The 64714-nt window shown below is 45.1% G+C and overlaps 5 protein-coding genes across 5 annotated transcripts in view; 2 read left to right on the top strand and 3 right to left on the bottom strand.

Moving 5' to 3' along the window:
* Positions 1-24443: 24443 nt before the first annotated feature.
* SPAAR (small regulatory polypeptide of amino acid response) lies at positions 24444-26638 on the bottom strand. Its single transcript, XM_049626260.1, has 2 exons — positions 26441-26638; positions 24444-25928 (listed from the first exon to the last, which is right to left on the bottom strand). The coding sequence occupies exon 2, from the start codon at positions 25608-25610 to the stop codon at positions 25383-25385; it is 228 nt and encodes a 75-aa protein (XP_049482217.1). The 5' UTR covers positions 25611-25928; positions 26441-26638; the 3' UTR covers positions 24444-25382.
* Positions 26639-28586: 1948 nt separating this feature from the next.
* Positions 28587-31058, bottom strand: HRCT1 (histidine rich carboxyl terminus 1). The gene has a single exon (XM_049626248.1). It carries the CDS (start codon positions 30770-30772, stop codon positions 30431-30433), a length of 342 nt encoding a protein of 113 aa, XP_049482205.1. The 5' UTR covers positions 30773-31058; the 3' UTR covers positions 28587-30430.
* Positions 31059-54445: 23387 nt separating this feature from the next.
* Positions 54446-55607, top strand: LOC125931740 (olfactory receptor 13J1-like). The gene has a single exon (XM_049644297.1). The coding sequence runs from the start codon at positions 54669-54671 to the stop codon at positions 55605-55607; it is 939 nt and encodes a 312-aa protein (XP_049500254.1). The 5' UTR covers positions 54446-54668.
* Positions 55608-59651: 4044 nt separating this feature from the next.
* Positions 59652-64714, bottom strand: part of TMEM8B (transmembrane protein 8B) — a 34782-nt gene continuing 29719 nt past the window's right edge. Inside the window, exon 13 of the mRNA XM_049626224.1 lies at positions 59652-59942. Coding sequence (XP_049482181.1) covers positions 59913-59942 — 30 coding nt within the window. The 3' untranslated portion in view covers positions 59652-59912. The remainder of the gene's footprint in view (positions 59943-64714) is intronic.
* LOC125924149 (olfactory receptor 13C7-like) overlaps positions 63872-64714 on the top strand; it is a 1441-nt gene continuing 598 nt past the window's right edge. Inside the window, exon 1 of the mRNA XM_049632670.1 lies at positions 63872-64714. This exon is cut by the window's right edge and continues 598 nt beyond it. Within this exon, the coding sequence (XP_049488627.1) occupies positions 64296-64714 (419 nt within the window). The 5' untranslated portion in view covers positions 63872-64295.

The raw sequence follows: 64714 nt of genomic DNA, 5'->3' as shown, positions 1-64714 counted from the left end.
GAAGGAAGGAAGGAAGGAAAGAAGGAAGGAAAGAAGGAAGGAAGGAAGGAAAGAAGGAAGGAAAGAAGGAAGGAAGGAAAGAAGGAAGGAAAGAAGGAAGGAAGGAAGGAAGAAAGGAAGGAAGGAAGGAAGGGAAGGAGGAAGGAAAGGAGGGAGGAAAGGAGGGAGGAAGTAAGGAGACAGATAAATAGAGGCTAAAATTATTTGAAGAGTTAGTGGGGTAAAATTTGACACATTTCTTTGTTCCAGAACTTCTCAAAGTCTTTAATATGTAAAATACACCGTGAATGTCCAAGAGATGTAAAATCTGTAGCTTTTCTGAGCCTCCATAGCTCAGCACAATAAACACTGGGAAACATTTTCTTACCTATGACCTTGGGCAGGTTGCTTAATCTTTCTCAGTCTATTTCTTCATATTTTAAAACCTAACCATTTGATTTTAGACAAATTAGATAAGATACTATATAAATGAGTACTTATTTATGGTAAACTCAATAGAACCACAGATGGTAGTGGTCGTACCATGAATGCTGCACAGTGCTGTGTACCATGTGGAAATGAGCCAGACATTGTTCCTTTCTAGAACAATAGACAGAAGATGAATGAGAGTCTCAGAGATGGTAGTAGATGGATAGAAGCAGTTTTAGGCCAAGTTATATTAAATTATATATTTAATTCTTTGAACACTGGCAGACTTACTTGAAAAGAATTTAGAAAGTGAATCCAATTTTGAGATTAGATCTTGGAAGTTTTTGCTTCAAGTGATATTTAAGTTTTATTATATTTATGAAAAGTGAATTGCATAAAGATGCATATTTTGTTAATACAATTTCACATCCTTATGTGAGTCCTGTTCCTGATTTCTACCATTACACCATTGCCAAGGATCTTGCTGTTGCAAATGCGCCCGTGACATCTAGCGGCCATTCAAGCAAACTTCAGACACTTAGCGCAGACAAACAGTATCATTGTTTGAAGAGGCTAGGGGTTTTCTTGTTCAACCCTATCTACAGGATGCATGGAGTTCCTCTCCAATGACCCTGACCCTAGTCAACCGGCGTTTGCGTGGACACCTCCAGTGACAGAGAATTCAATACTTCCAGATTCTAGCTGTTTCACTCAGCCCTAGGAAACTCTTCCTTGAATTATGCTAAACTATATCCTCCTCTAGCTTCTGCCTTTAGTCCTAATTCAGCTCTGTGCCTCTACATGAGATGCACCTAATCTCTTTCCTTCTGATATATGAAGACAGGTCTTCTGGTGCCCTGAGTCCCCTCCATCCTTACTCCAGTGCCAAAATCACCCAACTTTACCCAACTGCCAGGGGCTGAACTATACATAGAGCACCATCTAGTTTATTCCAACAATAGAAAGACTGTGAAAGTTCTGAAAATACCTTGGAAATAATAATGATGCTGCTAAGCTAACTCCATCTCCCCAGGATAGCCAAGATCAGACTGGCCAAGAGACACACTTTTGACCAAGCCCACCTTCTTGTCAGGCTGTCCTCTGCTCACTTGCTTTTCCATTGAGTAGTGGCGGCCATGTCCTTTTATATCATGAATGACATGTTCCTAATGTAAATGTTAAGTTAAAAATCATGTAAATAGTTTCCTCCAGGGATAATGGCTACTTCTACTCCCACCCTCCAATTTCACATTCCTTGCATTTCAAAGTCAGTCACTTATCTCCTGGTCCATGCTTTCAAGAAGAACAAGATGCATCAACAGTAACAAGATGACAGAAGACTGAGGAAAATTTTTCTTTGACCTAGGTCTTCAGTCTTAAAAACTATGGCTATGGTACCACACAATATAGGAATCCATCCCCCAAATGAAAAGAATCAGAATGTCTAAACTTTAAAAGATTACTGGTCTTTACCACAATGACATTTGTTTCATGGATGATTGCTGGACCATAGCTAGTGGTTGACTGGATGGCTGGGAATGCTTGGGATTAAGGGGTTTTTTTTTATCGCTTTGCAGGGGAGTTGATCACTTTGGGGGATGCCGTGGCTCTAGAAGCTTAATTAGGTTTTAGGGAAACCTTTAGGAAAGGAAGATCACTGAGTATGTCTGGATTGATGGTGATTGTATTTGGCGAGGTTGATGGAATGACTTGATTAGGTAAGAACTTTGATAAGATACATAACTCCTGGTCTAACATCAAAATAAAAAGAAAGGTTTCAACTATAAGTTTGGTCATTTTAAGAAGTAACCTTTTTGGTTTGCCAAATATAAAAACTTTGAAGTAAAAACGGGCTATGCTTAGTTATTTTTTAAAAAAATTAAAATGTTCAATTCTCTCTCCAGCCTTTCCTTGTGCTTTGGTACCTCAGCGTCAATATTCATTTCATTTGAGGCCCACCCGGTCTCTTAAAAAGCCAGCCACAAATAGCTCTCAATAGCACCTCTGGGCAGACACCAAAGAAGTAAATCTGTTCCTACGTAAAATGTAGTGGCTTGCCAATGTTTTTGCCAGTTAGGAATTATAAGAATTTAGCCATAGAATTTGAAAATAAATCGAAGTCTCTTTTTAGCCATTTTTTGTTTTTAGTACAGACCAAGATCCTATTCATTGCAAAATGTTTTCATAGGCATGAATGCTTGTGTTTGATCCAGGAATAATAAATGATTGACTGTTACCCAGCAGCAGGGTGGGGTGGGATTCCTGGCACTTTGATTTTTTTAAGCAAAGGAAAAAACAACTGAGCAGAAATTGTTCTTTCAACAGCTTTTTGTGGAAATGTAGATTAAGAGACTAGGTTTTTAAAAAATCCCTTATTGCAGTAATTACAAATACAGTTGCATGAAGCTAGTGGAAATACTGCTTGAGTCAGTATAAGTTATCTGACCTAGACGTTGCCTCGAGGGGCATCAACTAACAAGACATCTTCAGTTTATTAGCTTTTTTATCTTAATGAGTTCTGGGTTAAAATATTTTCTTCTTAAATATAAATATTTGCTTTTGCTAAAGCTAATTTGAAATTCTTTGGTGTTGACTTGAGTATGCACAGAAAAGTTCAGTTTTGCTGGAAGAAGCTAGGAAATCCACTGTGGAAATTTAAAAACAGCTAATGTGTTATAAATCATTACATTTCATTGTGCAAATTTTTACAATATAGAATAATATTTAAAATTATTTAGAAACAAACCTTGATGCTGGGCATCACAAAAGAAAAGGTTGTCTCATTTAAGAAGTGCTCTAAACCGATAGTTCTTAGACTTTTTGTCCTGAAGATTAACAAAACTTAAAAGACTGATGATACTATGTGACGTGGATGAGGATAGAGGGAAATAAATACTCTCACATTCTGCTGGTGCTAATGGAAAGTAGGTCAATTGTTTAATATAATGTTATAATATCAGGTAGACCTGCAGAATAAGGAGGCTGAATAAAGAAAAGAAAATTTAACCATCTTCCAAGAAAGAAATCAAAGGGGCCTAAAAGTCGAAGTCCTGTTTCACAAGCAGTGTCCCCATACGTTTACTGGGAGGGAGAGGAATGCCAGGTTTAGCAAATCAATATACAGAATGCCTGATTCAGTTCAAATTTCAAGTAAACAATGAATGCTTTCATAAATATATACATAAAATATATAAACTTTTTAAAGTATTCATTGTTTACTTGAAAGTGAAATTATACTGGGCAACCTGTGTTTTATCTGGCAGCCCTAATTTAATATAAAACAATAACAGAGGTGACTGGGTGGGTCAGTTGGTTGAGCATCTAACTTTTGATTTAGCCTCAGATCATGATCTCATGGTTCGTGGGATCAAGCCCCGCATCTGGCTCCTTGCTGACAGCATGAACCTGCTCGGGATTCTCTCTCTCTTTCTCCCTCTCTCTCTGCCTCTCCCCTACTCGTGAACTCTCTCTCTCTCTCTCTCTCTCTCTCTCTCTCTCTCTCAGAGTAAATAAACATGAAAAAATTATTATAATAACAAAAGAGGAAACTTTTACCTTGGATTGCTGCTAAAAATCCCACCCTGGGTCTTCTCTTTTATGATGTCCCTTCCCCTGGGGAATGATTACTGCCAAAGTTCTGTCACAAGAATTGCTCAGCTAGTTTCTTTATTTTATCCTTATCCTTGGGTCTGTCTTAGAGTATCCTCCAATATTCCTCCTTCATTTTGTCTTTCTTTTCCATGTATAAGCCTTTTCGATTTCATGTTGCAGTTAACAGCTGCATTCAACATTCAGTTAGCAGTACATTCAAGAGCCCATCCTCTTATCTATCTCAAAACTAGGGAAGGGCAGGAGACACCAAATCCAGAACAGAAAGTACAAATAACAAGCTAAATCTTTGGGGTGCTCAGCTGCAAAGGACAATTGTTTCACTACTCTTGGTGCTTTGAGAAGTAAACGACAGCCTAGAATAGACAAGCAAGGACAAGATTCTTTCAAGAACATGAAGTTTACCTGGAGCCTGATTAGTTCCAATCCCACTTATTCTGATTTGCAACCATCCTCCTCTACCACCACCCAGACCTTTGGAGGCTTAAGAGTGCCTGTTACAAATATAAGAAAATATAGTCAAAGCAAATACTGAAAATTATATAGACATGTGGACACTGATTTGATATTTGATATGAAGGAGTTGCTCTTAAATGTTTTGGGGCGTAATAATGGTAATGCAGTTATAGCTTTAATCAGAGTCCTTACGTTTTTAAGTACATCCTGGAATATTTTCAGGTCAAATGATATTTTTGGAATTAGCTTCTGAAGGTAGGAGGTGGACTGTGTGCAAGTATAGATGAAACAAATAAGCTTGTTGCAAGTGGGTAATGGGTGCCTGGGAGCACAATATACACTCTCTATGCTCTTGGGTATGTTTGAAATTTGCCATAATCAGAAATTTTAAATAAAAATCATCATACTCATTCAGTGGAATATTAATTCAGCCTTAACAAGGAAGAAGCTTCTGGCACCTGCTATAACATGGATGAACCCTGAAGACATTATGCTAAATGAAACCAGTCACCAAAAAAACAAATACTGTATGATTCCATTTATATGAGGTACCTAGAGTATTAACATTCATAGAGACAGAAAGCAGAACGGTGGCTGCCAGGGGATGGGGGACAGGGAAATGGGGAGTTAATGTTTAACTGGAAGAGTTTTCATTTTGGAAGACGAAGAGTCCTGTAGGCAGATGCCGGTGATGGCCGCACAAGTGAATGTACTTCATACTGCTCAACTGTACACTTTAAAATGGTAAATGTTGGGGCTCCTGGGTGGCTCAGTCAGTTAAGCGTCGAACTTCAGCTCAGGTCATGATCTCCCAGTTCATGAGTTCAAGCTCCGCGTGGGGCTCTGTGCCAGCAGCCTGGAGCCTGGAGCCCACTTCAGATTCTGTGTCTCCCTCTCTCTCTGCCCCTCCCCCACTGGTGTGCGTGCTCACGCTCTCTCTTTATGTCTCAAAACTAAACATTAAAAAATTTTTTCAATAAAATGGTAAATGCTATGCATACCTTACCACAATAAAAATGATATCAATTTCATTTTATAAGTAAAAAATGCTACTCTCATAATGGATAACACAAATAAAAATAGAAAATAGCAATAAAATCTGAATACAGAGGATTAGAAAACTAAATTTTAGTTCTTGAAGAATAAACACACATTCTTTTTTTTTTTAATTTGAGAGAGCGAGAGAGTGAGAGAGCATGAGTAGGGGAGAGAGACAAAGGGGGAGGGGGGGAAAGAGAGAGAGAGGGGGAGAGAGAGAATCCCAAGCAGTCTCCACGCTCAGCGTGGAGCCGAACTCAGGGCTCAATGCCACAACCCTGGGATCACTACTTGGGCGGAAACTAAGAATCAGACATTCAACTGACTGAGCCATCCAGGTGCCCTAAAACACACATTATTTTTAAGATAAAAAAAAAAATCTACCTCTTAATCTCCTGAAATGGCAAAATTGAGCTTCCCTTTAAATGTATTTTATATTTGAATTTACCAAATAAAAAGAAACAATAACGAACAAATTACTAAAAATTATCATAGGAGGGGCACCTGGGTGGCTCAGTCGGTTAAGTGTCTAGCTCTTGGTTTCGGCCCAGGTCATGATCTCACAGTCGTGACTTCAAGCCCCGCATCGGGCTCTGTGCTGACAGTGTGGAGCCTGCTTGGGATTCTCTCTCTCCCTCTCTCGCTCTGCCCCTCCCCTGCGCTCGCTCACTCTCTATTTCTCTCTCAAAATAAATAAACTTTAAAAAATACCATAGGAAATACAGCAAGCATTGCCATCAGACACTGTTTACCCAAATGGTTAAGTATGACAATTTCTGTAAGCCATGTGTCCTCACACCCCCTAAGAACCAGATGACAAAGTCAGCTGGGAGTCCTGATATTGCCGAGATTCCTGAATGGGGCACCTTCCCCAGCACATGTCCGCTGCTCTTCCACATTCATTGTGCATTCTAGGGGTCATTACTTTTCATTCCAGTCCCTTTGGCCAAATCCCAGGAGTTTTCCACACAAAACAAAAGCAGGAAGCAGATAAAATGACAAAGCAGCAACTCTTTCACTAAGAAAATTCCACCACGAGGCTCAAGGTGGTAAGTTTGTTCTCAAAACTAAACATCTCACGCCGGCATTCACTGTTTTTCATTTTCTATTGCCCTGAAAGATAACTGACATCAGCTACCTCTAAAATGTCAAACTCCTTAGAAATAATCTAATTCTTGCAGTGTTCCCTACGCACCCATCCCACCACCCATCTTTCTAATTCAAAGCAAGCACCATGGGCTTAGGGGTGAGGACTCTATGGGTCCTCTGACCTGGGGACTCACAGGATGCTAGACCTCCAGGGAACTCATTCTCATATTGTGACTTGGCCATGCTAAGGGTCAACCCCTTCTGCATCCTTATACCTAAAGCAAACAGACTAAGCAATAAGCAAGAAGGCAGTGACCTAGAGCCAACAGGAGAAGATGGACATTGAAGGAGCAATTAAAAGTGTGATGAGTGCTATGAAGAAGCATAGAACACCTTGGAAACCCATGAGAGGCTACCTAACCTAGCCTGGAGTGGCAGTGGTCAGGAAGACTTCTCTAGCAAGACACAGGATGAGCAGATTGAAGTTACAGCTCATCTTGGAAAAGAACCTTCCAGAGGGATGCCCTAACTCAGGAGGTATCCCAACAGAGGGTAGAGCATGAGTGAGGATGCTGGAGGGAGCAACCCCCGGCCTGGATGGACTGGAAACAGGTAGAGGAGCACAGTCATGAAGAACACAGGCTTTGGAGACAAACAGCCCTGGGTTCCATTTCCAGCTTTATCACTTAATAACCACAGAAATGTAGACCACCTGCTTGACCTCAAAATTATGGACAATTTAAATATATGCAAAAGTAGAATTGTTTCGTGAACAATCACATCCTATTCATCACTCAGCCAACTGATGACCAATAGCCAACTCATGACCAATCTTTCATTTATAACCTTATCCAACTTTCTGATGCCACTTTTATTTGGAAGCAAATCCCAGACACTGTATCCTTACACCTATTTAAAAAAACAGTATATCTCTCAAAAGTAATGAAATTTTTAACGTAAGGTATAATACTATTATGTGTAAAATTTTATCAGTAATTTATTAATATCATCAAATATCTGATTTCCAAATTTGAAACTTCCACTTGTCTCCTAATGTCCTAATCTTTTCTTTCCTTTCTTTTTTTCTTTGGGTTTCTCTGAATAAGAATCTGAATAATCCTTACATTGTGCTTTGCCTCTTTATCCCTCAATTTCCTCAACTAACTGCGACCTCCTTATTACAGCCTTAATTTCAGAAGGTCATGGCGACCTTTTGTTCTCAATCCTTGCTGCTGCCCAGGAAGGCGCCCCTCTCTCAGACTGCCTGGGGGCCTCTTACCTCTAGACTCCCTCCCCCTTTACCCCCAATCTCTGTGCTCCTTTAACCACCACGCCCACTCCCTCCCACTGGAGCTTCCCCTTGCCACCTGCATCTGTCCCTGGTTATCGATCATTGAGTGCCGTCTTGTTATCTCTTGGATGGAGACAGAAACAATTTGAAATGCACAAACATGAAGGAGGTGAAGGCAAAAAGTCATGAAGTACAGCCTCAAGGTCAAGAGCCCATGAGACAGTCAGGCTTTTACCACAGCCCAGGTTGTCTCTTAGTATATCATGTATACGTTATTATGCCAAAGAAGTCTCTGTCTCTTTCTGTGCTTCAGCTTATGTTAACTCCTGGTCAACTCCTGCCACCCAGCTTGCTATGAGTCTTACTCTCTCCAAAAGAGGGAGTTGATATGTGATGGACCCTACAGAAGGGGTAGGGAGTGGAGAAATCTTGCCACATAAAAATGGAGTTAGGTAGGACACATAGAATGTGCACAATAAATATTTGTTGGGTGTAACTGGTGAACAAAATTTGTAAAAGGCACCAATCACAGTGCCTGACATTGTAAATTTTCAATAAATACAATCATAAGATAAGTGTTATTATCAGATGATCACTGAGGTCTCTTCCATCTTACCACCAAAGCTCTAAGGCATGAATGCGCCAGGATTGGGCCCACATCCAGGGGACGCTGGAGACCCACTCCTTGGGGCCAGGACAGAGTGCTCAGAGGAGTTACTGTGTCTGTGGACTTCCCTTCCCCTTCAGTTACCTTCCCCCACTAACTGCACTGGTGGGAAAGGCAGGACATTGACCCTACAGTCTTTGCTGGCATAATCTGTAAGATCAGCCCCTTTGCTGGCATAATTGCTAGATCTTCACATCAACTCAAGAAACGAGACAGGCTCGGTTCCCAGCCACATTTTGCAGGTAAGAAACCTGAGGCTCAAAGAAAGAATAGATTCTTCCCTGCTCAAAGGGTCAGCCAGGACTCTGGTCCCAAATCCTTACCTTCTGATTCCCAGGCCAATGCTAGTTCTTTCCATTTTCCCATTTCTTTTTCATTGTTTTCAATCCAAATGATTTATATATTTTTTTCAGACTACAAAATAACACATGCCCATTGTAGGAAGGTTGGACGAAAGCAAAGCACTGTAAGAGGTGATTCCATCCCCTATGGTTAGCTGCTCTAAAAAGTGTGAAGTAATTTCCCTGTGCTCATTTTTACACATAGTTATTTTTATGTAATTGAGATTATATTGTATGTGTACATTTATAGCTTATGACTCATTTAATTTTATAGCATAACCATCCCTACCATGTTACCAAAAACTCTTTGTTGACATCTTTTTAGTGTGTATAATTTTCCATTTTATGATATGCCACAGTTATTGAATACGCCATTTACTGATGAACAATTATTTTTCCAATATTTTTCTTGTAAATAATGATGAGATGTACATCTTTGTTCAGAAAACTTGATCTATTTCTTTGATTATTTCCTTAAGACTAAGTCCTAGAAGGGGATTGCTTCTGTCTGGACCATGCTGGTCTCACCAGCAGCTCAAGGAAAGCTCTCTCAGGTTGATACAACTATCATTCAGAAGCAAAGCAACTTTTAAATTATAACTTAGTTAAGTCAATTTAATAGAAAATTGTAATCTTGAATCATTTCTCGGCCTTTTGGCTAAGATCAAGTGTAGAAAATTGTAAATTTGTATGCTTTGTAAAAATATTTTTTAATGTTTATTTTTGAGAGAGAGCGAGAGAGAGAGAGAGGGAGCATGAGCAGGGGAGGGGCAGAGAGAAAGGGAGACACAGAATCTGACGCAGTCTCTAGGCTCTGAGCTGTCACCATGGAGCCCAACACAGGGCTGGAACTCACGAACCACGAGATCATGACCTGAGCCGATGTCAGACACTTAACCGACTGAGCCACCCAGGCACCCCTATGCTTTGTATGTTTTGAAACATATTGGTCTTATGTCTGACAGCTTTGATAAATGTAGAATTTACTAAATATTCCAGTTGAAATGCAGTGAAGATATTATGAGATCATGCCAAATTTCTTTTTTTGTTGTTAATTTTTTAAGTTTATATATTTATTTTGAGGGGGAGAGGGGCAGAGAGAAAGGGAGAAAGAGGATCCCAAGCAGGCCCCACACTATCAGCACAGAGCCCAATACAGGGCTCAATCTCCCACAAACTGCAAGATCATGACCTGAGCCAAAATCAAGAGTCACATTCTCAACCGACTGAGCCGCCCAGGCACCCTGATCAGGCCAAATTTCTAGGTGTCAATGGAGCAAATTAAAAAGACCCTGTTGTATCTAAGCTGCCCAGATAGCAGAGGTCCACAAGAATGGATCTCACAGCAACTTTGCCAGCCCCGACCCATCCTCCAAAGTCCAGACTTGAATAACCACCTGCCTATTTGACGTCTGTATTTGGATGTATAATAAATCCTCAAATCTAGTAAGTCCAAAATAGACCTCTCAGTTTCTCAGTGCCCTTCTTCCAATTTGTTCCATTCCCATTTTCCCCCATCTAAGTAAATGAGGGCACCACCACCTACCTAGTTACTCAGCCCAAGAACCTATGGATCATCCTCATTGACTCTTCCCCCGCCCTCTACATCCAAAGCAGCAGGGAGTTATATTTGCCTCCTTCAAAATATATTCAAATGGAGCCGCTCAGTTGGTGCACATGCTTCCCTGCAGGCCATTCTTCACATTTCAAAGCATGCTTCTTCCCAGCTCAAAACCCTCTAATGGCCCCTTGTCACATTTGGGAATAAAATCTCAATTCCCACACAGTCGGTGTCCTGTCTACCTCTTCAGCCTCCCCTCCAGCCGACATCCTTCTGAGCTCCTTTCTTGATGTCAAACTCCCCAGTTCCATTTTGTTACAAGGCTTGGCATGTGCTTTGTCCAGATCATCACACTGTGTTGTCCTTCACATCACTCAGGTCTTTGCGTAAAGGCCCCCTCTTTACATACCTAAGATGGACACCCTCTCATCCCCCTAAGCTTTTATTCTTCCCCATAGCACTCTTTACCACCTGACAAACAATCTCTTCATTTGTTTGTTTATTGACTGTCTCCCACTGGAATGTCCACTCCGTGGGGGAATGGACTTCATCTGTTGTGTTTATTGCTATAGTAACTAACATGCTCAAATAAATATTTGTTGAATTAATGAATGAGGTACAAAGTTTTCACTATGAAGAATGTGCATTAGAGTCACTAGAAGGACAAAGAAAAGGTCATTCTCTTGAATAATTGAGTTCTATTCCTGAAGCCAAGACTACACTACATATTAACCAACTTGAATATAAATTTTAAAAGAGAGAGAGAAATGCAGAAGCCAAAAAAAAAAAAAAAAGGTCATTCTCTGCAACTTGAATTCCCACTGAGAGGGAGGAAACTGTAAGAGCACTGGAAAGTGTAAACCACTAGACAAACTGAGATTATTAGCATCGTATTTCTGTGGCATCGTGCTAGATGTGTCCAGCACATCTAGTGTGCTCTGGTGGACATGACGTAGTCCCTGCTCACGTGAATAAAGACATCAGTAGTCAAGATGCTCACAAAAGGCTCTTGACTGAGAGAAAGAGTTTGTTTTAAGTGCACCAAATTTCTGACAACACTGGAGAGTTAAAGAGAGCATTTAGGAAAGTAATCATTTCAATTTTAAGAATAGAACCTTGAAAATTAGTTTTGTTTTCAAATGCTAATAAAAAATTAGTGTTTATCCAAAGTAGTGATGTGTGGGAAAATGAATACTTTATCTATTTTAAGGCAAGTGGATACCATTTCTTATTTCTCTATGCGCAAGATGAAATTATGTAATTGCTGGAAATAGACAAGAGTGTCATCTAGTGGCCACTCATATAAACTACAGTTCCTTGAAAGGTCAACTCCAAGACCATCTGAGGGTCGTATGGTCCATCTTGCCAGTGGTTACCAGATTTCCAGATTTCACAGTCATGCAAATCTTTTTTTTTTTTTTGATGGAGACTTACATGGAGTCAATATTTGATTTTGTTGATTTAGGATGTTAAATAACAACAAATACCACCTGTTATCTAACAACAAAAAAACATTTTAGCACCCCCAAAATAGAACACGATCTCAGAATAATAAAAACAAAACTAATAAAGAACATAATCTCAGAATAAAGGAAGCGTACTTCAAGTTGCAAATATTTAGCTTTATAAAAAATGCACCACCCTGTTTCCTTTCCTCAGACCTGGAAAGCTTTATGGACAGGCACCAATGTGGAGACTGGAATTCAGGAGCTCTGCTCAGTTAACGAATCCTTTCTGCAACAACCTCTGCTTTAATACCCACAACCGAGGAAAGGCACTCCCCTTGTCCACCTCCTTCCAGCCCTGGGAGAAAGGCTTCCCTGTAACTTAGGGCAGAATTCGCACCCTCCACCACGGGTCCTGGTTTGGGACTGGGAGTCTCCAAGAAGATGCCTAATCTCTTTTTTATTCTGATGTGTGAAAGTGGCTCTCAGATCCCCACCATCCACCTCCCCTAATCTTTTCCCCGGGTTGAACCCCCTAGGTCTTCAGCTGGTACTTAACACTCCCAGCCGGCTGTCAATAAAGTACATTCTATGCCTTCCAGGGCTCTGATTGCTACAAGGTTAAGATCAGACATTTGTGAATAGATCCTGTGAAGAAGCATCAGAAGTCTGAAAACTTCTTTTCCCAGGCTAACCAGCTCAGAGCAGCACAGAAGTTTACTTACGTATCTATCTTCTTGGCAACCCCTCAGCAAGCACCCAGGGAGCCACAGCCTCCTATATTACAAATTATATCATCCATACCTTTAGGTAAAACATCCTCCCAGATGCCTCCTGAGTCTCTGAATAATGCTGAGGTCTTTCATTGATCTTACTCCATTACTGACCTTTCTTAGCCTCTTACTAGTGGGCTGTGCTTTCAATAGGAAGAAAAAAAGTGGGTTAGTATGCTGTTTCATTTGTTCCAGCTGAGAGTGATAGAAACCTCATTATCAACAGCGGTTTAGATAAGATGGTTTATTTCCCTCTGGTGTACAAGTCTGGAAGTAGGCAAGGTATGGTGCCCCCACAATATCAGAAACCTAGGCTCCTTCTACCTTGTTGTTCCACCATGCGGGGCTTCCATTCCAAGGTCACTTTACTGTCCAGTGTGACTTTCTCCAGTCATTACATCCACATTCTGGCCAGATGGAAGGCAGAAAGGCAAAGAACAGTACTCCTTCTCTACTTCAGGACATTCCCCTGAAGTTGCACACCACTTCCACTGGTCATTCCTAGATCCAATGGACGCCATGTTGTTGCTGTCCCTTTTCTAATAATAAGGAAGAAGGGAGAGGGGCGCCCCGCTAGCTCAGTCGGTTAAGCAGCTGCCTCTTGGTTTCGGCTCAGGTCATAATCTCACAGTTCGTTGAGTTCGAGCCCCATGTGGGGCTCTGTGCTGACAGCATAGAGCCTGTTTGGGACTCTCTCCCTCTCTCACTGCCCCTCCCTCACTCTTTCTCTCAAAATAAATAAAATTTTCAACAAAAAAAGGAAGAAGGGGAAACTGAGACTGGGGGACAACTAACTGTGCTGACAACCAGCTTACGCCACATGTGCCCGAGATCAGACACAACAAGGTCCAATGATTAATGACCCAACCCTGGTGGTCAGCCTCTCTGCAAAATCACTAAACTTGACACCAAATTGAATAGGATCCCACAATTAAAATCCCCTAAAATAAGATTAATGACCTGTGGGCAAAATTGGGACCAAAAAAATATGTATCCAGTGGAATCATGATCATTCAAGCAAATGGGTTTTTTAACTCAGATCTTCTCGATTAGCATTTCTGTGCAAGAATTCCTTTCCGGCATTTCTCAGAAATGTTATGTTTTTCCGAAGCCCAAATCCTCATTAAAATAAGTTGAGAAATCTAGAAAAACTGGGAAAAGTTTTCTCCCATGAGAATTAAAACTTAATGATAGAGTGGGGGAGGGGCAAACCAGGGGAAGGGGATTAAGAGGTACAAACTCCCAGTTATAAAATGAGTTAAGTCATGGGGATGAAAAGTACAGCATAGGGAATAGAGTCAATAATATTGTAATAACTGTGTGGTGTAATAACTGTGTAATAACTTACTGTGGTGAGCATTCTGTAATATAGATCATTGTCGAATCACTATGTTATACACCTGAAACTAACAAAATAAACGTCAACTAGGGGCACCTGGGTGGCTCAATTGGTTAAGTGTCCAACTCTTGATTTTGGCTCAGGTCATGATCTCACGGTTCGTGAGTTTGAGGCCTGCATCAGGCTTTGTGCTGACAGCGTGGAACCTGCCTGGGATTCTCTCTCTCCCTCTCTCTCTGCCCCTCCCCTGCTCTCTCTCTCTCAAAATAAATAAATACACTTATAATAATTATAAATGTCAACTATTCTTCAATTTTTAAAAAAGATTTACTTTATCAATTCAAGGACTGGTTGTTGTGTTTATATTTTACTCTGAAAAAATAAAACTAAAAAATTTTTAGGATAGAAACACAAAAAAACAAACCAAAACAACAACCAAAAAACCTTAACGATCAACATAGAGATGTCACTAGTTCAAAGGAATCCACTGATATCGTGGCGCCTGGGTGGCTCAGTCAGTTAAGCATCGCTTGATCTCAGCTCAGGTCTTGATCTCAGGGTTGTGAGTTCAAGCCCTACATTGGGTTCCCTAATGGGCATGAAGCCTGCTTAAACACACACACACACTCACACAAATGAATCCACTGATGTCAAATCAGAAGCAAGCGTAGAAAACACTGAAGCATGCATTGGAGAATTAAGGTAGACAGTTCCTGAGCGGAAGAATCACAGGACTTGACTGCAGCTGTTGCCATGTCATAAGCAGCGGTGTACGGGAACCGGTTTGCACAGGCTCCAGAGGGCCGGTTGTGTGCATCTCTTTCCAACACTCAGTGACATCACATTGGTAGCTTGAAATTGACCATGGTGGGAGTATTTATACCTCCCCTCAGACACTGGCAAGTGCTATATATCAGGGCTTTTATTTTGCCCCCAGAGAGCTGGTTTACCAGCATATACTAATTCCAAGTGTGTGTTTGTGGACTGGTTTGCTGCTAACGGTAAGTCATTTTTACAAATAAAATATTAGTAACTTTATACACATCAGATACTTATATGAGTCCTATGAGTGGTGTTAGAAAAAATAACAAATTTTGAGGCCAAATAAGTCCTTCTATTGGCAATTTCAATAAGCAATTTTTACATAATGTTATTAACCTTCCTAGTGGGTTTGAATGTTAATGTAATTTTTCCCAATAATGATGGCTGGCATTTCCAAGTGTTTGAGTATTCACTATGCTACAGTTCTTTGTTAATACTCAACAGGAGAGAGGCAAAAAGAATACGACGTGATTGCTGTTGTCAAACACTCCAACAGGAAATCAGAAACTATTTGAAAGTCTGAATGGGCAACAGCAATATTGACTTCAACAGCAAAATCAAGACTAAGGCAAGCAGAGAAACATGGTTTATCATTAAAAAAGAAAATAAACTTCTCTGAAACAACATGTACCCTAAACTCGAAGACGTTTGGGACACAGTCTTAATTCAACCAACATTAGGGCAAAATGAAAGAAAATTTTCTACATCTGGAACACTTGTCTCAAAGCAAATATCAAGACTATCAGGTGGAACAATTTATGCTTTGTGTTTTTAAAGTTCATTTTGTAAATGATAACTTTTAAATATCAAATATTTGTGGTATTCTCTTTCAACTTTCAAGTGATTTTATTTGGCATTGATTTTGTGGTGTTACCATTCCCTTCCTTTTATCTCTTTCTATACCCAGTGTCGGTATCAGGTAGAGATCTGTTTTACATGTTATTAAAATAATCTTGTCACAGTATATTGGTTCATGATAATAATAATATAAAATCGTGTTATTCACTGAAAACTTCTGGAACTTTCAGCATCATACTATCAGAAAATTATTCACGGTTTGTCATTATGGTCACTCATTTAAAAGCATGTAGATAAGTATCATGAAAAATGTGGAATGATTTATGATTTCAGAAATCTTGAGAATTCCTGGAAATTGCAATTTGTTAATCTTGGCTGCTGAATATTAGCATCAGTTGGAAATTTGGAAACATTACTCTGGATCACTGATTTTCAAACTTTGTCAAGCAGCCCATCTTTATCATCAAACAAGTCTACCTTGGAAACAGAAAATACAACAGATATAAAAGGAAGCTCTGGCTGAAGGAGACAGAATAAGGACATGCAATTCTGTCGTGTACATTGCAACCGAATTGCTGAGTGACTTGGGGCGGATCTCATAGGTTTCTGTCTTGGTTTCCTCACTTGTAAATTGCAAGTTCATTACAGCTCATGCTGTTCTCCTGTGTTGTGGGAGACACTTGAGACAATGCTGCAGGAGAGCTTTGCAAACCTGGGACAGCTTGTAGAGCGTTAGGAGCCGGACACATAGAGGCCATCCACACACCTGATACACCTTTCTAATGTGAGCCCGAGGGGGAGAGCAAGGACTGAAACCCCAGACTCCATACATCCTGGCCGCTTTTCTGGACTGTCTGCCGGTGCCTGTCCCTTTTAAGAGCTGGAGCGTCAAGATGGAAACAAGACCTTGGGTTTAAAGTAGAATCATTCTACACCTAGTTAGGATCAGGCAGTAGAACACAGAAAATTATATTCCTCACGTGAAAGTCATGGATTATAAAAGAGGAGTGTGAATTGTGTGCAAGTTCAAAGTTCACTGAAGTGGGGGCCAGAAAGTTGCATTTCAGTCTGGCACTGCCACAAAATGTAGAGGAATGTGTCAGGTCCCCACTCTGAACTTCAGATCTTCGGAACTGTTACATCTGTTAAAGGCCAGGAGGTCTTGGATGACTCCACATTTCCATGAGGATTCATGCTCCTCATTCCCCAGCTGAGCTCACACAGAAACAGGAATCAGTTTTGTTCATCTGCGTCCGGAATGTTCCTGCTAAGTGGAGCTCCAGCATTCCTCAGCCCGGAGAGAGCTCTTTTTGGAAATAACAGCTATTTTCTGAACAGTAGCAGCCAAGTTTGCTTTTCTTAACCTTTGCACCATCTTTAAAAAAATATTTTTACACGTAATAAAAAGCAACACTCATTCAAATAAATTCCAACAATGCAGAAGCATATGAAGTCAAAAGCACAGGCTTTACCACTGTAATGTTCTCTGCCTGGTCTCCCTGTCCTTAACCCCACCACTGCCCACCTGGGCCCCAGAGGGATCTTTCTCAGGCATACATCTAAACTCCTTACAAGGCTCCTGTGTGGGCTCTGTTCTCACCTTCAGGCTCTTGGTATCTGTGGTAGGTATAAAAATGGTCTCCCAAAAATGTCCACATCCTAATCCCCGAAACCTGTGAATGTCATATTATACCCAAAGGGGAATTACTCTTGCAGATGACCGCGTGCCAGCCCCTGCCCAGGGAACACGGGGGTCAACAAGACATGGTCCCAGTGCTTGGTGAACCCCCAATTTACTGATCTGGACAAGGCTGCAAATAACACAATCGGGTGCTCAGGGGAGGGAGAGCGGGGAGACCCAGGGAAACCTGGGAGGAGGGGCCCTTGAGCTAGACTTGCAGAAAAGAGGGCACTTCAACAAGGAGAATTTGGGAGAGGGTGTTCCAAGGGGAGCAGCACGAGTGGACATTCAGAGAGCTCGTGGCGGCAGGGAGTAGGCAGTTTGGCCTGGAGGAGGTGAGGACAGCTAGCTCCTGGAGAAGGAAGCACTTCTTGTCACACCTGACCAGCACGTTTCTGGGTAACAGAGGACGAAGGCAACAAAGAGGCAGCAACCATGGGGAGGAGGAAAGGTCCCAGGGAAGGTGGGGCTCAGAGGCTCTGCTGCTGAGCCTGCATCTCAGACATTCTTGGGGATAGGAGGCCTTTTCATATGATGCACCACCTAAGTGGGGACTTTGGGCAGCCAGAAAGGCTTTGGCCTGGAAGTCCTAAGTGGTGGTAAGGAAGCCTCTCCTAGCCGAGGGCCCTGTCATCTCCTCTACCACTGGGGGAGGGGGAACTAGTTGTCTTGGCAGTTTCTGCGGCCGAAGACCAGGATCCACACGCTGTCAACCGGCATAGGATGCATGTGTGGACAGCCAGGCCTCTCCTGTAGGCTAAGCCGAGTCCCTGGACACCCCCTGTACAAACTCCACCACCCAAACACACCCCTCGGGCCCAGAACTTCTGACAGTGACCTTCACACCCAGATCCCGGCATTTTCTGGAAACTTAACAACCATGCCCCTGCTCCCCAGGCTTGCCCACCCTACCCATGCAAATGAGGCAGAAGAGGTGTGTGTGTGTGTGTGTGTGTGTGTGTGTGTGTGTGTGTGTGTCTATCCCTGTCTGTGTGTCTGTCCTAAGAATTTGTTACCATTTCTATGTCTGTGTTTGACTATGGTTTTGGATCTCCACTCAGATTGGAGTTGGTTTATATTATAATTGAAAAAATAAATTTTAGGGGCTCTTGGGTGGCTCAGTTGGTTAGTGTCCGATTCAGCTCAGGTCATGATCTCACAGTTTGTGGGTTTGAGCCCCATGTCGGGCTCTGTGCTGATGGCTGAGAGCCTGGGGTCTGCTTCAGATTCTGTTTCCCTCTCTCTCTTTGTGTGTCCCCCCCTCCCCGCTTATGCTCTGTCTCTCTCTCTCTCTCTCTAAAAGATAAACATTTAAAAAAATAAATTTTATTCCTTTTTCTTTGGTTCTTGTTTCTCTTATTCAAAAGCAAACCATTCATTGCAGGAAACACAGATAAACAAAAAGGGAAAACGTTTGAAACCCTACAAACGGTCCCCCTCCCCCAGAGACAATCACTAGTCCACACCCGGGCGTGTCCCGCTCCTCCGTGATGCAGCCAAGCGTATTTTCTCAAAAACACAATTTTACACACGGCACATGTGTAGTTCTCTAATTTACTCCATTTCTTACTCACTGATACATGACAAATGTCCTTTCATGTTAATGAGCTTGAATGTACCTTATTGTTTTCGAGCCTGTGTTCCATGTTAAGGCTGTGCTAGGATTTGCTGGATCAGCCCTCTCCCGAATAGGCTGCTTCTAACTTTTCACTATTACAAATGAACCAGACAAACGCATCTGTGGGTAGGTGCGTCTAGTTGTGTCTGATTTTTTTTTTAAGTGTCATGTTCTAGGGAGAGAGGGGACCTGGCAAGGCACAATGACCCTTTTCTATTCCTTGGAACAAGTGGTTTCCTCTAAGGAAGGTACTTTTCCGGAAAACATGTTATTTCATGGCCTACTAACTCCAGAATCCAGCCTGTCCCAGAGAGAAACACCCCCCTGGTTGCAGGGCCAAGAATGTGCAGAAAAAGCAGGGCAGGGGTGAGCCCCTCCGGATAGCTGGGTTCAGAAGAACTTCCTGCTCGCTTGCAGACATCCTCTAGACAAAACAGGACAGAATCCTCACCTCTGCTGCACAACCCGGGAAACGGAGGCTTGGCCAGTCAATGGGGTGGGGGCGGGGGGGGGGGGGGGGCAGGGCTAGGAGGGGAGGGGTGGAATGAGCTGGGTTTTCCCTGCCCTTTGCCCTTGGGTGGAGCTGGGAGAGGAGTTCCAGAAGGTGAGGGGAAGGTGTGTGTGGAGAGGCACAGTCCAGGCCCTCTGCAGGTGTGAGGCCTCAGGGAGGGAGGCTGTGGTGGGCTGGCTCCTGGCGGAGGTCCGTTAGCCCAGAAGTCCAGGCCTCCACAGAGGTTCATCAGGGTGAGGCCCCAGAGGCTGCTTATTAAAACTGTGTCAGGCAAAGGCCCCCTTTCTTCTCCGAAGTCAGAGATCCAGGGAAATCCACGTGTAAGGCTTCTGTCCAGGGAAACCCTGGGCAAATCAGATCCCCAGGTGCCCTGACCTCCCCTTCATTCGGAATATATGAAATGGGTCCGCTGTGAGTCGGCTGGAGGCAGACCCCATTTGTGGAGGGAAAGGACTTGGGCTTTACTCCCGAGGGTTCCCGCCCAGCACTGCTGGGAGACATTGGTTCCAAGTGCCTCCCAGTGGGCAGCTCGGGATCCTCAAGTACAAAACAGAGGTAATGGGGCCGCTGTGAGCACTGAGGAGCTGACGGAAAGCAGAGTGCCTCGGGCACAGCCAAGTCCAATGCAGAGGAACTAGGAGGAGGAGGAGGAGGAGGACTGGAGAGACACTGGATTTGGAAACTGGGTTCATGTGAGGCTCTGCCTCAGATTTCCGGGGTGAGTGTAAGCAGCCCCTTCCCTTGCTGACACCAGATAAACACCCCTGCTTTGCTAGCATTCTAGTGCCAGCCTGTGACTGTCCCCGTGCAGCCACCCCTCCCCTGGGAGACAGATGCTCTCTGCCCTCTTCTTAGGCGCTGGGCAGAAGAGGGGGAGCACCTGGGCCAGCATACAACACACACACACACACACACACACAACATGCACCTCACACACGTACACACCCATGCCACACACCACACACATACTCTGCCTCACGTCACATCCCCCCCACACACTGTTGCACCCACGCACTCCACACGCATGGAGGACTGTAGGAGCTGCTCCTCCCTTTTCCGGGTCATCATGCCACACTGTCCTTACTCCCAGCTACCCTATACTCATCTTTGAGCAGATGCTCCCGCTTCGCTTCGCTGAGAAAACAGACCATCTGGCACAACTGGCTCAACTCCCTTCTCCCCTCCCCCACCCCAGGCAAAGCAGGCAGCCTTCATCTCATCCCCATACCCCACCACCCAGCCCTGGACCCTCTGACCCCCTTCCTGAGCTCCCACTCCCAGGCCCACCCTGGGGACTCCTTCCGTGGGTCTTGTCCTTGCCGGTGTGCAGTTAGTGTCTCCCTGTCCGATCTTCCTTGCTCAGCTCCTGCTCAACCTCCCGCCCATTCCCAAAATTAATAATCAGCTCTCCCTCAGGGTGCTGCCACTCTGGTCAAAATATATCACTCTTTCAGCAAAACTAAAAGGCAACCAACAGAATGGGAGAAGATATTTGCAAATGACATATCAGATAAAGGGTTCGTATCCAAAATCTATAAAGAACTTCTCAAACTCAACATCCAAAAAACAAATAATCCAGTGAAGAAATGGGCAAAAGACATGAATAGACACTTCTCCAAAGAAGACATCCAGATGGCCAACCGACACATGAAAAAATGCTCAACATCACTCATCATCAGGGAGATAAATACAAATCAAAACCACAATGAGATACCACCTCATACCTGTCAGAATGGTCAGCATTAACAACTCGGGCAACAACAGATGTTGGTGAGGATACAGAGAAAGAGGATCTCTTTTGCATTGCTGGTGGGAATGCAAGCTGGTGCAGCCAGTCTGGAAAACAGTATGGAGGTTCCTCAAAAAACTAAAAATAGAACTACCCTATGACCCAGCAATTGCACTACTAGGCATTTACCCATGAGATACCAGGTGTGCTGGTTCGAAGGGACACATGCACCCCCATGTTTACAGCAGCACTATCAACAATAGCCAGAGTATGGAAAAAGCCCAAATGTCCATCGATGAATGAATGGATAAAGAAGACGTGGTATATATATACACAATGGAGTATTACCTGGCAATCAAAAAGAATGAAATCTTGCCATTTGCAACTACGTGGATGGAACTGGAGGGTATTATGCTAAGTGAAATTAGTCAGAGAAAGGCAAAAATCATATGACTTCACTCATATGAGGACTTTAAGAGACAAAACAGAGGAACATAAGGGAAGGGAAACAAAAATAATATAAAAACAGGGAGGGGGACAAAACAGAAGAGACTCATAAATATGGAGAACAAACTGAGGGTTACTGGAGGGGTTGTGGGAGGGGGGATGGGCTAATCGGGTAAGGGGCACTAAGGAATCTACTCCTGAGATCATTGTTGCACTATATGCTAACTAACTTGGATGTAAATTTTAGAAAATAAAATATAAAATATAAAAATAAAGAAATATATCGCTCTTCTTCCCTTCAAATTATCTTCAACTGTGACCTCCCCTTCCTCAGTTCCCACTGATTCAACTGCCCTTACACACACACACACACACACACACACACACACATCACTGTGCAAGCTGCTCCCTTCACTCCACTCAAACTGTTCTCACCAAGGTCACTATCAACCCTCATGTTGCAAAATCCAAGGTCTCTTCTCTGTGCTCACGGTTGCCAGCCGCCCCACCCCCACCCCAAACAGTTCTTTCAACCAGGTGACTCACCCTCCCTGAGAACCACTTTCTCCCTTGCCAGATAAAATACAGGACACCAGTTGAAATAAACTGCCAAACAACAAATAATGTTTTAGTATAAGTATGTCCCAAATATTGCATGGGACATACTTATGCTATTTTTTTTTTGTCTATCTGAAATTAAAATTGACTGGATGTCCTGCATTTTTACTTGCTAAATATGGTAACCCTGCTTCTCTACCCCATGTGCTCCCCACCCTGCTGTCCCTTCTTTAGCTCCTCCTCATCAGCCTGCTCCACAGTGGTTGGCCTTGACTGCCTTCTCTTCTCAAACTCCCTGATCTCTGGGACAGCTTCTCCCACACCCTCGAGCCCGGCTCCACTCGAAGCTGGCCTTGCCCAGAGTCTCTAAAGCCCTTCTCTCTCTAGATCCTACTGCCGGACCCGCTGCTCCTCTGTAGTAACAGCAGATTGCAATGCTGGGGGCGGGGGGGGGGGGGGGGGGGGGGGGGGTGGGCGGTGTGCGCACAAGCACACAGTAGGAGAGACCATACCTGCCCAGCCTGACAAGCAAGGCTGCCTCTTTGTTGCCTTTGTCCTCTGTTACCCAGAAACGTGCTGGTCAGGTGTGACAAGAAGTGCTTCTGTCATCCGGCCTCACCTCCTCCCACCCGAACTGCCTACTCCCTGCCCCCACGAGCTCTCTGAATGTCCACTCGTGCTGCTCCCCCTGAACACCATCTCCCAAATTCTCCTGTTGAAGTGCCCTCTTTTCTGCAAGTCTAGCTCAAGGGCCCCTCCTCCCAGGTTTCCCTGGGTCTCCCCGCTCTCCCTCCCCTGAGCCCCCAATTGTGTTATTTGCAGCCTTGCCCAGATCAGTAAATTGGAAGTTCACCAAGTGCTGGGACCATGTTTCATTGACCCCCATGTTCCCTGGGCACGGCCTGGCACACAGTTCGTGCTCAGCCAGTGCTTATTGAATAGAGGAGTGAATGACTAAATAAGAGAACAAGTGACAGAATGAATGAGCACATGCATGAGTAAGTGAGGGAGGAAGACTCAGTGAGTAGATGGAGGGGTGGGTGGGTGGATGGATGGATGAACGGATGGATGGATAGTGGTTAGATAGGTGGGTAGATTAGCAAGTGAACAAATGAGGAAAACTCAGGGCTTGATATGATGCCCCTCACCTGCAGAGTGAGGTCAAGCTTCCTACCGTTGCTTTGTTTTCAGAGTCATGTGATTGCAGCCTGCAGACCCTCCTTCCACTGACCCAGCGAGGTTGTGACCATGAGCACAGGGACAGAGCTCTGGGCCTGGGGTCTTGATACCTGGGTCCAGCTGAAAGGCACCTGATCTGGAACAGAGCTTACTTTGCTGGAGGGCAGAAAGAGACCAAGGCTTACTCTTTCTCCCTTCCCAGGCCTTGCACTGCTGCCTCTGCCCACCTGGAGCTTCCATGCCCAGGTATATCTTTGTGTCTAGACATGCTTGCACATCTCTCATACCTGGGAACCTCTGAGAACAGGTCCCTACTGAGCTCTTTGGAGACGCACCACCCAGGACCCCCTCAAGGAAGTATTCAGGGGCAGCCTCAGCTGCAGGGCTGCTCTGCCTGAGGCTGAACCTTAGGGGACAGGGAAGGGGGGCCGCTAGCACTCAGAGACTGAGCAGAGGTAGGAGGCACATATCAAGGTCCTGCCTCATAATTTGACCTTTTCCTCTATCTAATCCTGCACTCTCCTCCTTCCCCTCATGGATAATGATCCCTATAAACCCCAAACTTTGTCTCCGTGTTCATTTGAGGAGAACACAACCTGCAACAGTTCCCTTCACTCAGTCTCTGGGTCCTCTTTGCAGCCAGTTTCCTTCCACATGCATCTACGAAGACCCTGCTTGGGGGCTTTCAGGTCCAGAGTGACCAAGACAAGCTTCCCAGGAGCTCCCGTTCCTGGGCAGTCAGTGCCTCTCCCTTCCCCGTGCTCCCCTGCTCCATCCCTCTCCACCAGCCTCTCCCCCTGGCCCCTTCCCCCTCTGCACCTCTACAGCCCCAAGCCTCTCTCTGAGAGCCCTTCCTGCGGCAGCCACAAGGCCAAGATGGCCTGTCTAGGTACCCGTAGAGGCCAGACCCCTGTCAGGGTCAGTTTTTCCCTCCTCAATAAGCAGGTCCTAGGAGAGGCATCCATTCAAGGCAGGATGGAGACATATGAGCCAGGAGAGCCAGAAGTTTGCGTCCTTCAAACCATATTCTAAACCTGGCACAGCCTTCATTTCCTGCTACAGAGAAAACAGATTTTCTATTAATGAAAACTGAGCATGTCTTTATTTGTGATGAAAACAAGAGCTTTGTTACATGCTCTCAATGTAACACAACATTTTAACGTATTTGGAATTATCTTGAAGCTCATGATTTTTCTATCATTCCTAAGTGATGGAAGTCACTTACATTCTCTAAGAATAGAAGTGACCTATAAGAATATAGTAAGAAAGTCTCAAAGTATGTTTCAAAGTCTTTCTGGCGTTGCTGTTAAGAAAACATCTTGTACTTGCTGTGACTTTCTTTTTCCTCTTGATTCTTGACCTTGATTCTTTTCTGTTGATTCTTGAGACGTCTATGAAGGGGTATACATTTTCAATCATAAAATAAATCATGTGTTCCCAGGAAGCAGCCCTTTGGTTTCAGGATCTCAGGGCTGATTCAGGCAACTGGCAGGAGACAATTCTCGGCATCAGGTTCTTTGCAATGTGCACTTGCAAGTAACAAAATGACTCAATCAGAAGGGAGATAAAAACATAAAAATGTCTACTTGAGCTCACTGTTTCTTCTGGTGGCAAGAGAACCAGTGTCACAGGCATCCCGGGGTAACCTGAGTGAACCAGCACTCTGTTTACAATAAATTCCAGTGACATCTCAGTCCCCCATGTAAATCAGAAGAGCTGGCTCACCGTGCAATCTGACACTGCCCAGCAGTCACTCTTCAGGCCTCTCCTAAGCCCCATCCTGTGGGAAGGGTCCGGCTGAGCTCTCAGGGGTCCAAGCTGAATTCCGTCTGGTCCCACCGCTGCGGATCTCCCAGGCTGGAGGGCACAGCAAAGTGAGATGGGATGGGATGGGGAGCTTGCAGAATAGAGGCAGGGAAGGACAGGAATGCAGCATTGGAGGAGTAGGACACCGGGGAAGGCTCGCTGGGTGACGAGTGAATCTGACCCACCAGCAGAACAAATCCTGGGGACTGTCAGGCCTCACATGAAGGTCCAGAAGTCCCGGGCACCCACCACTGGTTGGGCATGATGACCTGGCCCCGTGAAGAAAGAAGCCTCCTGGCAAAACGTGGCCACTGTAAAGCTGTGGCCGGGGCCCCCCTGAGGATCCTGGGTCCTTGAGTCACAGCTGAAGCAGCACAGGATGCAGGTGATGGCTACGGTGACCACAAACAGCACGGCCACCACTCCGATCACTGCTGTTTCCATGGCCCCACGTGGCAGATGACCGGCTGAGCCCTAGCTCCCCATCCAAAACAGGGTGCCCTTGGTGGTGGCAGGCACTCTGCCCTTCCAGCCGCTCTCCTTGTGGTCTCCTAAGCGGATGCTGGTCTGAGGCCCTGGGTCACGGCCCTTCTGGGCCATGGGGCACCCCGCATGGTGCTACTCAGACCTCGGTGGGTCTCTGTTATTGTTTTCTAAGCCTCTGGTCTGGATTCCAAGAACCGTGGTCAACTCCGCTGGCGACTTCTGGAAGAAGAGCTGTCCTGAAAGATGTGAGCACAAGACTTCCTGGACTTGGAGGGGCTGGAAAGAAGGAACAGAAGACTTCGCTCAGAGGGAACATTGCCAACCCTGCCCCCTGGTGACGCCTACAGATTTCAAGAGAGTTTGTCTTCTCAGACAAAAGACAAGATACTCCGCCTCCTGGGGACCCCAGATGAGCCTGGGCTCCGCCCCTAGAAGAACCTTGGGCCAGTCCTTGAATCAGCCTATCCGATGCCTCCTGAGCTCCTGGACCTGAGCAGGGGCAGGAACGCAGGTGGGGAGGAAGGCTCTGTGCCAGGTCGGGGCGGAGGCCCAGGTCGCCACAAGGGGCCTTTGGCAGGGGGCTGTGGTCCCTTTCACTTGGCATCCTTTTCTGCATGGGGTGGGAGAGCGCTTTCTAGATAGGGCAGGATCCAAACCCCTTCAGTGATTCACTATGGGGCTCCTTCACCCTGTGGTTCCTGTTCCAGGAGAAGCCGTCTTCTGCATGGCCTCCCCCCTCCCCAACCCTCCTTGCTGCCTGCTCACACTCGGATGCTGTGAAAACTTACCCTGGGCTTCTCCAAGCGACAGAGCCGGCAGTGGTGCCATGGCCTCCTGACCTGGGGGCCACCCCAGGGGCCAGGCCCGGCACACTCATCCCTGGGCGCTGCAGCCTTGGTCCTGCTTGGGACAAGGCTCCGAGATGTCTGAGCAGCTCTGAGAACTTCCTGGATTCCTTCCTCCAATTGTGAGTGTGGGCCCAGGACCTGCACAGCTGCCTGCCCCCTCCGTGACTGCACTTACCCCACCCCCCCACACACCCACACCATTGCAGCCCGACGAGGCAGGCTCTCCACTTAGCCCATCCGGGTGAGGGGCCAGCCGGGCCAGGCCACCCAGGAAGTCTGCCAGAAGGGCTGCCTCCTGACCGCCACCCGGTCCCGGCTCTTCCACAGCTAACCGCCTGAGACGACCCCACTTCCAGAAAGGAGGCTGGATTGCCGGTCCCACTTGACCCAAACTCTGAGAAACAGAGCAGTGAGGAACAATGCTTCCAGGTACCAGGCACAGGGTTTCTTGAGAGTTCTCCAAGGCCCCAGTGAATTTTCTTTAGTACCAGTTTTAGGAAGTTGCTAAGTGCAGGATGAGAGAGCAACTATTTGGACTAAATGAGGCCTGTCATGTTCTCACTCTTCCCTTTTCCAGGATGAGCTCCGGGCTCTTCCTCTGCATGAACAGCATTGGGCAAGCCGGGCCCATGGCAAACCTGGACACCTCAGATTATTTGTGTTAAGTAGGGCAGCCAGAGCAGAAAGGAAACACGATGCGCCAGTCTGGGGCACATGGTTTCAGACTGAATCACCAAAATCAACTCGCCAGTTCAGGAGACAGAGGGCACCAGAGGAATCCGGTTTCAAACTGAATTATTTGTTTCTTTGAATTCTCGTTTGCCTGTTCTTTGTGGACGCATGTAGTTGGAGGCCACCCATTGTAGATGTGTGTTTTTCAGCATTTTAAAACTGGAATAAAGGACAATTGCTCAGCCCTCTTGTCTTCTGCCTTGGATGGGTTTCCTTATCTGTTTCTGAGATTGGGGCCCCTTCTCTGATTCGCCAGTAAACTAGGCCTTCTGATCCATTCTGACAACAGACATTCAATAGTTGAACACAGGCTGAGTGGCGCAATGAGAGGGCCCCAGGGATATTGTGAGGACAGGTCCAGTCTGCTGCGAAGGCTCCTCAGGGTTGCATATGATGTCACACCCGCACTCTGCAACATGGAATGACCAACACGGCATCTCAAGCCCAGGGCACAAGGAGCCATCCTTGATGAAGATGGACAGGGTGCACTTACTTTCACCACAATGCCCACTCAGTTCAGGGTCCTTGCCTTCAACTATCCCCCAACAGCCCTGTCCCGTGATTTAAGTGGCAGCAGCATTATCAGGCGAGTTGGAAAGATCAAGACAGCCATACATGTTTACTACTGCTCAGAGACGTTTGTGCTAAGGGCTTTTTTCTGGGTATCTTCTCCTCTTCTTGTGACTATTGTAATCCTGTGATATACAGCCCCTGACCATGGACCCCAGATGCCGTGGGACTTCCCAAGATAACTACCATTTAGATACATATGTGTCGCCCACAGCCACCATCATCAACTGATCAGAAAAAGACACATCCCTTACTTTCCCTTACATTAGAAGGGCAAAGATGATGGCAGACATCCTAAAGCAGAGAGAATAGAGCTCCCCCAGAGACTCCAGGCCACATTTAGGAAAGGCAGGCCATCCGAGACTGACACAGGGCTACATAAAGAGATGAGGGAGGAGAGGGGACGTCCAAGCCAGCAGGCCCACCCATGTCCATCTGTTAAATGTTTCCCACTTTTCAGGCCCCCAACACTGGGGATGGAGGGGGAGCACAGGCCCCCTCAGCAAGGGCCCCAGGAGCTCAGAGGCCTAATCCCCTCAAGGTCCTACTGCCATACTTGGTGTCCCTCAAGCCCCAAACTTCTGGCAGCGGTTATTCTGATCATATTTACTTTCCCAGAGAGCATGACGTTCTGAGAATTTTTCCTGAGCATCTGTTGTGTGGGCTGGTTCTGCACTGGGGGCAGGGAGCCCTCAAAGTTTCTTAGATGCATGAGGGCAGGGGCCCTTGAATCCTGCCATAAATCTCTGGGGAAGAGACAGATGTGTTCAGTGTTCCACCAGAAATATAAAAATAAATATGAATAACAAATTGGAAACCCATAGGAGGGAGCAACAAATTCTTCTTGGGCAAAGACACAGAGAGGGGAAAGTACGAGGTGTTTTCTGGGGCCAATGACCAGAGCAGTGTGGATAGGACAAAAGGAGCAAGGGACAGGGACCAGATCAGGGGCCTTTAATAACCAACCAGGAGGCAGGGACTTCACCCCTAGGGCTATAAAGGAGTTTCGGCAGATCCTACAGGCCACGGTGCAGAGATGCTTCAAAAAGGGACAGGGCTGGACGTGGGCAGGAGTCCAGATTGGCAGGGTCGGGGGAGGACAAGCTAGGACAGACTCGGGAATGCTGGAGGGGAGGCAGATTTGAAGGACACTGCAGAGATAAAATCAGCAGTACGTGGTGACCCGTGACCTACTTTCCCAGCCCAGAAACCTAGCACGGCTGTCAGTGTGGATTTGCCTCCCTCTCCCCCTTACACCTCCAACCCTCACAGAGAATCCACCAGGAACTAGAAAAGAAACAGGATGTTCTGTTCCAATGAGTCACCAGGCCCCTGACTTTCTGGCCCGTTCTCGAGCCCCTCCCCACCACCTCTCCTGGCCCCTAAGGCTCTCCTCTCTCTGCTTCCCACCCAAGCCCAGGCTGAAGGCCTCAGGACAAGATTTCCTTCCTCCCTGTGGAATTGTGCCAGCTATTCATGGGGTATGTGGAACATGCCTCCAGACTTTGGCAAGAAGAGGTCTCTGCTATCGATCCATTTTAGGGAAGAGGAAACTGAGATCCTGGGGAGACAAGCAGTCTCCCAAGGCCACCGAGCACCACCTCCTCCGGTTTAAAGAACCTCCCAGCCCCTCTGCTATACACAGGCACCAGTGGGTCCGGGAGCTGGAGCCTCAAGGCTTGGATAAGAAACCCTGATCGAGTTATCAAGGACACACTGAATTCAACACAGCTCACAGACTGGGGCTTCTGCAGGTCCCAGGGTTCAGTCTGCCCTGGAGATGCACTGGAAAGAGCACTGGAGAAAGAGCCCTTGGTGACCAGCCTGGGTGGCCTCACCCCTCTTCTCTGAGCCCCTGGACTGTCCCACAGAAGCCCAAAGCCCCCCTGGTACACAGAGAGCCCTCTCTAGGCAGGGCTGCGTGCAAACCCCACGTCCTCCCTCAGAGCTTAGGCCCCAAGCTTTTCTCTCCTACTGCCCTTGGAGCACCACAGGGCCTGCCCAGTTTCCCCCAGGGCACGGCCAGCCCTCAAGCAGCAGGCAGAAGCTGCCCGTGTCAGGCACTCACTTCTCATCAGAGAAGGATGTTCCCAGGGCATTGCAGACACATGCCTGGCGGCTCGATCCTTCTCTCCCACTCGAGCTGTACGATCAAGAGCCTCTTCACAAAAGCTTCCTCGTAGTTTTTATTTTCTTGTATTAAGGCACCAGTGAATTGACCTTGCAGCCTCATACTGTCTTCTCCAAACACAAGCATTGCTGTCCCCTCCCAGCTACGCCCCTGGCCAGGGCCTGAGTAAATCAGAGGACAGCACTTCAGAGAGCACGGTACATCCTCTGTGCATCCACATGCACTGGTGTCCCCTGGGAGTTACAGTCACAGGCAGGGTCCATCCCCAAAGGACCATCTCTGCTCTCAACTTGTTATCTTCCAGTGTGCGCAGGGCCACCCCTGTGCTCCTCGCTTCTCTCCTTATAGTACCCTGGGGGGGCGGGGGGGTGTAGTATGCAAAAGAAGCCAAGCAGGACCCAGGGCACAGTACTCAGTGTTTACCACAGAGAGGCGCCCTTCTGCACAGGAGCATGGGGGTCCACGGGAGGGCAGGCAGTGGCTGCCATTCACAGGCGTCAGTGGTGGCCTCGGTGGGCATGGAGGTGGGCTTGGTGGTGGGCTTGGTGGTAGAGGTGTCGGTGGAGGCGATAGTGGTGGAGGCCCACGTGGTGCGTGTGAGACATGTGGCCAGGATGACGGAAACAGTGAGTGTGCCCCGGGTGGCCCCTGCCCGGGAGGAGCCAAGGCTGGGCCCACCGGACTCGGTTTCTCCTCGCGGCCGGGCGGTTCCTCTCCACATCATGGTCCCGCTGTCCGTGGTACAGGCAGGTGGCCAGCAGCAGCACCAAGAGCAGAAGAGCCATGGCAATGCCTGTGATCAAGCCCGCGAGGGTCGTGCTTCCCAGGAGGCCTAGCATCTGGAAGCTGGACAGTCCTTCCTCTCGGCAGCTCCCTGCTGCTGCCTCCCCTTCGGCGGTCTCTGCTCAGCCCTCACACTCACTGGACTTTGTTGCCTCAGCTCCTGCGGTCTGGAGAGCAGCCAGGGAATGTGGGTGCCGCCTCTTTGGGCTGGAGCTGCCCGCCAAGTAAGAGGCCAGGCGACTGTTAACTCTGGGGAGGTCCATGGGGAGGCTGGGTGGGGACAGAGGAACTGTCAGGAGGGGCTGTGGAAGGAAGAACCCTGAGGCTGAAGACAAGAGGTCCCGGCCCCCCCATGCCTGTCACCTGGCCAAGCGACCAAACCGGCCCCTTCCCCTCCCTGGCCTCCACTCCCTCCTCTTTTAGACAGGACAGCATAGCAAGTAAGAACATAGGTTCTGGAACAACACAACGCACTAGTTCTATGACTATACACAAGTTACTTGACCTCTTTGTGCCTCCGTTTCCTCATCTGTAAAATGGCTAATAAGAGTAACTTTCTGGGGCACCTGAGCGGCTCGGTCGGTTGAGGCTCTTGCCTTTGGCCCAGGTCATGATCCCAGGGTCATGGGATTGAGCCCCAAGTCAGGCTCTGTGCTGAGTGTGGAGTCTGCTTGAGACTCTCTCTCCCTCTGCCCCTCTCTCCTGCTTATGTTCTCTTGCACTCTCTCTCTCTCTCAAATTAAAAAAGAAAAGAAGGAAAAAAAGAGTACCTTCCCCCATACATATGGTTTTCTAAGGATTTGAGCAGTTAAGATTATAAAGCACTTAAACCAGTCCCTGACACATGTTTGCCATCAATATCGCAGTGGAGTTTGGGCTGGGGAGACCTCAGCATTTGAGCGCCTCTGGCTCTCTGTCCTGCTGCTGGAGTCCTCCAGGACAGGGGCGGGCCCTGTGCAATGAATTGTCCTGTACTTCCAGAGCTCAGTGAGGCACTGCGGGCAGATTCATCATTGAGAGAGCCAGACGCTGTCTCTAGGTCCTCGGTGCCCAGTCTGGGAGTTACCCATGCTGCAGGAGGCAGGGAGGGGGCTGCTGAGCTCAGAAAGGCCAGGCGCCATCCCAGCCTCCTGGTTCCCCATTCAACAGTCTTGACTGGCCATAAATGGCAGGCTTCTGGCTCCGTCCCATACCTTCTGAGCAGCAGAAGTGACATACCATTCCTTACTGGTGGAGAATTTACAGAGCAGGCCGGACCTGAACAGCCGCAGACTCCCCTACCCCTCCTGGTCCCAAATCCCCTCTGTTCATCCTAAACAAGTACTGTCCATTTGGCTCACGTGTCTCAGGGCTGGGCACCCGCTATCTCCCTGGGGAGCCCTTTCTGCTGTGGGTTTGTCAAGCTGTCCTCAAAGCTCCTTTTCACATGAGGCTCTCTGTCTCACCCTATGAGACCACAGATGTCCAGGGACCCTCCACAGTGAGCGCCCCCACCGTTTCTATCCTTCCCTGCTGTGTGCTCATCTCTCTACCACCTGGAGGAGTGTTTTCAGCAGCCAGCCTCTGTGTGACCTTACACAAGCCCGTCCCCTGACCCAGCCTGGTTCCTCCTCTGGAAAAGTTCCAAGGCAAAAGGTGACCTCCGGGGACTTTCCCTCTCAGACCTCAATGAGATGAGCTCTCTCAGGGAGGCCTCAAACCCTTAGTGAAAACCCTCTCTGGATGAAAATGTCAAACATTCCCTTCAACCAAATTGGGCTCAGGGGGCAGCAGGTCTAATGAGTCCTGGGGCTTTTGCCCTCAGAGTGAAAGCCAATTCAACTTTTAATGATGCTGGAGTGAGAGCTCCTTCCTATGGCTTCCAGGGCCCTGGGGGCCCAGCTGCCTTCCCTCGGGGCCTATTAAGGAAGGAAGTCTGCTGGAAGGAGGAGGAGGAAGGCAACAGAACTTTCTCCTTCTCTAAGGAGATTCCCACTCCACACCAGCCACAGATGGGGCAGGACCCTGCAAACTGCAGACATGCAGAGCTTCAGTCAGCACAAAGCACTCTTGGAATCACCCAGACCCAGCCCTCACTGAGAGTTAGAGAAATTGAGGCCAGAGAAGGGAAGGGACTTGCTTAAGTTTTCCCAGCTTTGTGGGCTATTCTGTACAGCAGGTAATCAAGACAGCACTATTCCTAGAGTGAGGGGGGCATCCAGAGTGAGAGTCTGAGATCAGCTGGTGATCTTCTACAGAGATAACCGGGAAAGGGCTATACAGATGTGAATGAATCTGAACTCCCCACCTCTCTATCTCTCTCTCTTTCTCTCTCTCTCCCTCCCTCCCTCCCTCACTCTCTCACACACACACGTGACATTTGTTTTCTTAAGTGCAGGGTCACTTCCCATCTGGACAGAAGATAGGATCCCAGAGTGGGTGTTTGATTAGATGCTGAGCACTCGGGGGAAGGTATAGAGACCACAGTCCTCTGGGACTGCAGAAGTAACTGAGACCTTCTTGGAGTCCCAACTGAACACAAGGGTTTGCAGGGCTGATGGCTTTAGAGGAACGTGAGACTGTGTCAGAAAAGCTCTTGTGTAGCACTATGGTTGTATTTCTCTCATGGGGTTTGGACTTCTGCACCCCGCACAAGCTACCTTCTTAGCTGAGGGACTGGAGTTTCAGACTATACAGCTGAAAGATCAGCCTTTTGGAGTTCCTATCATTTAGCTTCATGCCCATTCTTTCCAGAGTGCACAGATTTATGCATTCACTCACATATCTGTGCACCCTTGTAAATTGCTCTGTAGGTAAACTCATGCACCGAGAATTGTGTGTGTACACATACTCAGGCACATATTCATGCACATATGCATGAGTGCATACAAGTTCCATACAAGCTCACAAACTCCTGCGTGTACAAGATACAAGTGGTTCTTGGCTGTCCCAAGAGAGCAACCATTGTTTTCAGCGCTTGGTAGCACCACCTAGTGGTGAAACTGTAAAAAAATCAGTTTTGTATTCCGATCTTTGTTTATAGATCATAATTTGAATCCATTTACTTAACTCCTCTCTGTTCCAGATTCTGGTCTGGAAATTTTAAGGAATTTCCACAAGATATAGTACAAATGAAACCATATTGATGGAGGCACTGACTAAGGAAGGGTGTCTCTGGGAGGTAATGAAGGTTATGCCCCAGCAGAGCCTCCCCTAAGACCTATGATAGACAGCCAAGACTAGGAATGAGGGTGAGGTGGGCACTGGCAAAAAACAAGTTGAGTGACTTTAGGTATTGCAGGAGTGGCTGCTCTCAGAAGAAAGGCCAAGACTCAGCTCATCTTTTGTTCTGCACAAAAAGCAGGGATATTGGCCAGCATGTTCCTAACTTGGCTTGCTCGTGCCAGTTAGAGAAGGGAGATACTCCTCTGCCTAACCATGGGTGGCCTTAGTAAATACTGAAAAGAAGTTGCCAAGAACAGCAGCAAACCTTTCTCCTCTTCTCAGGAGCTCTCCCTGCCCTAATCATGGTCAAGTAGACCACCCCCAACCCCAATCTAAAAAACTAAATCATAAACAACCAGGCTCTTTTTTCTTCTTTCTCCATTTGCCTTACACCAACATGCTTGAAAATAAGCTACAGAATTTTTATAGAACTATTTCAATTACAATACCAAACAAACATCAGTCTAAGTCCCTCTTTAAAGCAAGCAAATAGGGTCACCTGGGTGGCTCAGTCAGACAAGCATCCGACTCTTGATTTTGGCTCAGGTCATGATCTCACAGTTTGTGGGGATCAAGCCCTATGTCTCACTAATAGTGCAGAGCCTGCTTGGGATTCTCTCTCTTCCTCTCTCTCTGCCCCTGCCCCACTCACATGTATGCGCACTCTCTCTCTCAAAATAAATAAACTTTAAAAATAAATGAATAAATAAAGTGAGCAAATAGAGAAAATTGCTAGATATATGAAAAAAGATATCAAGTATTGTACCTTATTACCAAGGTTACTAGAATCTAAAAAATGGAGAAATAGTAAAATCCCAAAATTTATATTCTAAATAATATTCAAAAGCCAATCCATACATGAATTTGGGGAAATACTCAAAGCAGGAAATTTACTCTCAGATTAAAAATCAAATCAGGAAAGATTGCTTTGAGAACCATCCTCATAAGTCTCAGGGGAAAAAAAGGAATAAAGAGAGAAAGAGAGGGAAGAAATGGCCAGGAAATCAAATATGCTTATATAGCAGACATTCTAGAAGTAGAGAACAGAGCCCATGGAGAAATGATCATTAAAGAAATAAAGAAGGGCACCTGGGTGGCTCAGTTGGTTAAGCATCCAACTCTTGATTTTGGCTCAGGTCATGTTCTCACAGTTCATGAGTATGAGCCCTGTGTCGAACTCTGTGCTGACAGTGCAGAGCCTTCTTGGGATTCTCTCTCTCTCCCTCTCTCTCCGTCCCTCCCCCCATCCCCTCTCAAGATAAATAAACTTAAAAAAAAACTTCCCTGAGCTGAAGAATTCCATCTTTAGATGAAAAGTTACCCTGAGTACTAGGCAGACTATTTGAAGAAGCCAGAGCAAGCCATCTAGGTATACCCAGGTGAAATTTTGACATTAAAAATGTGATGTAAAAAATATATATAAAGGAACTCAAATGTTACAGTCATTATGTAAATAGTCTGGCAGTTTCTTACAAAACTAAACACATGCTACCATATGATCCAGCAATCACACCTCTTGGTATTAACACAAAGTAATTTAAAACTTATGTTCACACAAAACCTGCATACAGATGTTTATAGCAGCTTTATTCTTTTTTTTTTGTGTGTTTATTTATTTTCGAGAGAGAGCACAAGCAGGTGGAGGGGCAGAGAGAGAGATGGAGACACAGAATCTGAAGGCGGCTGCAGGCTCTGAGACAGCTCAGAGCCCGACACAGGACTCAAACCCACAAACTATAAGATCATGATCTGATATGAAGTTGGATGCTTGGCTGACTGAGCCACCCAGGCACCCCAGCAACTTTATTCTTAATTGCCAAAACTTAGAAGCAACCAAGATGTCCTTCAGTAGGTGAATGAATAAATAAACTAAGGTATATTGAAACAGTGGACTATTATTCAGCACTAAGAAGAAATAAGCTATCAAGCCATTAAAAGACACGGAGGAAATCTTAAATGCATTTTAGTAAGAGAAAGAAGACAATCTGAAAAGGCTACAGACTGTATGATTCCAACTATATGATATTCTGGAAAAGGCCAAACTATGGAGACAAAAGAATCAGTGGCTGCCAGTGGCTAGAGAGGAGAGAGGAATGAATAGGCGGAGCACAGAGGCAACAGTGCCATTGCCAGTGTTTAGGGCAGTGAAACTATTTCGCAGGCACTATCCTGGTGGGTACATGTCATTATACATCAGGAAAGCCCTTACAATGTACAACACCAAGAGTTAACCCTAATGTAGACTATGTACTTTGGGTGACTCTGATATATGGATGCAGGTTCATTGATTATAACAAATGTACCACCATGGTGCCAAATGTTGACAGTGGTGAAGTCTGTGCATATGTGGAGACAGGAAGTATGTGGGAGATTTCTGTACATTCCACTCAGTTTTGCTGTGCACCTAAAACTGCTCTAAAAAAAATAGTCTATTTTAAAAAAGGAAAAGGAGGGGCGCCTGGGTGGCTCAGTTAAGTGTCCGACTTTGCCGCAGGTCATGATCTCATGGTTTGTGAGTTCGAGCCCCACGTTGGGCTCTGTGCTGACAGCTCAGAGCCTGGAGCCTGCTTCTGATTCGGTGTCTCCCTCTCTCTCCCTGCCCCCTCCCTTTCTCACACTCTGGCTCGCTCTCTCTCTCTCTCTCTCTCTCAAAAATAAATAAACATTAAAAAAAATTTAATAAAAAAAATGATCCTACAAATAACAGGAGCTGTTCAAACTGTCTCAAAGAATAGAGAAAGAAACTTTCCTTTTTTAATCTATAAAATTTACTTTAGGGGCGCCTGGGTGGCTCAGTCGGTTGGGCGTCCGACTTCGGCTCAGGTCATGATCTCACGGTTCGTGAGTTCGAGCCCCGCGTTGGGCTCTGTGCTGACAGCTCAGAGCCTGGAGCCTGTTTCGGATTCTGTGTCTCCCTCTCTCTCTCTGCCCCTTCCCTGATCATGCTGTGTCTCTCTCTGTCTCAAAAATAAATAAACATTAAAAAATTAAAAAAAAGAAAGAAAGAAAGAAAGAAAGAAAGAAAGAAAGAAAAGAGCCAGCTCATTTTGAAAAAAAAAAAAATTTACTTTATAAAACTAGCATAATAATCCTGATACCAGGGGCGCCTGGGTGGCTCAGTCAGTTGAACGTCCAACTTCGACTCAGGTCATGATCTCACAGCTCATGAGTTTGAGCCCCACGTCAGGCTCTGTGCTAACAGCTCAGGACCTGGAGCCTGCTTCTGCTTCTGTGTCTCCCTCTCTCTCTGCCTCTCCCCCACTCAACACTCTGTCTCTCTCTCTCTCAAAAATAAATAAACATTAAAAAAATTTTTTTAATAATCCTGATACCAACCCTGACAACTATAGCATGAAAACACTATAGACAAATATCAAAATTCTAAAAAATGAATACCATGTTTGTATCCCTAGCAGAATACTGAAAGACTAATACTCCATAAGCAAATACAGTTTATTCTAGGAATGTGAGCGTGGTTTGATATTTTTAGAAATCTATTGTTGTAATTAATTATATAAATAGTGTAAAAGGAGTAAAACCATACAATCACCTCAATAGATGGCAGAAAGACATTTGATAAAATTCACTATTCATTCCTGATAAATATACAAATGAACAAAAAAATAGAAGTGTAGTATTAGAAGGATACTCTCTTAATATGATTAAAAAGAAAAATATCTCAAACCAGTAGCCAACATCATGACTGTTGGTAAAAAAAAAAAACACAGATGTTCTCATGAAAATCAGGAATAATTAAGAATGTTCACACTCACAAACTGAGGGTTGATGGGGGGTGGGAGGGAGGGGGGTGATGGGTATTGAGGAGGGCACCTTTTGGGATGAGCACTGGGTGTTGTATGGAAACCAATTTGACAATAAATTTCATATATTGAAAAATAAATAAATAAAATAAAATAAAATAAAAAAAGAATGTTCACACTCACCACTTTAAAAAAATTACTTTTATTTTTAATTTATTTGTATCTATTTATTATTATTTTGAGAGAAAGAGAGAGCATACACACACACAGGCAGGGGAGGAGCAAAGGGAGAGGGAGGGAGAGAATCTTAATCAGGCTCCATACACAGCATGGAGTCCAACTTGGAACTCAATCTCATGAACCAACCATGAGATCATGACCTGAGCCAAAAATCAAGAGTGGGACGCTGCTGAACTGACTGAGCCACCCAGGTGCTCCTATGCTCTTTTTTAACTGTGTTAAGTAAAAGTGGTAAGAGAAACATCTGGGTGGCTCAGTCAGTTCAGCGTCTGACTCTTGATTTTGGCTCAGGTCATGATCTCCCAGTTGGTTCATAAGATCAAGCCCCGTGTAGGCTCTGTGCTGACAGCACGAAGCCAGCTTGGGATTCTCTCTCCCTCTCTCTCTGCCCCTCCCCCTACTCACACACTCTCTCTCCCTCAAAATAAATAAATAAACATTTTATTAAAAAAAAAAAGAGCATAAGGGTGCCTGGGTGGCTCAGTTGGTTAAGCGTCTGACTTTGGCTCAGGTCATGATCTCATGATTCATGAGTTTAAGCCCCACATGGGGCTCTCTGCTGTCAGCACAGAGGCAGGAGCCTCAGGTCCTTTGCCCCTCCCCTGCTCTCTCTCTCTCTCAAAAATAAATAAACATTTAAAAAATAAAATAAAATAAATTTTAAAAAGAGCATAAAATAAAAGGCAGAGATCATGAATTATATAATTGCATACCTAGAAAATTTAAATGATTTTGCTAAAAACTATTCACAAATAAGAGGTTAATAAATAAGATTATTTAAAAATAAAAATACAGGGACACCTGGGTAGCTCAGTTGGTTAAGGGTTCGACTTTGGCTCAGGTCATGATCTCGCAGTTCACGAATTCGAGCCCCACGTCCGGCTCTGGGCTGACAGCTCAGAGCTTAGAGCCTCCTTCGGATTCTGTGTGTCCCTCTCTCTCTGTCCCTCCCTCATTTGTACTCTGTCTCTCTCTCTCTCAAAAATAAACAAAACATTTTTTAAAAAGGAATAAATTAAGCAAGAATACTAATGGTGGGGCAAGGAAGAAATGAAACATTCTGCTGAGGAAGGAAATATGTGAGCTTCTTCCTAGGAAGCCCAGGGTATCTGTCTGAAGAAGAATCTGAATTATTACAGAAAGAATACAAAGAAAAGGAATTAATGGGCAATCTTTGACATTCAAAACGGCCCTTTTCCTTGTAAGTCAAGCCATTTTTTGGAGAAGGTTTTCTAAGTTCCTTTTTCTCCCCCTTTCAACCTATTGAATCAGGAATCAAGCTGAGGACCCAGGCCACGGAGGTCCCCCACATTGTAGAAAGCTACCCACTTCCACACATGACAGCCGAGTAGCAGAGGTTTGAAGCTCTAAGGTAGATGGGAGCCGTGATATCCAGGGCCAGGGGAATACTGGTCTCTTCTGGCCCCACGTGGTGATGGAAAAGAGAAAAGAGACAGAAGGAGGAGGAATGAAGTATGAAATATGTGAGGTAGCCCCCAGGGAGTTCCAAAAATAAGTGGTGAGACTGTGGGAAGATGGGGTTAGAGATGAGTATATGGAAACACTGACATTACTTGAAAGGAAAATACAGTCTACAAAATCTGGGAGCATAAAAATGTGACCTTATCTGTGCGTATAGGGCAGTTAGCGCTGGGAATGTTTGCGTTGTAACCCTAAATATATGCACAGACAAGTCTGGAGAGCTATACAATGTGATGTTAACAGTGCTTCTCTCTGAGTGGTGAGGTTACCAGTGATTGATTTTTATTCTGGCAATCTATATTTTTTAAATTTCAACAATAAACATCTACCTTGTGTAACAATAAAAGCAACAAAAGTTATAGCTTTAGAAAAAATATTCAGAAACCATGCCCACCCAAATAGAATAGCTCTGAATACCAGCCAAGCAATCTACCTCATTCACCAAAGAGCAGTCAGACTCCAGAATCATAAACTCAATTGGTGCCAGCTTAAATATGCCAAAAAGCGTAAGAAGTATACCAGATTGTCTGTCCTCAGAAATGTGTGGGAGCTGATTAATACAAGGGGAATGCTCTTCCCCAGCTCTCCTGGATGGTATGCCCATGAGCATTTAGACGTGAATGTGCAGATAAACAGTAAATTTTCTTGAGCCTCCGTTTCCCCTTACGCACTATGAGAGAAAGACTGGGGACAGACTGAATCTGTACAGTCTAAGTTTTTTTTCCTTCCTGACTTCTCGAGTCTCTGTAACTTTCTGAAACCACCACTGAAAGATAATTGTGACCCTTAAAATTCTATTCGTTTATTTAACTAATATCTATTTAATCAAGCCCTGAATTCAATGCTAAGGCTAGGGAGAAGAAAGATATAGTCCTTGCCCTCCAGGAGCTTTTTACCTTGAATAGGAGACCAATATAGAAATGATTACAATGTACCAGGTAAATCCTGGGACCTAAGTGTTCACAAGGCCCCAGCAAAGTGCAAAAGAAAGGGCCATTCATAAGTAATAAACTTCTTTCCCTTTTCTCCCCAACCTCCTATTTTAATAATTGCTAAAATAATTATACTTTACAAATTGATCTGACTTGAACCTCCCACAACCCTGTTATTCTCATGTTACATATGAGGCACACAGCCAGGAAGTGGCAGGGCCAGAATTGAGCCCAGGCCTGCCTGCCCCCAAAGTCTACCTCTAACCCAGTCCTGGACTGAGAGATGGAACTGAATGAGACATGATGCCATCCTTGGAAAGAGAAGCCATGTCTTTGACAATCCACAGGAGAGGAAAAAGAGAATATGGGAGGATAATGGATAGAAAAAGGGAAGAGTCTTTCAAGACTTTTGCCCTAAAAATTTGAAAAACTCCTGATTTAGGCTTATGTAGAACATCCAAAGAGATAATAGATTCCTGAGTGGCTTTCTAACCTATCCTTCACTAAAAAAATAAAAATAAAAAATAAAAAAATAGACAATAATAAAAAAAAATAAGATGGTTGGATAGATGAATTCATATGTGATAAAGCAAATGTGGCAAATGGTTAACAATAGTTGAAATTAGATTTTAAGTATATGCCTATTCACACTACAGTTTTTATAACCTATATATATATTTGAAAATTTACACACACACACACACACACACACACACACACACAATGTTGTAGGCAGGGGGAAATAAGCAATAGTTGGGCAGGGAAGTAGGAAAATAGAGTTTTCTAGTTCTGTCTCACTTGGTAGCTATTAGCCACATGGCAGTTGAACACATGAAATGTGGCTAGTCTGGGTTGAGAGAGTCTGTATATGTGATATAGACTTCAGATTTCAAAAACTTACACAAAAGAATGGAAAATATCTCATCAATAATTTTTATCCTATTCACAGGTTGAAATAATAATTTTTATGTTGGATTAAATAAGAATATATATTTAAAGTTTATTTTGAGAGAGAGAGAGAGCAGGGGAGGGGCAGAAAGAGAGAGAGAGAGAGAGAGAGAGAGAGAATCGCAAGCAGACTCCATGCTGTGAGCACAGAGCCCTACTCGAGACTTAATCTCACAAACCATGAGATCATGACCTAAGCCGAAATCAAGAGTTGGATGCTTAACCACCTGAGCCACCCAGGTGCCCCTAAAATATATTATTTAAATTAATTTCACCTGCTGCTTTTTACTTTTTTTAAAGCTACACATTTAACTTATGCGTGCACAATGTATAGTATTTCTACTGAACAGTGTCACCTAGAGCATCCAGTCACCACAGATCCTATTCCTTTGCTCACTCACACCTGCTCTGGATCACATCCTGTACCAGGGCAGGCAGGGATGAATCATAGTCACAGCCTCAGAGAGCTGAAGGTCTAGGTCCTGGAGACAAGCCAAGACAGACTTGAAAACACTATAGGATTTCAGTATCTAGGTAATCTCTGTAACTTCCTTGCTTATGAGTATCCACATGAAGCCTTTTTTCTTTTTCTTTTTCTTTTTGTTTTAGACTGAGGACAGAATCTTTCTAGAGTACATTTAGAAATATGTGGGGTGTTTGAAGTGGTCAGCATTTGGGGTCAGCATTTCATATGCAAGAACTAGGGAAGGTGAACATTCCACATTGAGGACAGTCCCATACGAGGAAGAAATATCTTGTCCAAAACACTAGTAGTGTACCTGTTGAGAAATCCAGTAGAGGAAGAATGACATACCTGTTTCTACCCTCTGGATAAGGACTCTGAGGCCTGTTAACCAACCCACACTGAGGTAGCACCATTATTTCTGTGGAGGCAAGAACAAGGAGTTTCCTGGGGTACTGAATGTCATAACACAATTCTGTATCTCCTGAAAGGTAGGAAAATTACCCTGGGACAGTTAGGGACACCCAAGGGTTCAGCTCCCAGTAGGAAACCCGTCTGATTATGAAGACTGCCAAAGGCAGTGTTCAATTAGCCCAGCCTAGTTAACCATCTGGGAGCCTGTACCTAGAGCTCAGGGCACCACTCTCCAGCATTAGGCTCTAAAATGCCACAGGGACAGACCACTTCTGGAGGTGGTACCCAGTGAAAATGAGCCATCCCTCTGGTCTGATCTCTGGGGGCCAGAGCTATGGGAGATGAGGAGTGTGGGTGGGTGTGCCACATCACTTCAGCTGAAGGACAAGTCCCCAAACTAGATCCCCAGAAGGCCTTAGCTGAGCAACAGGTAAATATATAAGAACTCAGAGATAGATGAGTATCACTGCTAGCCTGTGAAAGGATCAGAAATCCCTTCCTAGAACAAGGTGCAGTGGTCCAAGCAAGAGATGATAGGTGCATGCATCACAATGGTATCTGGGAGAAAAGCAGGTAGAACAAACTTAAAATATATTATTGAGATGGAAGTAAGACAACTTTCTGACACATCTGATGAGGAGAATTAAGAAGTAGAAGCCAAGTATAAACCTAGGGATCTGGAATGAACAACTGAATAGTAGAACAGGCAGGAATAACTTCTTGAGAAACTGGTCAGTGAAGGGGAGAGGAAAGATGAGGCAGCAGCTGCAGGAGGAAATTATGTCAAAGAAGGTTTTATTTTAAAGGTGCAAGAAGATTGAGCCCTATATTCCATGGGAATCACCAAGGGAGAGAGGTGACTCATGGAATGATGTTTCTGTGGAGGAGAGAGGGATTAGGGTCAGGAATGGGGGTGGAGTGGGATAGTTTGAGATTGATTCTCCGTTTCAGTGCCTGGTGTCATGAGCCATGAGCCTCTAGCCAACTAGATACCTGAAGTGACCCTCCTTAGACCTCATTCCTTTTCCTTTCTGTTAACATTAAAAATTTTTTTAAGCTATGTGCTATTTACTACAAAAGTCTAAAAAGCGGTGATAGAAAAGTTGAAAGCAAAAAGATAGAAAAGATATGTCAAGCAAATACTAAGCAAAAGAAAACTGGTATGTTAATAATAGATAAAGTAAATTTTAGGGCAGAAAAAATTCTAGAGATAAACAGGATCCATATACAAACACAAAGGATTATTTTCACCAGCAGGATACACCAATTATAATGTTGCATGCTCCTAATACTCAGTGAAGTGGTACAATAGAGTTTTCTAGTACTGTCTCATATGGTCGCTATTTTAGACTTTACAGAACTTTATAGAACTATAAGGAGAAATTGGTAAATTCACAATGAAGAAAAGGATTCTAACACATATCTTTTCATTATTGAGAGACCAAGCAGACAAAACAATCAGTAAGAATTTAGATTCAAATAAAGTAACTGTGAAGCTTGATAAAATGGACATATATAGAAACACTGCCCTCAGCAGAGAAGACACATTCTTTTCAAGTACACAGATGCTATTGATGAAAAATTGCCAGAAAGTAGGTCGTAAGGCAAGTCTCAACAAATTTTAAAGGATGGGTATCCTACAGACCATATTCTTTGACTACAGTGAAATTAAATTAGAAATCAAACTGAGATAAATTTTAAAAATTTAAGGTTTACCCAATGACCTCCATTTGTTTGGAAATTAAGAAACACACTTCTATAATAATTATAATAAAAGAAATAATAGTGGAAATTACAAATTACTGAGAACAAGAGAGAAATAGCACATATCAAAATATGTAGAGTGAAATTAAGGGAGTATTTCTATTAGGAAAAATAAACTCTGAAATTTAACAAGCTTAAAAATTGAGAAGAAAGCCAAAGTGAGTAGAAGGAAGAAAATAATAAAATTAGAGTGGATATAAATCAAATAGCAAATAGAGAAACAATAGGGAAAAATCAACAAAATCTAGAGTAAGTTTTTGAAAAAACTACAATCAACAAATCCTGAGCTAGACTAATAGAAAAAAGTGAAAAGACTCAAATAAATAGAATCAGAAACGAAAGAGGAGACACTACAACAAATGACAGAGAAATAAAAAAGAACATAAGGAATTACTATGAACAATTATACACCAACATATTGCATAATCTAGAAGAAATGGATAAATTCTTAGAAACCCATAACCTATGAAAACTGAACTGAAAAGAAATAAACAGACCAATAACAAATAAGGAGATTGAATCAATAACCCAAAACCTCCCACCAAAGACACACTAGGACCAGATGGCTTCACATGTGAATTCTACCAAACACCCAAAGAAAAATTAAAACCAAAAAAAGAAAAAGAAAAAAAAACACAGAACAAGAGAGAACACTTGCAACTCATTTTATGAGGCTAGCATCACCTTGATACCAAATGGAAACACAGCTGTCACAAGGGAAAAAAACAAAACAAAACAAAACTAATATCTAATATCTAACTAACAAGCTAATATCTAACTAATCTCTATCTTACTATCTAACTAATATCTAAACTAACAAGCTAATATCTTTGATGAACTTACATGCAAAAATCCTCAGTAAAAATTTTATAAAACTGAATTTAAAAACATATTAAGAGAAAAAAAAAAAACATATTAAGAGGATTATATAGCACAACAAGTCAGATTTATTCCTGGAATGCAAGGATGGTTCAACATACAACAATCAATCAATGTAAGACACCACATCAACAAAATGAAGAACAAAAAACACATGAACATCTCAACTGATGCAGGAGAAGCATTTGACAAAATTCAACACTATTTAACTATAAAAACACTCAACAAAATAAAAATAGAAGAAAACTACTTCAACATAATAAAACTCATATATGAAAAACACACAGCAAACATCATACTCAAAGGTGAAAGACTGAAAGCTTTTCCTCTAAGATCAGGAACAAAGCAAGGATGCCCCCCTTTCAACGTAGTACTGAAAGTTCTAGCCAGAGAAATTAGGAAAGAAAAAGAAATAAAGGCAACCTAATTGGAAATAAATAAGTAAAGTTATCTCTATTTGAAGAAAATCTGATATTTAGAAAACTCTAAAGACTTCACAAAAAAAGCTGTTAATGATAATAAATGAACTCAGCAACATAGCAAGATACTACACACAAAAGTCAACACACAAAAATCAGCTGCATTTCTATACATGAACAATGAACAATCTGAAAAATAAATAACAAAAATAAGTCCATGTACAATAGCACCATAAAGAATAAAAGACTTAGGAATTAACCAAAGAATTGAAAGACTTGTACAATAAAAAAATACAAATATTGCTGAAAGAAATTTAAACAGGCATAAATAAATAGAAACACTTCCTATGCTCCTGGATTGGAAGACTTACCATCCTTTAAATATCAAAACTACCCAAAGTGACCTACAGATTCAGTGCAATCCCTATGAAAATCCCGAGGACATGTTTTGCAGAAATAGAAAAACTCATCCTAAAATTCAATGGAATCTCAAAGGATACTGAGCAGCCAAAAACAATCTTGTAAAAGAAGAGCAAAACTGGAGGACTCACACTTCCTGATTCCAAAACTCACTACAAAGTTACAGCAATCAGAACGGTGTGGCATTGGCAAAAGAGGGGGGGGGGTGAGAGAGAGAGAGAGAGAGAGAGAGAGAGAGATCTATAAACCAATAGAATAAAATAGCCCAGAAATAAACTCCCACACATATGGTCAAATGATTATTGACAAGGGTGCCAAGACCATTCAATGGGGAAAGGACAGTCTTTGCAACAAATGGCACTGGAAAAACTGGGTATCCACATGAAAAGAATGAAGTTAAACCCTTACCTAAAGGGATCCCATACCCCCAAATTAACTCAACATGGATTAAAGACCTAAATGTAAGACCTGAAACAATAAAACTCTTAGAAGAAAGCACAAGACACAAGTCTTATAACATTAGATCTGGCAATGACTTCTTAGATATGACACCAAGGACATAGAAAAAAAAAAAAAACATTAGACAAACCGGACCTAATGAAAAATTTTAAACTTTGTGTATCAAAAAATACTATCTATAGAATATAAAGGCAACCTACAAAATAGGAGAAAATATTTGCAAATCATATATTTGATAAGAGATTAATATCCAGAATCTATAGAGAACCTCTAAAACTTGACAACAACAACAACAAAAAAATTTAATTCAAAAGTGGGAATAAGATTTGTGTCAACATTTCTCCAAAATGATATATGAATGGTCAATAAGTACATGAAAAGATGCTCAATATCACTCATCATTATGGAAATGGAATTGAAAACCACAATAAGTTACTACCTCATGCCCATTACAATGGCTATTATTAAGAAAGAAAACAGAAATTAACAAGTTTTGGCAAGGATGTGGAGAAATTAGAACTCTTGCATGCTGTTGATGGGAAAGCAAAATAGTACAGCCACTGTAGAAAATAGTACGAAGCTTCCTCAAAAAAATTTTTTTAAAGAATTGCCATATCATCCAGCAATTCCACTTTGGGTATATACCCACAAAAATCAAAAGCAGGGTTAATATTAGCATAGCAGCATTGTTCACAGCAGCTAAAACATGGGAGCAACCCAAGTTTCCATCAACTGATGAATGGATAAGCAAAATGTATATATACATACAATGGACTATTTGTTAGTCTTAAAAAAGGAAGAGATTCTGCAATGTCTACAATAAGGATGAACCTTGAAGGCATTATGCTAATTGAAATAAGCCAGTCACAAAAAGACAAGTACCATATGATTCCACATAGTAGGCTCATCTTATTTACAATTCCCTATTGCCTTGTCTATGAATTCAGTTTCCATTTACTATCTCCAGGAATGATGATACAGGAGCTGAAGGAGTTACTGAGAGGATTTCAGCTGGGCTTGGTGGCTCCCCATTCCTCCTGGGACTTTTCTGTGAGTCTCTGGTTCAAGCATTGACAATTACTGACTCAGTTGGAAGGCAAGCATCTCTGATGCCCAACTACCTGAACCTGCCTGCTTGCTGCCAAGTTAGAGTCCCTAACCAGTCATCCTGACGGTTGCCTCAGGCCCTTCCCCCTGCTCCTGGTAACTGTTGCCTCTGAGCTGAGAACCCCCAAAACCACTGTCCTTACTGTAGTAATCCCTCTCTTATTTTTTTGGCTGTGGTTTCTTCTAACAATCCAATCTCATTTGATTACCATTTTCAGCAATTCCTCGACATTTCTGGTCTGCTGGTAGCACTGTCTCTGATTTTTCGGTGCTGTTAAGAATTTATTTTCATTTAAACATGTAAAAGTTTTATCTTCTACAACTTTTGGGGAAGCCATCCATACAAGTGTTGAGTTTCCAAACTTGGCTGGTGCCAAGGATTCAAGATCTTACTTTCTGGACCAAAGTTGATATATACTTTTCTGATTTTTAAGTTTATTGATATGAAAGGCATCCAGATTCATAAAAGTAAAGGTATATTTGAGGTTTTGGCCTCATTGAAAATGACATAAAGATAATTATAAAGCTTAGAGAAAGGACGTATTAGTGAATAGACTGCTGGATTCTGAGAGAATAGATTCTTTTAACGTTTATTTATTTTTGAGAGACCAGAGCATGAGCTGGGGAAGGGCAGAGGGAGAGGGAGACACAGAATCCCAAGCAGGGCCCAGGCTCTGAACTGTCAGTGCAGGTCCCCATTCAGGGCTTGAACTCACGAACAGTTAGATCATGACCTGAGCCGAAGTCAGAAGCTTAACAGACTGACCCACGCAGGTGCCCTGAGAATAGATTCTTTTAATACACATTTGGTCTCTTCCCTCAGTTAGAAACTAGTAGAGCCCAAGGTGACAGGGGGCACAGCCACATAACTGGGGCACACAGATTTTATGCCCACCGGATTCCTTGATCTGTCATCCTGCCACCATTGTGATCTCCCTAGGCCTGAGCCTTGGAATTCAGGGCTTCATAGCTGTTCCAACCACGTCCTCCCAATTTCCCAAAGATCATCAAGATTGGCCTGATGTCCACCAGGTGGAGCCCAGAAGCTAGAGGCCATCAGCTCACCCCCAAATCAATCTTGCATCTCTGACAAGAGTAAAACACCAAGAGGCAGAAGGGTTTATCCCAGAAATATAAGAAGAGTTTGACCTTGGGAAAAAATATATATTGATGGAAATCACTTCATTAACATATTAGAAGGAGAAGAGCTCTATGATCATGATGGATACAGTAAAAGATCTGGATTAATGGAGAAACAAACAATATTCCTGGATGAGAAAATTTGATTTTATAATGATGTCAATACTGCCTCCCAAATTAGTTAATGAATTAAAGGCAAAATCTCAGAAGAGATTTCGTGAAATTTGTCAAAATGACTGCAAAATGTTTCTGGAAAAGGAAATGTGCTAGAAAAACCAAGATACTATTGAAAAAGGCTAGTAAGAAGGAATTTGACCTAGAAGATATCAATATAGACTAGTAATCTACAGTAACTAAAACAGTGTGGTATGAGGACTGTAAGAGACAATAAAATTTATTTAAAACATAATATTATGTCTAGAAAGAGATCCATAAATATATGAAAAATTAGTATTGGTAAACAGTGTTGCAACAAATATAATGCTAGAAAAATGCATGTAATCTAGTGAACAGATATCCTGGTTTGGGGAGGGAGGAATGGATTACCCAGGAACATGAGGAAACTGTGGGGATGATAGATAAATTCTCAGTCTTGATTGCGCTGATGGCTTCATGACTATACGCTTATGTTAAAATTCATCAGATTACATGATTTAAATATAAGCAATTGTACATCACTTATCTTTAATAAGACTAGAACAAGAAAGCATGCTTTAAAGCCATATTTACATATGATTACAAAATTGATCTTTTATGTAGATATGCATATGTAAAGGACCAGAAAAATATGTAGATAGACACACATAAAATTAGAACACTGGCTACCTTTGGGGAGTCAGGGAGAGGGAGCATGAAGGAGTATAACTTTTACATCATACACTTTTGTATTCTTTGCAACTTTTTTTTTTAAGCTTATTTATTTATTTTGAGAGAGACAGAGAGAGAACAAGTGGAGGAGGGGCAGAGAGAGTGGGAGAGACAGAATCCCAAGCAGGTTCTGTGCTGTCAGCATGGAGTCCGATGTGGGGCTCAAACTCACAAATCATGAGATCTTGACCTGAGCTGAGATCAAGAGTCGGACGCTTAACTGAGTGAGCCATGCAGGCGCCCCTCTTCATGTTTTTTTAAAAGAATGTTCTGGGGGTACCTGGGTGGCTCAGTCGGTTAAGTGTCCCACTTCAGCTCAGGTCATGATCTCACCGTTCATGAGTTCGAGCCCCATGATGGGCTCTGTACTGACAGCTCAGAGCCCGGACCCTGCTTCCAATTCTGTGTCTCCCCCCTCTCTGTCCTTCCCCCGCTTATACTGCCTCTCTCAGTGTCTCAAAAAATGAATAAATGTTAAAAAAAAAAAAAGTAAAATAATAAAATAAAAGAATGTTCTATATGTATAGCTTGTATAAATACATAAAAAGCTAATAAAGTCACTTGTATTTTAAAATAGTTAAATAAAAATCCAACAACAATAACAATAGCCAGCTCTAAAACGACCCTATTTGATAAAGAGGCCCTCCAGCCCACAGAGGCATGGACTCTGAGAACTAAAAGGAACCTCAAGGAGCAACCATCAAGATGCCTGTTTTGAGGTTGGAGAAGAGGAGCCGGGTGCAGTGAGAGGCACCCAGTCACTGCCTGACCTGGGCAGACCTGCTTTGCACTGAGGGAGATGCATTCAAGGGCAGACAAATCAGCGTCACAGAGCAAACCCCAGACACTGAGCCAGCTCCTTCCTCTCTAGAGCAGTTTCCTTGTCTCTTCAATGAGGGTGGGCCAGGATGGTAAATATGGACTCCTTGCTCTGATATTCTGTAATTCTGTTTGTCTCTTTTCATCTAGTTCCTTCCTCGTTACACTCTTTCCAGATTTTGCATTTTCTTGAGATCCTTATGACAGTTGAACCAGGACCTCTAACTCTCCTGGAAAGCACCCCTGCCTATCATTTGTGTACTCACCATTCATTAATGTTTAAATTTATTCGCTGAGAGCTCTTTATGCATTTATTTAACTGCTCATCCACTCACTCATTTACTCATTCTATAAACATGCTTGGGTCACACTGGCTGGGGACTGATCTGTGAGTGCGGATCCCGACCCTGAGTCACTTTCTCCAACTTTTTCACACCAATTAAGATTTCCAAATAGACTCTGTGTAATTGGGTCTTTGGGACATCATCCCTGAAGCACCCCAAAGTTTCTACACCGGGTACATTTTCCCTTCTCCCTCTAAATTGCCTTGGGGATTGCACAGTCCCTTGGCACGTAGGGAGCTCTGAAAGGTGCCTACTCCATTTGACCTGCCTGCTCCCTGGGAGGCTGTCGGCCACGATGGAGCCGGGAGCCACCCAGGTCAGGGAGTCCCTGGGAGGTCGCAGTAAGCTACTGAGTGCCCTGTTCAGCCTTGAGCCCATCAGAATTTCCTAATTCCAACAAGTATGATACTCCTCAGAGAACCTCCCACTGAATTTTGAGTACTTTACCTAATTCCACCCAATTCTAAAAGCTCTACTTAATTCTATTGAGTTGTAAACACTTCACTGAATTTTGCAAAAGTCTAGGCATGTGTTCTTAGTTGGGAAAGCTGAGTCAGTGTGAAACCCCATGTCCTGCCCACCAGGGTTCGCTGTGTAAAGGAGGCTTGGGCCCACTTCTTTGAACTGTGTTCTCCTAGCTGCAGCCAAAGAAGGTTCCTGGTGTCTAAAGTATATTCCAGGGAACAAGGGACATGAATCTTAAAAAGCCTCAAGGTAAGTAAAAAAATGGAGATATGGGGGCAGATGAAGGGGACTTGGCTAGGAGTCAGGACCTCCAAGGAATTACTGGAACCTTGGCTTCCCCTTCCAACTCAGTGTGTGATGATGCTGGGCAAGCCCTTCTCTCTCTGGACCTCAGTCTCCCCATATGTAAAAAGGGGTTGGTCTACGTGAGCTGTGAGACTCTTCCAGTTCTGCCAGGCTGTCCTCCAGATTAGGAACAGCTCATGTTTGTCACTCAGCTGCTCACTCCCAATTTGTCTTAGTTCCATGAAGTCACATCAAGACAGGAAGAAGTTGATGGCTTCAACTTGGCCTTCAGAACCTGGGGGAGGAGATGCCACCCCTGTGGGCTGGCAGGGTAAGCAACAAGCGAGAAGTGAGTGAGAGAGGTGAGTGCCACCTTGAAAATGCCAGCAGGGCTGTGCACAAAGGAGAGAGGGCTCAAGGTGGCCCGGGAGAAACAAGGAAGGCTCCCTGGTGGGGGTAGCATCTGAACTGGTTTTTAGGTAGCAGATGGCCAGGAGTAAGGCAGAGGCAGAAAGGACACTGTAGGCTCTGCAGACAAAGCTTCCTAGCCCTGCTTAGAGAACCAGAGTTCCATAGCATCCATACACATCCCTTCTTGGCCCCTCTTCCCAGAGGCCCTCATCCCCCAGCTAAAGGGGAGACAAAAGAGCAGGGAGAGACAGCAACTCAGCACACAGGCTAGAAAGCAGACAAGACATTAGAGCTGGTTTGGTGACCATGTCCCTGCTCTGATGTTTCTCTGTCTTCCTGGTTCAGTCCAGACAAAGTTTGCTCCCTACCCCAAGGGCTGTTCCTTCTGTACTGACACGTCCAGGGTTCCAGCTTGGTCTCCATTCATCCTAGTAGTCCTGCTTGGTCCTCTGAAGCCCTGGCCACAAGTCAAAGGATCCGTACTACCAGGTGTGTGTGTGTGTGTGTGTGTGTGTGTGTGTGTGCGTGTGTGTAAGAGAGAGAGAGAGAGAGCCCATGAGAGAGTGCCTGCTACACATATGCATACACTCACGTGGATGACCATACAGGCACATACATGAGCCCATGTGTGGCATATACACGCACAGACACGTATGTGCATACAGGGGGGGTCAAACAGTTGTTTGTACCCACACATGGAGTTGGGGGCATAAATGGGGACATTACGTGGGTGTATGTATATTGCGATAGAGAGCCAACAGCTGCTTATGTTTGTTAGTGACTTTAGGGGATAGATTATAGTATATGGAGCTGTGCAAAGGAAGCTATGGCATGGCCCAACTACTGGGGCTTCAGGAAAGCACAGTGCCCCCTCTATGCTGCCCACAGCCCTGGCACAGCGCCTGCTGCTATTGACACTCTGTTAAATAGAGGTGCCCCTCCATGAGCCCTGTCTCAGGTTTTCCCAGCCGAATCTTGGAGGGAGCTTGCGGATCACACTCCTCTACCCCACAATGTGTCTAGACACAGTCAAGAAAAGGCAAGACCTTCTATTTGAGGTCCCAAGACTAGGGCAGAGCTCTCCCTGATGCAGAAGAGGCCCTTCGTTCCTGCAGTAGGACCCAGAGCCCTGGACCCTGTGTTTATTCTGTGTGAGAGGAAAGCGTCCACAGGGACCACTCGCCTTGAACTTTGCTGGGTGGTGCAGGCCCAGTAACACCCAGAGACTCCATACTGGGAAGGATTTTTGTGACCCTTAGCATGGCTTAACAGAAAGAGAGAAAATAAAAAAGGAAGAAGTATGTCCATGGGAGAAGTAGGCTTCCTGTCACTAGAGGCCCGCAAACAGAAGCAGGATGAAGCTAGGCATGGAAATTGGAGATGATTTCTGCATAGAAATAGTTTGAATTTAGTGGCCCGGGAGCATATTTGTTCCCCTAATGCCTAGCATGATGACTGTAATAGGAGCTCAATCTCTCCTTCATTCTGGAATGGATAAACACAGGAGGAGTAAAAGAAGGAAACTCTCATGCAAGTGAGGCACAGACAGGAACTGGTGCTCACTCTAGATCCGGGCTTGGACAGCGTGTCCCATGGGTTTATTGACATCTTGCAAGTGTCTGAAACACTAAGTATGTCCATGGGACATGTTGACACATGCTCATTACGTGGTAAGAAGACTGAGGGGAGAATGTGGGAGAAAGATGTTCATCCATTGTGATTACAGAACAACCAACATTTGGTGCTCGACAGAAGCAAATCTCTGCCGTGAGCATGATGTCAGTGCCATGCGTTTGGGAGGACTAGATTCTAGGCCCACCTTGCCAGAGGCTTACAATATGACCTCAGCTTCCTACCTGTGCAATGAGATCCAATGGATTCACCTCTCAGGGAGTTTTCCATGCAGATGCCTTAGGAATTCATGAAGTCAAAGCAGCTCTAGCTCAGGCCCAGAGAAAATAGGAGGTTTGGGGCCAGGCCAACTAGTCCTTCAAATTTCAGCTCAAAAGCCTGTGATGAAGGCAGATTCTGAAGGTCAATCCACACACAGTAGCTGACAAACAGGCCCTGTGGAAGGACAGGTTGGATGAGCCAACTGATAAGCTCAGAGATCAGCAGCCCCTCCAATGTGAGGCACAATGTATGCTTCATGCATGGAGACCAGAGCTAACCTGAAGACACAGATCAGATTTCTGCAGGCTGAGAAATAAGGGAAAAGGGCATTCCCAACAGTGGGAACAGTATAAAGCATCTCAGAGGTTCCTTAAAGCCAAGAGGAACCTCAGGAACCATCTAGCCCAGGGATTCTCAAGTGTGGCACTGTGGCCAACAGAAGCAGCATCACCCAGACAAACTGAGTGAGAAACTCTGTGGATGGAACTCCACAATCTGTATTTTAACAAACTTTCCAGGTGATTCTAGTACACATTAATTTGAAGACCTCTAATCCAGTATACTTTTTTCCAAACTATGTTAATAGAATACTTATGTGCTGTAGATTAATGTAAAAAGAATGATACCCATGGTCAAATAAGTTTGGGAACTACATGCCCTGTACCACTTTTGGAAAGTTACAAATCACATTGGCATATAAGGCTCTGAGAAGTCCTGCAGTAAAGAACTTTATTTACTTTCACTTAATCTAGTGGTATCTCAAATTAATTTTTCAGATTGCCTACTAACATTTCCATTAACACTCTCTTAGGGAAATGCTGATCCAGATCAATGCTCACTTTTCACGTGGATGAATTGCGGCCTAGAGGTGTGCAAATTGTCCAAACTCGAGGACAGACTGTGCATAAAAGCTGGAAAAGGCCCAAGCAATATACTTCAACCCAAAAGATGTTCTTTTTTTTAATGTTTATTTTTGAGAGAGAGAGAGCACGAGCAGGGGAAGGGCAGAGAGAGAGAGGGAGACAGAGGATCTAAAGCAGGTTCTGCAATGAGAGCACAGAGCCCAACACAGGGCTTGAACTCATGGACTGTAAAGTCCTGACCTGAGCCAAAGTCGGATGCTCGACTGACTGAACCACCCAGGCACCCCAACCCAAAAGAGGTTCTGTGGGCTCTCCACCACCGTACACCCTCTTTCCCTCCATCCCAGCTGTGTGCCCCCCTGAGCACTGCAGTATGGAGTTGGTCAATAGGACAGAGATCTCTGAGTTCTTTCTGAAAGGGTTTTCTGGCTACCCGGCCCTGGAGCACCTGCTCTTCCCTGTGTGCTCAGCCATGTACCTGGTGACCCTGCTGGGAAACACTGCCATCCTGGCAGTGAGCGTCTTAGATGTCCGCCTGCACACGCCCATGTACTTCTTCCTGGGGAACCTCTCCATCCTGGACATCTGCTACACGTCCACCTTTGTGCCTCTGATGCTGGTCCACCTCCTGTCAGCTCAGAAGACCATCTCCTTTATTGGCTGTGCAGTCCAGATGTGTCTGAGCCTGTCTGCAGGCTCCACAGAGTGTCTACTGCTCGCTATCATGGCCTACGATCGCTACCTGGCCATTTGCCGGCCACTCAGGTACCCCGTGCTCATGAGCCACCGGCTCTGCTTATTCTTGGCGGGAACCGCCTGGGTCCTCTGCCTCTTCAAGTCGGTGACTGAGACGGTCATTGCCATGAGGTTGCCCTTCTGTGGCCGCCAAGTTGTTAGTCACTTCACCTGTGAGATCCTGGCAGTGCTGAAGCTGGCATGCGGTGACACGTCAGTCAGTGAAGTCTTCCTGCTGGTGGGCGCCATTCTGCTGCTGCCTGTACCCCTGGCATTCATCTGCCTGTCCTACATACTTATTCTGGCCACCATCCTGAGGGTGCCTTCAGCCGCTGGGCGCCGCAAAGCCTTCTCCACCTGCTCGGCACACCTGGCTGTGGTGATGCTTTTCTATGGCACCGTAATATTCATGTACATGAAACCCAAGAGCAAGGAGGCACGCGTCTCTGACAAGGTCTTCACGGTCCTCTATGCTGTGGTCACACCCATGCTGAACCCTGTCATCTACAGCTTGAGGAACACGGAAGTGAAGGAGGCTGCCAGGAAAGTGTGGGGTAGAAGTTGGACCTCCAAGTGAGGGACACCTGGGCTCTTTAGGGTAGTGGGTAGAGGGAGGACAGGTGTGGTGCAGGGCTGTGTGGCTGGAATCTTCACCCCAGAAAGCAGCATCGAGTCCCACTGGGGCCGCCACAGTGCTCACAAAGTGCTCACAGTGCTCACAAAGCACCGCTTGGTTCCTCCCCTGGCATGGCATGGCCTGGCCAGCTCTCGGCACCACCGCCTGCACCTCTACAGCGGCTCCTGGCTGGCCTCAAGACTTCACTCTCAGTCTCCTTCCACTCTATCCTCCCTGGGGGATAGATAGAGGGGCCTCTAGATACAGGGGCCTTTTTGAAAAGCACATGTGATCACACCCTCTCCTGACTGAAACCCAGTGGCTGCCCACTGTCCTCAGGACAAAGCATAAGCTTCTCAGTGGGGCATTCAGGGCCCTCACAAGCCGGCCCTGCTAGTCCTGACTAACCCCTGGGCTCCTGCCCCACATCCCCCCTCCTGACAGCCACACGTGCCAGCCAGGTGTGAGCCCCGGGATTGGCCAGCACTGCCCAGCTCTGTGCTCTTTTGGCTCTTCCCACGAGGCAGCACAACTCCACATGTAAAAGGATGGCCTGTCAAGGGCCAGCTCGAATGCCACCTCCCCCACAAAGCTTTGCCCCTCCCTGAGCTCCTCGTGCTTTATTTTCAGCGTTACTATAAGAGCAGAGAGGGTAAGAAGCCACTCTGGCCCACAGCCCAGCCCTGCCCAACCCTAGGCCTCCCATAGGTTTCTTAAATACATTCACGAACACATCAGTGTAGGGGTGATAATGGCAGAGCCTGGGGTCCTTCCTGAATCTGAGCAGAGCTATGTTCAGAGATAACAGGCATGGTACCCAGGGAGGTGACAGTAGAGGAAGTGATGAGGCCCAGAATCCATGATTTCCAGACCCGTCTGGCCACCAGGGCACCCATCACCCTGAACAGCCCAGGGCCTGTGTTCCCGATGTCTCTCTTGAGCACGAAAAGCAGCCTCTTCCATGCCTCCCAGCCCAGCATCCAGGCCTCACCTGGCTTTGGGGAGACTTGCTCTATCCTTCCTTACCTCATTGCAGGGATCCTGCCAGAGCTGCCCCTTCCTGGTGCTCAGCCTCTTCTCAGCTTTCCTTTCTGAGAACTCAGTGAGCACACAGCAGAAATGGATGCAGATTCACAGGGCATCTCCCTTCCCTGCCCCCCTCTGGCCTCAGTGGTACTGTCTGCGTGATGGGGAAGCTAGCCTTGGCCTCCAGGAAGCAGTCCAGCTCTCCTGCCTGCCCCCCGCTGCAGGAAAGCAGAATCCTTGCTTGAGCCCTCTGTTCCCCTCCAGTCCCTCTTTCTGCTTCCCATGTCGGTCAGAACAGAGGCACGGAGGAAAGAAGCACAGCCTGCTCGCTGAAGCTCAGCCCTTTCTGACCAGGCCAGAGTGAAGGCTGCCCACAAAGATGCCCAGCTTTGATGCCAGGACAAGAATCTGGATGTTATCAGGTGGGCATTGGGGGTGTTAAAATCACATTTACTTTTAGATTAGTGATTAGATATCATTTTCACCGATGAAATTGGTGAAGAACTTTTTTACTGTCCGTTGGTAATGAAGGTGCAGTGAAGAAGTAATGTCATCCACTGCTGGTGAGGGTGGGAATAAGTTAATACAAATTCCTGGCAAAATCAGCCAGAAGTATGGGGGCGCCTGGGTGGCTCAGTCGGTTGAGCGTCCAACTTTGGCTCAGATCATGATCTCATGGTTTGTGAGTTCGAGCCCCGCGTCGGGCTCTGTGCTGACAGCTGGCAGCCTGGAACCTGCTTCAGATTCTGTGTCTCCCTCTCTCTCTACCCCTCCCCTGCTCGCGCTGTCTCTGTCTCTCAAAAATAAATAAATGTAAAAAAAAAATCAGTCAGAAGTATGAATCAAAAGACTTAAAAATTGCTGGACTCTGTGACCTAACACGTCTACTTATAGGAATTAGTCTAATATGATCATTAGAGGTGCAAAGATCTATGAATAAGGATATATATATATATATATATATATATATATGGACATTAATCACAGCATTATTTATAGTAACAGGAAGTTGTAAGAATCTTAACATCTAATCATAGAAGAATGTCCAAATAAATCTTGGTGGTGTCCAATAATAGAATATGATGCAGCCTTCAAAAAATTCTTATTTTCTGAAGAATATTTGATAATGGAAAATGCTCCCAATGTAGTTAAATAGAAAAAAGCAGAATTCACAACTTTGTATTCACTGTGATCCCAATATTATTTGTTTAAGTATTTTTGTTATGGATTTATGAATAAGTATATATGCAAAAAATTCTGGGAAACTATGACAAAATATTAAGAGTTTCCACTGGGTGATGGGGTTAGATAGGATTGATAGGTTAGATAAGGATTGTTTCTTTATTTAACTAATTCCAATATTTCCAATATTTATAACATGAACGTGACTTAGAACTTAAAAATAAGGTGATTCATTTTTAAGAAATGGATGATCTCCTGGCTCCAGAGTAGAGCACAGATGAGAAGGCCTCCAGCCTGAGGGACATGCAGTGAGGAAGCTGTTGCCATAATCCATAAGCCAGGCTCTCATGAGGCCTGACCAGGCGGGCAACCAAGCGGAGAGAGGGCAGCTGGGAAATATTTGGGATCTACAGATGACTACAGAGGTGGACGAGAGAGAGAATGGCTTTGTGGGTTGAAGCTTGGGTTTCAGGCTTATTTGGGTGGGTAGCACTGCTGCCCCTTGAGACAGAGATGGAGAAAATGAGAGCAGTGAGGGGATGGTGTTGGGTTCCAGGTGTCCATGGGCAGCAAGAGGGCACTGGTCCATGACCATGTAGAAAACAAATAGTACCAATCTTCGAATGTTTTACTTTGACCTGTGATCTTGATAAAAATTCCAAAAGACAAGACATAGTATCACGGGAAAATCTGTAGCTGCCACTGTTTTAGTGAAGGCTGTGTTGTAGTTCCTAAACTGCATCAAGTTGTTATTCTTTATTGTGAAGGAAAGGGAGGGGCACCTGGGTGGCTCAGTCGGTTAAGAGTCCAATTCTTGGTTTCGTCTCAGGTCATGATCTCACAGTTCGAGTTCGAGCCCCACATCGGGCTCTATGCTGACAATGCAGAGCCTGCTTGGGATTCTCTTTCCCCTCTCTCTCTGCCCCTCCCCTGCATGCTCTCTCTCTTTCTCTCTTTCTCAAAAGAAATACACTTAAAAAATTTTAAGTGAAGGAAATGGAAAGGAAAGGAAACATAAGGAGATAGGAAGGGAAGAGAAGGGAAAGGAAACCTATAGAGACCCGTGATTAAATCCCTGACTTAATCTCCCTCACAAGTGCTCAGGGCCTCATACTCTAGACAGCGATTCACTTTGCTAAACTTTCACGAGTCCCCATCCTCACAACATTCCTGAATGAAGTGCCCCTTTTCACAGACCAAGACACGCAGGCCTGCGGCAGGGGGTCACAAACTCCAGTCCTCAGATCCAAGGGGCAGGACAGCAATGAGACTCAGTCAGAATCTGTCCCGTGTGTCTCCTGTGCCCACCTCACTGCAACCAGGCCCTCCTGGGAAAGCACAAGAATCCTGGGGTGTCCAAGCCCCACAGCTCCCAAACCCTCAAACTTGTGTGGTTCCAGAGTTTGAACTTTAAATTGGGCAGGGACTGAGAGGTCCCCCGGGGCCCAGAGCAGGAGAGCTGTGTGTCAGGGGACCAAGAGCTGGTCCTGGAGGCCTTGGCCCTGGCCCATCCCAGAACAGTGTGTCTGCTTGTAACGAGCTCAGCACTTGCCGGCTCTGTCTCCCAAGCCTCGGGTCAGAACACCTGGCAGCCTGCTCCAGCTACCTGCAGGTGCTAATGTCACTGGGCAGTAGGTGTGAGGTAAGGACAATCGATCTAGCATGTGGGCTGTTCTCATGAAACCTTTTTTCAGTGTATGAAAACCGGAATATTTGCTTGTGAAAGAGGACGTAATGATACTAGTAATATTGGCTACCACTTACTGATTACTTATCATGCGCCAGGCTCTGTGCTAAGAGCTCTGAATGCCTTGTCTCGTGGATCCTCAAAACTACCCCACAAGGGAACACTATTCTTATCTCCACTTTACAGGTGAGGAAGGTGAGGCTCGGGAAACTGTGAGCAAGTGGCAGGTCTGGGACTTGGACCCTGGTTGGTCCGACTCCAAAGCCCACACTCACCTGCTCTGCCATCCAGCGAGGAAGTAGTGAAGCAGGAATCCTAGATCCAGTCATGTCAGGGAACTCGTAACGGAAGCTTTGGTCCTCTTATTCCCATCACCTTTCTTTTAAAATAATTTGTGAAGCCTAAAATAAAATATCAAATGGTTCAAACTAGTCGCCAGTCAATGAAATTGATACAATTTTTACCTTGCAAAGTAACCCTGGGTCTGTCAGACCTCAGGGTAGGAAGTTGCTAGAGAGAGTGAGGAAATGTTTCAGGGGTTGCAGAGTACTAGAAGTCACCTAATTGAGTGCTTCCATTCACAGAAGGAGAAATTTGACCAAGGTCATACAGCAGAATCAGAACAAAGGCAACAATCACTCCTGTCCCAGGGCTCCCAGTCCTAGCTTATGGCATCACCTTGACTCTCAGGAGGTCTAAATCTAGGGAATGGAATTAGACAATTATTCTCAGACACTCGGTTTGCTATCTCTGTGTGAACCTGATTTTCCAGAACATGACAGAGCGTGAGACATTGGCAGATAGATGCCAGAGTGGTTTTCTGAGTGTACTGTGAGATAATATCGTACCCAAATACTCAGCAATATTTCAGGTTCTCCTCCTCCCAGCATGTGGTAGGATTACACAGGGCCAGTGAAGTGTGGGCAGATGTGACACATGTCACTTCTGGGGCGGAGCATGTAACTGCTGGTGTGAATGCCCTAGTGTGTCCTTCCCCAGCCATCACAACCTGTGATGTCCAGATGGTGGAGCCTCCATCAGCCAGGATCTCTGAGGAAGACAACATGGAACAGAACCCCCTAAAGACCTACAAAGGACATGTAGCATGAGAAAGAAGTAAACCTTTGTCATGGTAAGCCACTAAGATTATGTGTTACTGCAGCAAAACCTAGCTCATCTTAACTGATGCACCCGGGAAACAGCAGCCACTCTCTGGTGTCCCATCTTGTGGCCATGGAGCAGAGTCAAGCTGTCGGTTACCTGGACACATGGCATTTTCTAGATACAGACCTATTTCCTTGGGGCCATAAGTCTGTCACCCCATGAGCTGGTTCTAATTTCCATGAATGTATGATGATCAGACTCCTAAATTGTGAGGAAACCCACTACTCTCTGACTTAGCTCTTCAGAAAGAGCAGGTGCCGTGACAGGGAGAAGACTGGCACCCCCAAAGTTCTTCTCCCAGCAATCACAACGGTCGCATCCTCTGTTGCTGTGTGTGTGTTGGTGGGGGAGGTGATCTCAAAGTGAGACATCTGGGACGAGGGTTTGGAGCAGCGGAATAGCACCAGATCTCAAATGGCAATCATCGACACTGCCTGGGTGCAGGCACTGAGGGTAACAATGATGAATCGGACATGACCCTTTGATTAAAATAGCTCACAGTCCCTTGAGAGAGGGACAACACACTACAATGCAGGGCAGAACACAATTAACCTGTGCTTATAGCGGTAAGCATCATGTTGTTGGGATGGTCAGTTCTAGGAAGGCATCAGAGCAGGCTGTGCAGAGGAGGGGTGTGAGAGCAGAGCCTTGAAGGATGAGTGGAAGAGAAAGGCCTCTCCAGGCTGAAGAAAGAGTATGAAGAGGGATGAGATAGGAGTGTGTGGGGTTTGTCCATTAATGGGGAGTGGTCTGGTGAGGCTGGAGCAGGTGTGTGTGTAGGGGAGATGGGGCAAGCGGGCAGGCCACAGCCTGTTTTCAAAAGCCCTCAAATGCCTCTGCCATTCCCACTTGGTCTTTTCGTTAGAGAGGAGGGTGAGGAAGAGAAATGTGGGGACAGGTGGTTTCCCACCTTTCACCTACTTGGGAACCCCCCCCCCCACCATGCGTCCACACACACACACACACACCCGTGTCAGGTATCAGAATTTGAGGTTAACATAGCTCAATTTGTAAAAACACACCGAGTACAGACCAAGCCCTTATTCTTGCATCTGAAATGTTGTGGGTATAATCCATGAAGTGATAACCTAGGAAAGGTGCTTCCTTTTAACTTCTTTACAGATTTCAAGTTTTACTTTGTCTTTACATCCTAGACTCAAAGAGAATCTCAGAGGTTTCTAAAGCCCAGAGAGAGGAAGGGACATGCCCAAGGTCACCTAGCATGAGGGAATGAGTGTAAAGTATTAGGACGGAAGCCACACCAGCCTCTGCTGTATTCTCAGCTCCTAGCACAGGGCCTGGCATGTAGTAACTGCTCCACAGTTATCTGTTAAATGAGTGAATGAATGAGCCACCATCATACTCAGGCAATTCTTTATCTTTTTGCCAAACCTCAGCAAGAGAAACCCTGCCCTTAATTGTTCATGTGGATAAGATGTAAGGTCCAGCGCTGACCCAGATTAATCAGCTGCCTCTGTATCTCCAGAAACACCCTTAACAGTCACCCTAATTCAGGCCAGAGAAGGGAACAGTGGCACCGGCTCTGGGGATGCCGGGGGTCATGACAGACGCTGGAACCCTTGTCAGGAGGTGGCGAGCACAGATCCAGCAGGTGCTCTGTGACTGAAGATGCAGCCTTTGATCTGGATCCTCATACAACATGTAGCACTAGGCAGCACACTAGCACCTTTGCGGGTCTGCCTCATCTGAGCTACACAGCACCTCCATTTTTCAGAGGGATTCTGAGTCTCAGATAAGCCATGTGACTTGGTCAATCTCACGCAGCTAATTAGTGCTGAGTGACGCTGGGGTGCAAAGCTAGGTTTTTTGAATCATGCATTGAATATCTGTTGAGTGACTGCTCTTGGCATCACTCACTGTAGGAGGTGTGTGAAGGAAGGAAATGGGGTCCTGCTCTCTAGTAGAGGGGACGGGTGCACAGCACACTGTAGAACAGAGGGACAACCAAAGGTGGAGGGACCACAAGAAGGGAGCATGTAACCCCTCATGGAGCAGGGAGAAGAGAGACAGAGAGAACGAACAGGGCTCTGAAGGATGAGCAGGAAGCCCCCACTGGGGAAGGGAGGGAGGACCTGCCTCTAAAAGGGAATGCCTGGATGGCTGTCAATTAAGCATCTGATTCTTGATCTCAGCTCAGGTCTTGATCTCAGGGTTGTGAGTTCATGCCCCGTGTTGGGCCCCACAATGGGCATGAAGCCTACTTAAAAATAAATAAATATAAAAAAATAAAATAAAAGGAAACTTCTTGGGCAAGATGTAGCACTGGGAAAAGACAAGATTCATTCAGCAGAGGATGACCCGTCAGCTCCTACAAATGCTAGATGCAATGAGGAAGAGGAATGAGGGGAAAAAATCCAGCCCTGACAGACAAACAGAACTCCAGTGCTGTCACAGGACAATGGCCTCACAGTCAATCCAGGAGTGAGGTGACTATATCTTCTGTATGTTAAATGTCACACTCAGCTCCTGTTTCTGCTTTAAACCAGGGGTTACCTGGGCCATAAGACAGCCTTCCTGCCTAACAAGACTGCTGTACCTTAGGGACATTAGGGCTCCCTCCTGACACTGGCATTTCCCAAGGAGGCAATGAGACCAGCTCAGAAGAGCAACGAAAGCCACCTGAGAGAGAACTGCCACCTCTGCCTACCCCTCCCTTTTAAAACTAGTCACTGAAAGACAACGCCCCTGACAGATTAGAGCTTGGTGTTCCCTCCTCCTGAGACATCATTGTCAATATAATTTATTCTATAAGGCAACATGGAGGCCAAGAAGTGAGTCACTTGGCTTGCATGACCAGGGTTAGATCCTGTGACCAGTGGCTCTACTGGAATTTTATGTTCTTATATGATCTTCTAAAAATCAATGGATGAGGGAAGGAAAAAAAAATTGATGGATGGCCTATCATTCCTTAAAGACAGATGACCACACATCAGGCTTACACATCTTGTGGAGTGGAAATGTTTGACCCTTAATGCCCAAAGGAACACTAGATGAGCCCATCACCCATCACCCACAGGCCTTCCAAAGTTCATCTCACCTAATTCAGGGAAGAAAGGGGGCAACCTTATGATAGGTGTGGTATGTTTCTGTCCATTTATTTTTCTTACTGATGTACCCACAGCACCTAAACAAGACCTAGCACAGAATAAGTATTCAAAACCCATGCAGCAAATGAATGAATCTGAAATACCATGAGCAAAATTCAACCATATGGAGTCATAACCTAAAAAAGATGCTTCCCTTAACAGCCAAGGACTCTTTATATTACAATGGAGTGTGCCAAACATGAATCCTACCCTTGTCTCCCCTGCACCCACCCTGGGGAGAACAACAAAGAGTCTAGGGGTCTAGAATGTGCCTCATCTCCCTAAGTTACATCACAACTTGAGGCAGAGCTGAGGGCCAGCTTACAGGCCTTTAGTCCAATCCTCTCATCAGATGATGAAACTAAATTGCAGCGGCAGGGCTGACCTCCCCCCAGGGCACACATCCAGGCTGCTTGGCTCCCAGGTCAGCAAGAGATTTTTCTGAGAGCTCTGTGGTCCAGACAGGGAAGGAGGGAGAATGAGATGGCAAACCAGACGGCTGTGACAGAATACATCTTGCTGGGGCTACACGAGCACCCTAACCTAGAGATGGTCCTGTTTGTGCTCTGCCTGGGCATCTACTCCATGAATATGCTGGGGAACTCCCTCCTCATCGGGCTGAACATGCTGGACCCCCGCCTGCACAGCCCCATGTACTTCTTTCTCAGCAACCTCTCCCTCATGGACATCTGTGGCACATCCTCCTTTGTGCCTCTCATGCTGACCAACTTCCTGGGAGCCCAAAGGACCATCTCCTTCCTTGGTTGTGCCCTGCAGATGTACCTGACCCTGGCGCTGGGCTCCACGGAGTGCCTGCTCCTGGCTGTGATGGCATATGACCGTTATGTGGCTATCTGCCAGCCGCTTAGGTACCCAGAGATCATGAGTAGGTGGACGTGCTT

Source organism: Panthera uncia, chromosome D4 (genome assembly GCF_023721935.1).
Source record: "Panthera uncia isolate 11264 chromosome D4, Puncia_PCG_1.0, whole genome shotgun sequence".
NCBI classification, from domain to species: domain Eukaryota; kingdom Metazoa; phylum Chordata; class Mammalia; order Carnivora; family Felidae; genus Panthera; species Panthera uncia.
This window is presented reverse-complemented; position numbering and strand designations above follow the sequence as displayed.

Coding starts and splice junctions, on each gene's coding strand:
- HRCT1 (XM_049626248.1), bottom strand. CDS start 30,772: ATGCTAGGCCTCCTGGGAAGCACGACCCTCGCGGGCTTGATCACAGGC.
- SPAAR (XM_049626260.1), bottom strand. CDS start 25,610: ATGGAAACAGCAGTGATCGGAGTGGTGGCCGTGCTGTTTGTGGTCACC.
- LOC125931740 (XM_049644297.1), top strand. CDS start 54,669: ATGGAGTTGGTCAATAGGACAGAGATCTCTGAGTTCTTTCTGAAAGGG.